The sequence below is a fragment of the Dioscorea cayenensis genome, unplaced genomic scaffold, assembly GCF_009730915.1.
Source record: "Dioscorea cayenensis subsp. rotundata cultivar TDr96_F1 unplaced genomic scaffold, TDr96_F1_v2_PseudoChromosome.rev07_lg8_w22 25.fasta BLBR01001396.1, whole genome shotgun sequence".
In the NCBI taxonomy this organism is placed as follows: Eukaryota; Viridiplantae; Streptophyta; class Magnoliopsida; order Dioscoreales; family Dioscoreaceae; genus Dioscorea; species Dioscorea cayenensis.
The window spans coordinates 206,612-275,824 of record NW_024087787.1 but is presented as its reverse complement, the minus strand read 5'-3'; the positions used below and the strand labels follow the sequence as shown (position 1 = coordinate 275,824).

General features: G+C 35.5%; 8 protein-coding genes across 10 annotated transcripts; 2 read left to right on the top strand and 6 right to left on the bottom strand.

The window, feature by feature from the left end:
- Positions 1-19,811: 19,811 nt before the first annotated feature.
- Positions 19,812-25,392, bottom strand: LOC120256323 (transcription initiation factor IIF subunit alpha). Its single transcript, XM_039264021.1, has 9 exons — positions 25,172-25,392; positions 24,611-24,748; positions 24,154-24,299; positions 23,492-23,859; positions 22,893-23,008; positions 21,974-22,102; positions 21,637-21,855; positions 20,418-20,624; positions 19,812-20,066 (listed from the first exon to the last, which is right to left on the bottom strand). Exons 1-9 carry the CDS (start codon positions 25,340-25,342, stop codon positions 19,977-19,979), a joined length of 1,584 nt encoding a protein of 527 aa, XP_039119955.1. The 5' UTR covers positions 25,343-25,392; the 3' UTR covers positions 19,812-19,976.
- Positions 25,393-27,123: 1,731 nt separating this feature from the next.
- Positions 27,124-33,792, bottom strand: LOC120256319. Of its 2 annotated transcripts, none has more exons than XR_005535274.1 (6): positions 33,323-33,792; positions 32,618-32,993; positions 30,496-31,973; positions 30,168-30,286; positions 28,506-28,657; positions 27,124-27,719 (listed from the first exon to the last, which is right to left on the bottom strand). XR_005535274.1 is itself a non-coding variant. In XM_039264017.1 (6 exons), the coding sequence occupies exons 1-6, from the start codon at positions 33,653-33,655 to the stop codon at positions 27,671-27,673; spliced, it is 2,502 nt and encodes an 833-aa protein (XP_039119951.1). In that variant the 5' UTR covers positions 33,656-33,792; the 3' UTR covers positions 27,124-27,670. The 2 variants fall into 2 exon arrangements, 1 of the variants encoding a protein (XP_039119951.1); XM_039264017.1 differs by having other exon boundaries at positions 30,173-30,286.
- A 788-nt stretch (positions 33,793-34,580) lies between these two features.
- On the bottom strand, positions 34,581-38,446 carry LOC120256322 (tRNase Z TRZ1). Its single transcript, XM_039264019.1, has 8 exons — positions 37,908-38,446; positions 36,901-37,063; positions 36,751-36,821; positions 36,081-36,176; positions 35,891-36,004; positions 35,315-35,383; positions 35,066-35,140; positions 34,581-34,990 (listed from the first exon to the last, which is right to left on the bottom strand). Exons 1-8 carry the CDS (start codon positions 38,319-38,321, stop codon positions 34,898-34,900), a joined length of 1,095 nt encoding a protein of 364 aa, XP_039119953.1. The 5' UTR covers positions 38,322-38,446; the 3' UTR covers positions 34,581-34,897.
- Positions 38,447-38,654: 208 nt separating this feature from the next.
- LOC120256321 (putative BPI/LBP family protein At1g04970) lies at positions 38,655-41,868 on the bottom strand. Its single transcript, XM_039264018.1, has 6 exons — positions 41,296-41,868; positions 40,293-40,432; positions 39,864-40,215; positions 39,539-39,787; positions 39,196-39,321; positions 38,655-39,055 (listed from the first exon to the last, which is right to left on the bottom strand). The coding sequence occupies exons 1-6, from the start codon at positions 41,701-41,703 to the stop codon at positions 38,864-38,866; spliced, it is 1,467 nt and encodes a 488-aa protein (XP_039119952.1). The 5' UTR covers positions 41,704-41,868; the 3' UTR covers positions 38,655-38,863.
- A 695-nt stretch (positions 41,869-42,563) lies between these two features.
- On the top strand, positions 42,564-46,900 carry LOC120256315. The gene is made up of 12 exons (XM_039264015.1): positions 42,564-42,718; positions 42,943-43,004; positions 43,451-43,522; positions 43,931-44,009; positions 44,120-44,190; positions 45,519-45,620; positions 45,705-45,794; positions 45,914-45,988; positions 46,074-46,106; positions 46,197-46,277; positions 46,367-46,432; positions 46,516-46,900. Exons 1-12 carry the CDS (start codon positions 42,664-42,666, stop codon positions 46,678-46,680), a joined length of 951 nt encoding a protein of 316 aa, XP_039119949.1. The 5' UTR covers positions 42,564-42,663; the 3' UTR covers positions 46,681-46,900.
- Positions 46,901-47,654: 754 nt separating this feature from the next.
- LOC120256334 (mannan endo-1,4-beta-mannosidase 6-like) lies at positions 47,655-51,868 on the top strand. Its single transcript, XM_039264033.1, has 5 exons — positions 47,655-48,382; positions 49,818-50,015; positions 50,596-50,718; positions 50,840-51,051; positions 51,133-51,868. The coding sequence occupies exons 1-5, from the start codon at positions 47,885-47,887 to the stop codon at positions 51,536-51,538; spliced, it is 1,437 nt and encodes a 478-aa protein (XP_039119967.1). The 5' UTR covers positions 47,655-47,884; the 3' UTR covers positions 51,539-51,868.
- A 1,280-nt stretch (positions 51,869-53,148) lies between these two features.
- Positions 53,149-57,436, bottom strand: LOC120256325 (serine/threonine-protein phosphatase PP-X isozyme 2). 2 transcript variants are annotated; one of them, XM_039264024.1, is made up of 9 exons: positions 57,259-57,368; positions 55,581-55,690; positions 55,272-55,424; positions 55,070-55,132; positions 54,910-54,995; positions 54,744-54,819; positions 54,385-54,653; positions 53,785-53,863; positions 53,149-53,708 (listed from the first exon to the last, which is right to left on the bottom strand). In XM_039264024.1, the coding sequence occupies exons 3-9, from the start codon at positions 55,389-55,391 to the stop codon at positions 53,658-53,660; spliced, it is 744 nt and encodes a 247-aa protein (XP_039119958.1). In that variant the 5' UTR covers positions 55,392-55,424; positions 55,581-55,690; positions 57,259-57,368; the 3' UTR covers positions 53,149-53,657. The 2 variants fall into 2 exon arrangements, with proteins under 2 accessions (XP_039119958.1, XP_039119957.1); XM_039264023.1 differs by lacking the exon at positions 55,581-55,690 and having other exon boundaries at positions 57,259-57,436.
- Positions 57,437-60,015: 2,579 nt separating this feature from the next.
- LOC120256324 (DNA topoisomerase 1 alpha-like) lies at positions 60,016-66,847 on the bottom strand. The gene is made up of 16 exons (XM_039264022.1): positions 66,645-66,847; positions 64,116-65,584; positions 63,732-63,926; positions 63,252-63,332; positions 62,990-63,049; positions 62,803-62,897; positions 62,523-62,679; positions 62,249-62,374; positions 61,919-61,999; positions 61,745-61,835; positions 61,508-61,662; positions 61,101-61,169; positions 60,928-61,017; positions 60,745-60,848; positions 60,495-60,663; positions 60,016-60,397 (listed from the first exon to the last, which is right to left on the bottom strand). The coding sequence occupies exons 2-16, from the start codon at positions 65,577-65,579 to the stop codon at positions 60,329-60,331; spliced, it is 3,006 nt and encodes a 1,001-aa protein (XP_039119956.1). The 5' UTR covers positions 65,580-65,584; positions 66,645-66,847; the 3' UTR covers positions 60,016-60,328.
- Positions 66,848-69,213: the final 2,366 nt, after the last annotated feature.

Genomic DNA, 69,213 nt, shown 5'->3' with positions numbered 1-69,213 from the left:
AAAATTGGACCCATCGCTAAGTGATATTCCTCTCAATAATAGTATTAACATATAAATAAAAGTCAAAATATCTTGAATTCCATCATAAAGAAAAACGTTAATATGATGATCAATGAGCATTGAAAACACTACCTTGATGGAGGAGCAAAGGTCGGGAAAGGATTTGCAATGCATGGAATGCTTCCTCTAATTTATCAAAACCAAACCCCAACAAAAACCTAAGAAAACAGCTCAATTAATTCTTTTGAAGTACCTTCTGTGGTTCACAAACTCAACATATCCATGAAGTAATAGATCATTAGTTTCTCACGGCTCAAAAAATTAAAAGGAATTTCAAAGTTACAAAATTGCAATTTGATAATGAATGATATCCTTTATCTGAAAAATAAATCTCTTCTACAAATTTCTCCCTAGTGATTCTCTCACATCATAAACTTTACATTCTTTAGTCACTTCTCCATGTTCCATGTATTTCCTAAACTTTCTACATTCAATAAATATAGAAAATATTTTCCATGCAACAGCTATGTTTTCCTTCAGAAATTTGAGGATCTAACACATTCTCACAAACATTGCAACTACTTTGATATTCCATATACCTCTTCTGTACTAACTGTTACACTTATATTCAATTAAAACAAAACTGGATACTTTAAACAAAAATAGATAGAATAAAAAAACACACACAAAGAAGGTAACCACACAAAACAATAATAAAAAAGAAATAAAAAAACAGTTGTTCAAGTTAAGGAAGTGGTGGCATCAAATGCAAAACAGACTTCCTTTTGGAGTATATCTTAATATTCTCATTAGATTTCCGCATTAACAAAGAGAAATCATCCAAAACGATCAAAGCCTTCAAGCATTGCAATGAAGAAATAGTTGCAAGGAGCGGAAATAATGCCTTAAGATAAAGCTCACAACTTACACAATCGAAGGTATTGCAGAAGGGTTCAGCGATTCCGATACCCTAAGAAAACAGCTCAATTAATTCTTCCCAAACAAAAACCCAATCAACCACCAAAACCTAAAACAAGAAAACACCCAAAAAAACTAAATCAACAACATGAAATACATAACCAAATAACATAAAAGGGGAAAACAATCACCCTTAGGAACTCGACCAGCTTCAATTGTGTGCAAGAGGCAAAAGAAGACAGGGAGAAATGAGAATGGCGGTGTGGATAGAGAGAAAGGAGAAGCATGGGGAGAGAGAGAGCAAAAGAAAAAGTTTTAATGTTTACATAAAACTTTACGGGCTTTTATTAATATAAATGCCGCTATATAAGTTTTATTTAAGCTGATAAATTTATCCCCATTCCCGCTAATTACATTCGCATAGTTTGTTTCAAACAACGCCGCCATATCAATAAATATACCGGTGTTTATTAATATAAACACCACGAAATTAGATATATATTTTGCACATGTTAATTTCTCCAAGCTCGTAAATTACTTTGTTGGCGTTATTTTAAATCAACGCCGCTAAATAAGCAAAATTGCCAACGCCTACTAATATGAATGCCGCTAATTAAAATAAAATTTTTGAACTTAGATTCCTCTTATTTCTTGAATTAATTTGGCGGTGTTTATTTTAATAAATGCCTAAATTTTATCGGCATTTTAAAAAATAAACACCGCTAATGTAAATCTTTTCCCAACCAAAAATTATTTAAAACCTGGAAAGAATTTGGCAATGTTTATGTCAAATAAATGCCGCAAAATGAAAAAATATTGGCGGGGTTTATTAAAAATGCCGCTAAATAAGCTCCGCAAATGCCTTACTTTGGTGTAGTGATTATTTCCCTCTAGGAAGAATGACCAAGTTGCATCAAGAGATTACAATATATGCACAATTGGACACTTAATCATTATTTGAGGTGTGGGAGAGGTTTAAGGATTTGTTGAAGAAATGTCCATATCATAATCTCCCAGAATGGATGGAAATTCAAATTTTTCCATCAGGGTCTTAATCAAAGTACCTGACTGCTCATTGATTCTGCGACAGGAGGATCGCTTGGCAATAAGACCCCGGAGATGGCCAAATAGTTAATTGAAGAAATAACCATGAACAATTATTAGTGGAATTCAAGAGGCAAATCAGTTGCCAAGCTCGCTAGGATGATTGAGGTCATTAAGGTTACAACATTAATTAGCAACCTAGGTGGAGGCATTGAGCAGGAAGATTGATAGTTTGTCTACTAAAAAATCAGTTACCAAGCCGGCTAAAATTGATTGAGGTCAGTGAGGTTACAACATTGATTAGCAGCCCAGGTGGAGGCATTGAGCAGGAAGATTGATAATTTGTCTACTCAAAAATCATCTACAGTCATGGTTTGTGATACTTGTGGGGGAGGACACGCTCCCTCTGATTATTCCATCGTAGGGGCGGCGCATGGACCTATAGAACAAGTAGATTTCATTGGTAGTATCCCCACATAGCAAGGGAATCCCTATAGTGGCACGTATAACCCTAATGGTAGAATCACCCCAATTTTCCTTGGGGAGGTCAAGGACAACAACAAAAATCTCCACCCGGGTTTCCTCCTCATCAACAGACTGATAAGAGTTCCATATTGAAGGAGGTGCTTACTTGGTTTATTCAAAGTACAGATATCAAGTTCCAACAGTTAGATAAAAAATTTCAGGGTATAGGGGCATCATTGAGAAACCAACAGGCTTCCCTTTAGAATTTGGAAAATCAAGTAGGACATATTGCCAAATTGTTGTCTGAGTGACCTCAAGGAAGTCTACCAAAGAACATTGAAGCTAACCCCTGTGTGCATCTCAAAGCAATCACTCTTTGGAGTGGTAAAGAGTTGGGGACGGATAGTGAGAAGGTGATGGAGAAATAAAAAGAGCATGAATTTGAATTCATTGAGAGTCCAACAAGGGAAAGTGCATTTGCTCCAAGTGTTGAGAAGAGAATGCCACCACCAGTGAAGGAGTACGCTCCCACCTTCCATATCCATAAAGGATGAAGAATGATCGTATGGACGAATAATTCAAGGCATTTCTGGGCTTGTTGAAGAAATTGCACATCAATGTACCATTTGTGGAAGCCTTGTCCTAAATTCCAAAGTACGCTAAACTTCTCAAGGATCTATTAACAAATTAGCGGAAACTTGAGGAGGCATCAACGGTGTTATTGAGCAAAAAGAGTTCAGCATTGCTTCAAAACCGGCTACTGAGGAAGCAAAAAGATCCAGGGAGTTTTATTATTCCTTGTAACATTTGTTATTTGGTTGATGAAGAAGCCCTAGTAGACTTAGGTTCTAGCATTAATGTAATGCCATACACCATGTTTAGGAAACTAGGACTATGTGACCTTAAACCACCTAGGATGACATTGCAAATGAGTAGACCGCTCCATTAGACATCCTAGAGGAATCATAGAAGACGTTTTGGTTAAGGTTGACAAGTTTATTTCCCCGGTAGATTTTGAAATTCTAGATGTAGACGAGGATATTGAAAGCCCCTCATACTTGGTAGGCCATTCCTAGCCACCTCCCAAGCCCTCATTGATGTTAGTAACGGTAAAATGACACTTAGGGTTGGGGATGAGGAACTGATTTTTGCTTTATCCTATGCAATGAAACATCCCTCTACCTTTAATGATATACGCTATTACATTGATGGAACTAACTCACTTGTGGATGAATGTACGTGCAGGAGACGTTGCATAAAGAGCCTTTCGAGGAGTCCTTGGATGGCCCTCACATTGAAGAGACCATCTCTTTGCTTACATTTACCATTACTGAGGAGAGCATGTGAAAGAAGCAATGGCGAGTGGTTACTTCCCCTAAGAAAGGCAAGAGAAAACCTTCGCCCAAGGAGGTAACCCCCAAGTCAGTCCACTACATTGGTAAGTTGTCTATTTTCTCCAACCTCGTACCTGGGCATTATTTCTGAGACATTGGTTCTGGTTATAAGGAGTGTTTTTACTTTGAACATCCATGACTTATGAGATTCAGGAACGTCATGCTTGTGACGTTAAACAAACGCTTCTTGGGAGACAACCCAAGCAAGTTTTCTGTATTTTGTTGAGATTGAGTCTTTGGTAGTAGTTGTTTAGTGTCGTTTGGGTTCGAAATAAACTACTTGGTTTGTTATGATTATCATATGTTGGTGTTTATATAAAAAATTAGCATGTCCAAATTCAAATCAAATCAAAATTTTAAAATCACATATAGCCAAATCATAATCGAATTAGGACAATATGTGGTTAAGATAAATAAATTTCATAATATTTGGATATTCAAGATCACCCAAGAGCACAGATCTTGATACAATCTCAAATATTCAAATTCCAAGATTAGCTAAGAGCACAGATCTGAAGGCAATCTAAAATATTTAAATTTCATGATTAGCCGAGAGCATATATTTTAAAGCGATCCAAAATATTCAAATCCCAAGATCCGCCAAGAGCACATATCTCGAGGCGATCTAAAATATATAAATCTCTAGATTAGCTAAGAGCACATATCTCGAGTCGATCTTGAAATAAGATCTGCCAAGAGCATATATCTCGAGGCGATCTAAAATACACAACTCTCTTGATTTGCCGAGAGCACAAATCTCGAGGCAATCTTAAAAATATTCAAATTCTAAGATCTGCTGAGAGCACATATCTAGAGATAATCTAAAATACTCAATTCTTAAGATCATCCGAGAGCACAGATCTTAAGACGATCTAAAATATTCAAATCCCAAGATTAGCCAAGAGCACATATTTAGAGGAGATCGAAAATATTCAAATCTCAGGAGCACATATCTCGAGATAATCTAAAATATTCAAATCTCAAGATTAGCTGAGAGTACATATCTCGGGGCGATCTAAAATATCCAAATCCCAAGATCAGCCGAGAGCACATATTTCGAGGCGATCTAAAATATCCAAATCCCAAGATCGGTTGAGAGCACATATTTCGAGGCGATCTAAATATTCAAATGCTAAGATTAGCCGAGAACACATATTTCGAGGAGATCTAAATATTCAAATCCCAAGATCAACCGAGAGCACATATCTCAAGGCGATATAAAATATTCAAATCTCAAGATCAGCCAAGAACACATATTTCGAGGTGATCCAAAATATTCAAATCTCAATATCAGCTGAGAACACTTATTTCGAGGTGATCTAAATATTTAAATCCTAAGATCAACCAAGTACACGTACTTCGAGGCGATCTAAAATATACAAATGTCACGATCACCTATGAATACAAATCACGAAACAAAAAATAATAATAATAATAATAAATAAAATTGGATAAGGATAATATAATATATATATATATATATATATATTAAAAAATAATAAAATAATATATATACAAAAAATAAAAATCAAATTAGATAAAGATAATATAAATAAAAATAATAATAAGATAAAATAAATAAATATATGTATATATATAATAAAAACAATCAAATCTGGTAATATATATAATATATATAATAAATAAATGAAATAAAAAATATAAAATATAAAATATATATAATATTAAAATAACAATAATAATAATAAAATTAAAAAGAGACGTGGGGCGTTAGGACGTGAGTGGCGTGGTCGCCCTACAATCAATACAACTACCCACAATCAACCCCACGTGAAAGTGACCAGTTAGTGAAGAAAAAAGCTTTAAAAGAAAGGTGGAACCCAAAGAAGAAAAGGGTTGCCGCCACTACTGTGGTTGTTTGCCGATGTTGCTGTAGTTTTCTTCCATTTCTCCATCGTGGTTGAGAAAATATTAAAACCTCTTTGGTTGTCATTGCTTGCTATCAAAATATATACATATATATATATATATATTGAAGCCACTACTGCTATCATTGATGCCATCGCTGCTGCCTGCTATCGTTGCTTGACGCTGTTAGTGCCGTTGCCGCTGCTGTCAATATCTCTGTTGTTTTGGTCATCACTACTATTGTCGCCAATGCCATGTGTACCAGCCTCAGTCCCCACGGTGTGGACAAGATGATATGCTCCCTCTTCGGAGATGTCATCATCACCAACGATGGTGTTATGATCCCCTCATCCATCTCCTTTCTCCAACCGGCTTCAAAGATGCTTACCGAGCTCTCCTACTCTAGAGCTCCACAAACCAGAGGGCATTACTGTGCCATAGCCGGCAGTGCCTTAGCCTGGATATATCGCTGGGTTGTACAAAGCATAAGATGTGATGTTAAGGTTCTTAAAGAAAGATGTGGCCGACCTCAACTTACGTGGACTCTGTAAAAAGAAATCAAAGAAAGAAATATCTAGAAGCAATCCCACACTCTGCAAGGCTGCAGATCTCTTCTATTTATATTGTGTTGGAGTATGAATAGTGTCACCCAACTAATTAACAGATCGTGCAAGTGGATAACTTCTCACGATCATAAATAATAGGACACACACATACACGTTTGCATGACTATTTCAACACTTCCTCTCAATCTAAACCTTTATAACTCAGGTTGAGATTGTGCCTAAAATTGACAAAACTCTGCACCGGAAGAGGTTTGGTGAAGATGTCAGCTGTTTGTTCTTGAGATTAAAATGAATCTAATGTTCAACAGCTTCTTGGCAACTCTTTCTCACACAAAATGGAAGTCAACTTCAATGTGTTTTGAACGAGCATGGAAGATTGGATTGGCAGAAAGATATGTTGCACCCAGGTTATCGCACCACAAAGACGGTGGTCTCATCTAAAACACCCCCAATTCCTTCAGAAGTGACTGAATCCAAATTATTTCTGCAGTTGCATTTGCCAAATCTTTATATTCAGACTCGGTGCTCGATCTTGAAACAGTATGTTGATTGCGTGAGCTCCATAAGATGAGATTGTTGCCAAGGTACACAGCAAACCCACTGGTCGATCTTCTGTCATAGGAATAACCAGCCCAATCTGAATCTGTGAAATCCAAATTTTTTTGTCATTGGAGGTTGACTTTCTGAAGTGGAGTTACATATCTTGAGTATGTTTCAAGTACCTTAGTACCCTTTTGATAGCCGACCAGTGAAGTGAAGTTGGAGTGTGCAAGAATTAGCATACCTTGTTTACTGAAAAAGCTATATCATGCCTTATTATTGTCAGATATTGAAGGGCTCCAACAATACTTCTATATTTGCTTCCTTTTTCTTCAATTAAAGCCACACCTTCAGTCTTTGATAGCCTTTCAGAGGATGCCAAAGGAGTGGAAATAGGCTTACAATTGGACATGTTAGCTCTACTCAATATATCACCAATGTACCTTTTCTGATTTAGTACTATACCATCTTTCTTCTGTATAACCTCAATTCCAAGGAAATAATGCAGCATTCCCAAATCCTTGAGTGCAAAGTCTTTGTGCAGTTGCTTGAGCAATTTCTCTACAGCTTGATTTGAGGAACTTGCAATGACAATATCATCAACATATATCAATACATAGATGGTGATTCCACACTGATTGTAAATGAACAATGAGGTTTCACCTTGAGATGGTGCAAACCCAAGTTCCTCAAGTCTTGTACTAAGTTTTGAAAACCATGCTCTAGGTGCCTGTTTCAAGCCATACAGAGATTTATCTAACTTGCACACAAACTAAGGATACCTAAGATTTCCATAGTCCAGTGGTTGCTTCATGAAAACAACTTCTTCTAAGTCTCCATGCAAAAAAGCATTTTAAATGTCAATCTGCCTTAGAGACCGCCCACAAGACACAACTAATGCGAGAATAAGTCTCATTGTGTGTAGGTTTAGCTACCGGCTAAAAGTGTCTGAATTATCTAGGCCATACCTCTATTTGAATCCCTTTGCAACCAACCTTGCCTTGTATCTATCAACACTGCCGTCAGCTTTGCGCTTCAATTTGAACAACCATTTGCAGTCAATAAGGTTTTGACTATGTTGTTGTGGCACAATATGCCATGTCTTGTTTTTCATAAGTGCTCCATATTCTGTGTCTATGGCTTGCTGCTAATGTGGATCTTGCATTGCTTCAATATGACTGGCTGGCTCAACCAAAGAGGCTATGAATACTTCTCTCCCTTTAGTTGAATATCTGATGGTTCCATCAGTATATTGCCAGGGCTTCTGAATATTGTCTTGTAGCCAAGTACACATACCAGGACATGCTGTCTACACAAGATCCTCAGTTGGTGGACTCAATGGACTGAAAAAGCCAGCATCTATATCTATAGGGTTAGTAACAGTAATGCTAGGCAAAGAAACACCAATATCATGCTTATCGTCACTCACAGAAGGTTGTGTTAAAGGAGGGACAGTAATATTCCAATGTAGGAGAACATCATTTTGACTGAAGGAGTGGGTATGAGAAACTTGATCATTAGCAAAAGGAAAGACATATTTATCAAAAACACCACCCCTAGATATGTAAACAAGAGCAGTTAATTTGTGTAACCATTTGTACCCTTTATGAGATGGATTATAACCAATAAAGACACACTTCTGGATCTAAATTGCAATTTGTAATCATTATAAGGCCGTAAATTTGGGCAGTAAGCATAGCCATAAGTTTTTAACAGTGAGTAATCGTGTTTGATCCCAAAGAGTTTTTCAATTGGTGTAGAATGCTGAATAACATGACTGGGTAGTCTATTTATCAGATAACAAGAAGAACTAAAGGCTTCAACCCAAAATTTTAGAGGTATAGATGCTTGGGCAAGTAGAGACAAACCAACCTCGACAATGTGTCGGTGTTTGCGCTCTGCGGACCCATTTTGTTGGTGAGAGTAGGGATAGGAGATTAGGTGTTTGATTCCATTTTTCTGAAAAAGTTTATGTAGAGTTTAATATTCTCCCACTCCATCAGACTGAATAGAGACAATTCTCTTATTCAGTAAACGTTCTATGTGCTGCTAAAATTGAGCAAATACAAGGGCCACATCTAATTTGAGCTTTATTGGATAAAACCAAACAAATTTACTAAAGCCATCAATAAAGCTAACATATTAATGAGATCCTCCTACATAAGTGTGCGTTGGGCCCCATACATCGGTGAAAATGAGATCTAAAGGAGAAGAGGAAACATTATTTGAAATAGGAAATGGAAGTTGATGACTTTTAGCCTCTTGACACCGCAACAGGAAGATCTAGAACACAATTGACACTTAACTCCTATCATAATTAATAATCAAGATACTTATAGTGCATACTCCCAAGTACTCCTTCTAAGTGTGCTTAACGTCATCTCCAATTGTATTATTTAATAGTGTTGTACAAGTAAACTAAAGAAATAGCATAAATGATTAGGCTATTGATTAAGTAAAAAGGAAGTAATAAGAGCCTCTCACCGTTCCTGGGGAAATATAACCCTCATGTTTATCCACGAGGTATCACTTAATGACCCATACATTTGTGGTATAACAGACCAATTATAGTATTAAGTGTATACTTGCATGCTCATATAATTGCATAATTTACACACCCATAACCCGTCCGTCATTGGACAAAAGCTTACTTTAAAAAAAGGCCAGGGTACCAATTCGGGTTACTCTCAATTTCAAGATGGCAGGTGTTGCCGGGGGGTGCACATAGTCATCTCAAATAGTACATATGCCGCAAAGGGCGTCGTTAAAATACCAGCTAACAGTTTCCCCAAAGCAAAGGAACTCATCACGCAGAGTTCGGTTCTTAGTGTTGTGACCAACTATAAGCAAGTATATTGCTAATTGTTCTTCTACAGATATGTGTCTGGTGTCTACAAGTAAATCTTTATCACGCATAATGGATGCAAGATGCATATAAGGCCCTACGTCCATCCTAAGGTAGTTGACGCAGTAGTCTCGACCACTCCTTAAAATATGTTCCATATGTTTGTTCCTAGTTAGGTCACGAAATATGGAGGGCTCCCTATGCCTTATATACCTAGTTAAATGAGTTTCCTCAAGTAAATAGGCACCAATGATGACAATTATTGTGAAGCTTGCTACCAAAGGCCTCGTATGATCATTTAGTGGCCAAGAATCCTTCTACATAATGGATGAGTAAGTTATGGTCTTGAATAAGCCTTTCGGGTAATTGAATTTATTGCAAGTAATATAATTATGTGTACAAATGGCTTTATATAGCATGACATATCATATCAGGTGGCATATATGAAAATCAAGATGAAAACAAAAAATAACATGATCTAAGATGCAAATTAGCGGATTTGTAAAAAGGAAACAAGGAAACACATAAATAAGTAATAAATAGCTGACAAAAAAGAAGGAGTATAAATAATTAAAAACAAAAGGTAACATGCAAATTAAGCAAATATTATCATAAAGAAAAAAACTGAAGAAAAACAAGGTAAAAAATATAACTAACTAAGTAAATGCAATTAAAATGATCAAAATAACACCACAGCACAAAACAAAATAACATAGATCTCAGGAAATAAACATGCATACCAAGGAAAGTTGAAAGAGAAAATAGGACATGGATGCATGGTAGAAATGACAAAATCCAATAGAATCATGCAAAAAAAGACATTCATAATAGTACTCATCATTTTTGTGATAACATCTTGGTAAAATTAAAGAAGAAAAAACCATCCCTTAAGTCACCACTCAAGGAAAAAGACACAGAATGCATGATAATATATATCAACTAGCATATATGATAAGTTTTTTTTTAAAAAAATGGCCAAATCAGCCGCTAGCATACATGAATGGAAATTTTAAGAAGTAAAGAAAATAGAAACAATTAAAAAATGGATTGGTTAAAAAAAAACAAAAGTTAAGAACACCAAAAGATTAATATGCAGTTCAAGTTAAAAAAAAATTCAAGAGAAAAAACTAGAAACAGGTTCAAAGAAAGTAATTTACAAATGAGGTACAATCAACAACAAAAATAAATATATGAATAACAACAAAACATGGAAAGAACAATTAAAATGAGGAAAACAACAACATAAGCTGAATAAGTATTCTAAATAAGCTAAATTCATGTTAACAAAGTGTTCAATATATATATAATTACGGACACATTCTAGACCATTAGGTAGGAAGGGATCCCTGTTCTCCATGTTTTGCTATAATGATGATGAAACCAGATGATTTCATAGAGAACATGCTAAGAGATAGATGTCTAGTTGTTCTTGATGTCAACAACAGCAATGAACTAGAATAGGAGATCTCAGTTATGCAGATTTACAACTCTATGGCTAATATTTAAACAAGGGCAAATTAACTGGATGAAGCTAATTTTGCAAAAGTATGCCTAGTTGTAGAAACAAATCTATACATTTGATTCCTACCTTATCTCTCTTACACATTATGGTTCTTACTTACTCTTGCATGGTAATACAATAAGAAGAAACAGGATAGGTCTAGAGAGTTTTACATTTAGTACTATTTTCCCATTACAATCTACCTAGTTTACCACACTAATTTTGGCAATAGATTGTTGCTTTGATTTGAAGATATGCAAGTTTATTTATCCCTCAATTATTAGGATAATGAATAAAGAATTTACTGTAATAAAACAAAGGATCATCTCCATTTTAGAAGCTTTGTACACCACAAACTAGAACCAATGCTAGTGCAATGACTTCTAGAAAAGAACTATGTAAGTCAAAGTTCTAAATTGGAACTGATATAGACACATGACATAACAAAACAAGAGAAATGCCATGACAAACATCACCAAAACATTGCTCCGAGCGAGTGAGTGAGAATACTATCTATTTGTTGCTAAGAACTATCCAAGACAGAAAAGAGCAAACCACAAGGTAATAAATAAATAAATAACAATTCAGATAATCCAAATGTCTGAACCACAAAATTCATGTAAATTTGGATGAGAAAAGATAAAACTAATTAGAGAACCTCAACACCAACCAACAATTCTAGAGATATAAAAGAAAACACAAGCTAAGAAAGAAAAAAAAATTAGCATTTAAAAAGATAAATACAAGATAACACAAATATAAGGAAAAACCTAGCACAAAAGGGTAAAAAATTCAAGAGAATTAGTTAGATAACAAATCAAATCACTAGCCAATTACCTAAAAGTTGATAGGACACAACAACTGATCTTATCAATTGCCCTGCAAGGAAAAAAGAATTAATTGATGAAAAAAACAAAACAAAACAAAACAAATAAAAGAAGGAAAATGTTAAATCCTTACTAATGAAGAGGGAAAAAATAATAGAAAACTTCAAACAAACCAAATCTTAAAAGCCCAACTTCGTTAAAAGGGACAAATCAGTTGATATGGAGATCCAAACTTGAAACCCATGGAAAAAAATTCCATAATCAAGATAAAATAGGTTATAAGATAGATCTACCTCAAAAAAAGAATGAAGAAAAAAACTTTACAAACAAACTAGATCTGGTGAAATTGATTTGATGATGCATGTTAGGGAAGGATATGTTGTTAGATTAGCAAATCAAAGTTGCTCTTATGGCAAGTGGGATAAATTTGGCATTCCTTGTCATCATGTATTGGCTACAATTGCATTTGATGAGGCAAGTCCATTTGATTATGTTTCAAAGTGGTTCAAAAAGGAAGCATACTTGAAGGCATATCAGTTCCATATCAATCCAGTCAAAGGAAGACTATTTTTGCTAAGAAGTGAAGAAGGTCCACTGCTTGTACTAACTGTGAAGAGGATGCTTGGCCAACCTCCCAAGAAAAGGGAAAAAAAACCATTGGGAGGCCAAAATAGAAGCCAAACAAAGCTTTCCAAGCAAGGATGAGTTATGAAGTGTACATTTTGCCATGCTCAAGGGAACAACAAGCTAAGGTGTTCGCAAAGAGATAAAATGGTAAGTTTCTTATTGTTAAGTGATAATTGTGATTATGTAAGTGTCAACTGATAACCCTTAAGTTGAGAGATCTCCGCCAAAAAATGCTGCTTGTTCAAGTAGGAATAAAAAGTTGAAACAAAAGTTATTGTTAGACAAGCACCTAGGAGAAATAAAGAGACTAATGCTGCACCAAAATGGGCAAAAGCCAAACCTCTTCTACTTATGGTTCAATGACCTTTTTCAAAGTAAGAAATAACTTATTACACGATTCAAATATGTTGAATGAAAAAATTTCTCTATTAATTATTAATGAAAATGGGTGAGTTATGTAAGTTACAATTACTAAATATGCTAATTATGGTGAATTATGTAAGAACTAAATTTTATAGTTCACATTGAATGATTAAATATGTTAACTATGTAATCTAGGGTGCCTGTGGTACATTTATTATTAGAAGAGAAGTGGCACACAATACTTCTTTCCTCACCATTAGTGGATTGCTTATAATGACTAGTCTCATTTTCTAACCAAAGTTAGCATTGCAGTGAACTTGCATAATTTTTTAGTAATATAAATTCTTGGTGGTTATGATGATCAAGATCGAGTTCAAGAAAAGGAACTATGCAAAAAAAAAGAAGAAAAATCACGACTGGGAAGCAATTTAGCAACATCTACAAAAATGGAATTTTCAGAATTTTTTACACAAGGGCATATTAGATGCTCTAACAGAAGCAAATCCTTCACCTTAAAGTAATAAAATAACTATTGCGGATGGTTCAAGTTCCTCTTTTTTTTGGGGTTTTTTAAATATCAGAAATGGTATTATTTCTGATTAGACACAAAGTTGTTTTTTTATGTGTTCATTTCATGTCACTTTGTTAGTAGGAAACTATTCATTTTGTTGAAAATGTCAAATTTCACATGATAAATGATCAGTGCATTTTATATAGATATTTTATATACTCTACTGTGTGTTTTACTTGTCTTTTTAGTATGTTTTTATGATAAACAGATACTACTTAAGGTATGTTTGCTAAATATTGCAAGTAATTGGGGTTCGAAACAAAATGAATGAAAAGAGACCAATTATGATGTAAAACATTGTTGAAATATAAGTTTCAAGACAAGTAGGGTCGGAAGCATGGTTGGAAGTAGGGTGTGCTGAACCCCTGTGCGTTTTACTGGATTTTACACAGAACTGAGAAGCACATTTTCGTTGTCCCTAGCATCATCATACTGAGGGAGCACAGTCAGTAAGCACGGGTGTTCTTACCCCCGTGCATTTTATTGGAAATCTCATCAGAATATTAGCATAGTGACTGTGCTTTGGAAGCATGGGAAGTAAGCACGGGTGTGCTTACTCCCGCGCGATTTACTGGTTTTGCATCAAAATCAGTTCCCAAAATCTAGAGCCAAGCATGGTCATTAGCACACCCATCAGCACGGGTATGCTTACATTGGGAAAGGGTTATTTAAGCCATAAAATTATATTTCGGGCCCAGGGGGAAGCTTCTTCTCTCTTTGTGGAAGTACAAGTTAGGGAACCCGTCGGCATTGTTCAGGGCTGGATCTGAAGTAGAGAAAAGAGTGGAAAAGGAGGATCATTGGTGACAGCCATTGTCAAGCCTTCTTCTACATGATTATGAAGCAGGAAGGGAGTTTAATGGACAAGTTCTATTTCTCTTATTGTTTTCCTATGATTGTTTGTAAGACTATGAGGGGCTAACCGCCTTTCGGTGCCCCGAATTGTGAACCTTGACTTCTAATGCTTTGATTTTAGTGATATTGATTCTTGAGTTTCCTTGTGGTCTCCCTTTTGTTCTTATTCCTTATCTTTCTATATGTTGATTGCCTTGATGCTTTTATGTTGCTAGCCTAATGAGGGACTTGTCGATAGCCATGTATACATTGGTTTTTCATTGTTATTTCCCCTGTTGGTTGCCATTGCATTTTAAGTTGCTATTTAACCTTATCTATAGGGAAATCTCTACTCGTCTAGCTAGGGCACACATTAGGGAAGGGGTTGAGTCCGATCCTAGCCTTGGGCAAGGATGTACGTTATCAAACCCTCCGTTGGTGTTCACCACAGTTTAAGAAGAAACTCTGAAACCATTGCCTAGTTATTGCATTTGTCAAAGGGATAAATCTGGGATAATGTCCTTTCCACTGCTATCTCTTCAACCCAAAACCCTATCTCTTCTTCCTTCTATATTCTTTTCTCATTTAGTAGATTAATTAATTCAAACCAATATTTAAGTCGGCTAGATATTAGGAAATTAACAAGTATCGAGAGCTATACCAGTCCCTATGAATTCAACTACCGGATCATATTGAGTACCCTTTACTACTTGTACGACCCATGCACTTGCAGATACGCAAGGGCCATATCAATCAACAAAGTTGAAAGTTTTGTAATTGTCAAATTTCAAAAGCTTCAAGTGCATATCAATTACTATTTAATTGTGTTTAATGCAAATTTCTATTAAATGGAATGTAATAATATGTTGTTTTGTTTCAAATTTTCCTTGTTAATTTTGTTCAAGACAACTTTTATCATGTTTATTACTCATATACAAAGAGCAAAAAATATGGGTGTATGGTGCTACTTTTATTGAACATTCCTTGTAGAATATCAAAATAAGGCATAATTAAGGGCAAACATTCCATTAACATATGGACATCAAAAACATGTAAATATTCTTCTACAAGCGCACCAAATTTTCCAAACCACGAAAAAAGTGTGGCTAAATTTTCATTAACTCAATCATCAAAACAATAAAACATGTTGAAGTGCTTGAAGATTGTTGAACAAATCCACAGAAGTTTCACAGTTGAAAGCTGATAGGGATGCAAGTGTACGTGTCAATCATGTAATTAAGTGCAAAAAAAGCTGAATGTCTCCATAGGGAATATTGAGAAAACTAGTACTAACCCTAGTTCTGAAAATTAGCCTAAATGAAAATAGTGATGTGTGTGAGCAAAGGAAATAGAGAACAGAAGTAGTAAATATGAAAATAAGGAGGACAAGTCAGGAGAAGAAACAATGTCCATACATAGCATCCCTCTAGGGTTTTGTTAAGTGCAGGACAAAGGTTGTCTAAGCATGTAATCCTATTTAAACCAAGAGATTTCCTAAATCATATTAAACCCCTCTTTCAAGGGTGAGAAGTAACTGAATGGTACATTACTGATGCAGTCACCACACAATCGCATTAACACTGGATGAAATCTCGATATGGGTTAACAAGAATTTCTTAAATAAGTAATCCCTCTTTTAAAGAGATTACCCCTAATTCGAATACATAATAGATATGTGATTTCTCCTAAAATCTATTCCACATGATTGCAAAGAGCACGGAAATACTCATTAACTCATTCGGGAGGATTGAGAGAGAAGAATTCTCCAAAGTACCCTATTGCTATGCTTACTCACAATCCCCTCTAATTGGGATATGTCTATGCTAGGTGGGTATTTCTACTCGTCACAAAGCACATTAAGTATGAAAACTAGGGCTTTCACCACGATAGCAATCAAGCATTACAAACTCGCTATTAGATTCAAATGTAAAGGATTTCAATTAGGAAAACAAGTAAATCACAAAATTCCACAACTAATGTTAAAAGATAAAAACCTAGAGTTCAACTATGCCCAAACATCTAAGAAATTAGTCCTCCATTAATAGAGGGAAAGCATCCAGATTACAAGACAAGAAGAGAATAATCATAAATATAGAAACCCCCTTCTTAATCGTGTTGGAAGTAGATCACGGAAAACTATAAGTAACCTTTTGCGAACACCGCCAAGGTGAGCTTGATGGCTATGATCTTCCTCTTCTTGATGATGGATCCAAATCTTCTCCAAAAGTCACCTCTAAAGCATTGGAGGTCAGTCTCTTTTCTTCCCTAGCTTCGCCTTCAAGAAAAGAATCAAAGATTGCCTTAAAAATCCTCATCAACTCTATTTATACTTGACCGCTTAAGGGCTGCTTATGGACGTAAGGATGTGGTTGTATGGAGCTGGAGATAATGGGTCACCAGTCTTACGGGAGCATTTACGGTTGTAAGTCCCAACCGTAAGCTTCACTGTGCTGCCTTTGCGACCGTCCTTACAAGCGTGAACTCTGCTCATAAAATTCTCTAGATAGTCTTTACAGGCGTAAGTCCTACCCATAAGGTCTTCTGGTTTGTCTCTGGACTCCTTCTTGCAGGCATAAGCATGCCTGCAAAGTTCTTTGGAAAAGGCTTACGCCCATAAATTAGGTCGTAAGCTACCTATAAACCATCTTGTTTGCCTTGTCCTTATTCAATTGATGCCGAGAGAGTTCTATCTTCTTCATTTAGGTTTTGGAATGCTTCTTTTGGTTATCTCTCGTCTTTAAGTGCTGCCTGAAGCCTAAGAATGCAAAACACACTATGTTTAATGTCGAATTTCAAAATATATACCTAATACATGCCTAATGAGTGTACAAAATGAGATAAAATAATAGAATATTGTACACTCATCAAAAGCGAAAGTAGAAGAAGTTTGAAGTTGGCGGGAAGCATCAGAGTTGTGTCACAGTTTGACTAAAATCAAACCAACAAGTATTTATATTAGTGTAAGTTGTGAGTCAAGTAATTGGCTACTTAATCTCCAATTACTTTATGCCATGTAATTGATATGTAGTGGATTCATGTCATCCTATTAGACTTCGTTTGAGAGCTTGTGTTGGTATTGGCTGTGAGAACAATGTAATAATTGAGTAGTGCTTGATTGGTCCAGAATGAAGTGTGTGAGAGTCTATATTATTCGCAAGAGAGGAATGACTCTGATGAATGAATGATCTCGTAGTTTCGAAGCTTCATGGAATTTTTGATCCTTTAATCTGGTCTTGATATTTCAACAAAGCATTCTTATACAAATTTTCCAAATTTCCTGAAACATGTCCAAATTCATTCCAAATTTAGGCAAGTAGGTCTTCTTCCTTTTCTTTCATATGTAAACTTCAAGAATATAGTAGACCCCACAGGTCTAGAAGTTGTGAGTGAAGGCCTTTGCTGAAGATGTTGCTCTTATTGCAATTTGGAACTCAAGAGAAGGCCAAAGAGGAGGACGAGCTATGGTGGATGGAAATTTCAGTAGCTGTTACGTCAAGGGAGAACAGTGGCACTTGTGGATCTCTGAGTGGTAGCAAGGAAACAATGCTTCATATGGAAAAGGAGGAGGTTGATCAAGTAAGACGGGATTTGGTTTTAGATCTAAATGTAACAAAGGTAATTGGATCACCAACCACTTCACCTGGGCCACCTCTACTTGCTCTATTAAGGCTTATGAACACTTTTATTTTTAACGGTTTAACCGTTCATTTTTCAAACGAAACAAATCTAACTGAATGGGAAAATTCCTGTCCAATTTAATAATTTATTATAATTTTTTAAATAATATTTTAATAAAAAATTCCCACGTCAGCCAAAGATAACCACCATTACTAAGGTGGACTTGATGGATATTTTTAGATTTTTGCAAGGGAACATGTGTATAAACCTGTCAATATATATTGAAGGTATCTAATCAGTACTACCGTATAACAGTGAACAAAATTAACTAACAATCTACATACAAATTTTATCTCTTATGGTGTTACAAGCAAAGCTATGAAAATATTATAAAGCACTCATTAATTTGTCCTTCCGAATATATTTTTGTTATGAGTAGTTGCTTTTTACATTTTAAATATCTACTCATCTAACAAATTAAAAGATCCGTATGTAATTGTGTATTTTCTTCTAAATTTTATTTGAAGAACCAATAAAGTTTTAACTTTTTTTTATTAAAGAGGCGGCACCGCCCGGCCACCGGCCGAGGTCCGGGTGGCTCACGGGCAGCCACCCGGACGTGCCATGGCCGTGCGCGCCATGTCCCGGGCGATGGGGCGCGCCGCGCGCCCGCCCCACGCCCATGTGACCGAAAGGGACACCGCCACCACGCCGCGGACGGTGGGGAACCGTTGGGGCCCGCCCTTGTGCAAGGGCGGGTTAGTATGGAACCACCTCGCCGTGGTCAGCGGGGACCGGAGCACAACACGCACGGCCCGACGATTCGGGTGGCCGGTGGCCGGGCGGCGCCGCCACGAGCGGCAGGACGCTGCCGACCCACGGCCGAGGTCCGGGTGGCTCACGGGCGACCCGATCGAGCGTGCCATGGCTGCAGGCGCGCCATGTCCCCAGCGATGGGGCGAGCCGCGCGCCCACCCTACGGCCATGTTACCCAAACATATCCCCACCCTCTACTATACCTGCAAAACATCCCGCCCAAGTTTATCTTTTAAGGTTTATTTTTAAAATCCAAGAGTAAAGATACTAAACTAAAGAAAAAGTAGTTGAAATTTACCTCTAACAGATTCGAACGAGAATGAAATCGTAATAAATAAATAGATAAATAAAATAAAAATAAAGATTTGGGTTTTCATCATTTTGGATAAAAAAGAAAAGCAATCTTGGAATAATTTTAGTGTGTTTTGTTGAACCAATATGGGAATAACACATCAACGAAATACATATGTCCCCCTCTTCTCTCCTCTCTCCCTAAGAGTTGTTTTTTATGTAAAATTACGATTAATTACAAGAGTTCCAAAAACAAATCCTAAATTCCATTTATTTAAAATTATAACAAATAAGTCTAAGTTTCTCATATAATTCTAAAGTCATAACAAATAGTGTCTCATAGAATTTAATTGCTTCTATTCTCCTCTATTAACAGCTACATAAACATACATATCTAGTGAAATTTGAGAATTTGCAAGAAGCCCTCGAGGCTATCTTGTGCTAATAACTGAGTTTATTCCTTTTGTTTATCATATTCTTTTTCAGTATCCATGTGCAATCAAAATGTTTAACCTAAACACAACTGAAGAAGCACACCTGTAAATTCAATTACAACTTTTTCATTCAAATTCAACCATTTGAGATAAACGTCGCTGCACATTTCCTTGTTTTTCCATAACACTTTGTCCATGGAGTCAATAATAAAATCACAAGCATTCAGGGGCCGAAACGGATACTGAAAATTCAGTAGTTACAGACGAATAATTATAAGACATTGTCCATAACCACAACCAAAGCTGAGATTATCATATAGAATAGATGAAGTCTGATAAGCAAAGTACAAAAGTTTCAATTCATGAAAAAAAAAAAGCACAAAAATTATACAAGTGCAGGTGAAAAAGCTTGTCAAGATTATATATTCAATGTCTCAACACAAACATCTTGTTTTATTTCTCCCTCAACACAACATAGCTGTGACCATTTGTCTTCTGTATTTTCGAAATTCTGCGCAGAATTTCTGCAAATGCTGATTTATCCTGTGAAAAAGAGAAGAATATAAGATGTTAAAACGTGATATATCTATCATGTACATATTGTTGTTTCAGTAATGCTACATTTAAGAAGTAGAAAATAAATCTGATAATCTTCTGCTCCTGAAAAATTGGCAAACACATTTATCACCTCATAACAGTGGAGACTAACCACATCAAATAATCATATATATGACCAGTAATCAAAATTCATAAGCACAATAACTTAAGCTAAGTGACTAAGTGATTGATAAAAGTGATCATGGAAAGCAAAATAACTTTTATCTACAAGAGAAGGGCATATTTATATGAATGTTGGTGAGGTCTAAAATTCAAATTGATTTTCAGTTAAACCACCTCTTGAGATTTTAGCCTCGCCTTAAACTTAGCAACCAAGTCTTGTGTGGTTACTGGAGCCATTGCCAGAAGGACGCTCCTTATTTCCTCCTCTGTTACTGGAGCAGTTGATGGGGCTGGTGCTGCACCAGTTCTTGAAGACAAAGCAGAACCTTTGGTTGTACCACTAGTCTTAGTTGGAGTCTCTTCAGACGTAGGTCTTGTTTCCTGAGCCAAGTATATCAATGCATGAAAGAAAATAGATAAGAGGATGTCTACATTCACTTTTCTTTAACCAAAAAAAAAAAAAACACGTATGTCTTATGGAAGTGTTTATTTTTTATTTTTTTTTTAAACAAGTGCTTCTACAAGAGTTAAGTGTCATATGAGTAAGTCAAAGCTTGTGGCCTACTTATGTGTGCTTCAGTGTATGTATGTCAAAGTGATTCTAAACCATAAAGCTACCATTAACACATGTAAAAGCACAATCAAATTTTCTTTGTACATTAACGTAATATAAACCTAATATAAGCTAATACACAAGCAATATATCAAAGGCACACAATTCGATCATATAGCCAACCCAGCTGTCCATAATTCTCACATTCCAACATCAGCCAGGGAATAACTGGTTTGGCCTCCTTGCCAAGGTTTAAAGTAATTCTCATCAACCGCACAAGAAAAGAACCTGGGTGAGCAATCAATGGCCACTGATGGCTACAAGGATAGTTGAAACTCAAGTATCTAGAGTACTCCCTAAGACCAATAGATTTCAGAAACAAGTTAGCACTCTCTTTGCCTGCCTTGTTTCCTTCATTCAACCAAACTAGATGTTTCATTTGATCAAGGTGGAAGACTTTGGCAACACTCATCTCACCCAGCTCTCAAATGTCTATTAAAAACATACTGTGGTTATGCTGCCACATTTTCTATTGTTGCTGTTGCTAAGAACCACCAAATATGGCTACGCTGTGGACGAGAACAGTGATAGTGGTGGTGGACAGCATGGTTGGATTCCAGGGATTGTGTTATTTGTAGGATGCAAAATAACTCCAACTATGTTTATGTACAGGGAAAAGGTGTAATAGTTGGTTGTCCAAGGTAATTTTGGTAAAAAAAAATTTAGTCAGAATTATTTTTTTAACCCTGAAAGTCCTTTTTTCAGAAGCACCAATTTGTTAAATTCTGAAAAAAGTACTAGAAAATTGCGTCTAGATTTTCTTTTTTTCGAAAGTCGTACATTTTCTGTCTTCATCTTCTTGGAAGGTGCTCCATTTGAAGATTTGGCATCATCACTTCCAGGCTTTCTTTTCGTCTTTGCAGACTTTGATGAAGGAGGTGTGCTTTTGGTAGATCCATTAGGTGCTGATTTTGATGGACTGTTATCAGCAGGCTCATCTTTAGGCCCATCCTTCAGTTTAGGAGCAAGTACAGGTGATGAGCCAGTCTCATCATTACCCTGTACGAGTTGATGAACGAAGTATCAGTATATGCAGTCAAAATGTTAGGTCATAACAAAAGGATATGCCACACCAAATAAGGTAACTGTGCTACAATTCAGAAGTTTATGCACTTACATCGCCATCATCGTCATCATCATCGCCATCTGGTTCATTTAGCCCATTCGCTTTTCCAAGCAGTTTCTTCAGTTCCTTTCCAGACTTGCTCAGTCCCCCTTCCTCTTCCTCAGCCTCATCTTCATCATCCTGAAAGCAGGAAAAATACCTCCATCATAACTCTTTGTAAAGGTTAGAGCAAAATTTGTGGTTATCATAAGCTCCAAAGAGAGCCCCCAGTGTTATTTGAAGATATTTAGACATGCTATAACTTAGAAAAGTATCCCATTATAACTCTTGATTGCTGTTTGTTTTCATACAATCAACTCACAATATCATTCTTTACATCATAGCTTATCCACCCAAAAACTGCTTGCCAGACTTCTATGCAACAAGCAATTGGAGTATTTTTGAAGTCAAATAGACAATTTGAGAAATTCCCAAAGCTACACAAGCAATGAAACCCTCCTGTTTAATAAATTTCTTTCAAGCTTGAAAATCGTGAAGAACTTGATGACAAGAAATAAAATACAAATCATGATGGTAAAAAGCAACTCCCCCCAAAAAAACCCCAATCAAAACAATGAACTATGTCAACATAGAATTAATATAAATGTTAAGAAATTATCAAATATATATATCTTAATAGTTAAGATCAAAGTTTTAAAGAGCTTAGGAATTCAAATTTATACAAAAGCCCTTCTTAAATTATTTTACTAATTTTACATCAAAGTAGATGATGGAAGAGGCATGGAAGCAGGTATACATGCAACTGCAATGTTATTTTCAGGTCAAATAGACAACTAGAAGTATTAATAGAGGGACATATGCCCACAAAAAATAAAAAAAAATAAAAAATATGATCAGAAATTAAGTCAGTTACCAAAGGAAAGGCATGAATCAAAGAAACATGGATATTGGAATTTCCTATTTAAAATACCTGTTTGATTTCAGGAGGCGCAGGAATCTCAGGAGCCAAATCTTCTCGCTCCTCTGGATTGTTGCCCACAGCTTCATCATCATCAGTGAAAATCTCTTCATGTTCCCAGTCATCACCTACCAAAAACAAATACAAAAAGAACCTCAGTCAGATGCTAGAGATAGACACTGATCAACAACACTAAAGAAATGACAAATCACACTTGCTGGCCCTAAGACATGTTTAATACTAGCATCCAGCCTGAGACTTGCAATGAGCCTTTTAGACTAAGACTTAAAAAGCTTAATACCCGCACCTTGACCGCAATTTACTGCATATGCTGCTTCAACTATCAGGAAAAATAAACAAAAAACAGGGTAATGGCCAGACTAAAATTTCAACATAAATCAGAGTCTCACACAATCCCATGTCATGACCTTACTAACAATACAGCTAGCTTTGGTGACCATGGAAATGACATGAATCACAAATATGAATAATTTAAATATAAGCTTTTTCTTTTACTAAATAGAAAGAAATAGATAAAAATAAAAGAAAGTAGCATTGTATAAATGATCAACAGTCAAACATGATGAACACTGATACTAACAAGAGCCAACCTTTTTCAGGATCATCATCATCAAGATCAAGATCACCTCCTTTTGCATTATCTTCATCATCATCTATATCCTTTTTGTTAAGCCCAAGCCTATTTTTCCTTGCCTCTTCTTGCTCCTCATCTTCCTCACCCTTATCAGAATGGTTTCCATCGTCATTACTTTTTACTTTCTTAGGACGACCACCATCTGACCCACCACTAGCCATGAGCTCAGCTTTTCTTGCTTCACCAAAAGCAGCAGCACCATTAGTCGCTGTTTTCATCATCCACCTTTCATATCCAGTTGCATTGTGCTTCCTTTTGCTCATCTTCTCCTCAGCCTCTTCAAGTGTCAATTGCTTATATTGTGCAATTTTATTGAAGTTATACCTGAAAAGATAACAGAACAGTTACATAGCCGCAGTCCTCATGATAATGATATGAACTCAATCAAGCAATTAAAATTTATAATTCTTAAATTCAGCTTGGGGCTATAAAGAAAAACATTAAGTATGATCCACATCATCATTATCTTGAACTCAAAAAGAATTAACTAGAGCAATGGTTCTATTACCATAATCATTTTGACCAAAGCAAGTAACTATAAAAAAATGGTAAGGGAACAATTAAAAAGGGGCAACTAAAGCAAAGATTCAATTTGAAGCCCAGATAAATTCCACATACCAGGAACCAGCAGGCAAAGCTGTAAACTCCTTCCCATGTAACATTAGAAGGTAATATGTCGCAGACTGTGCACCCTCTAGCTGTCCTTGAAACTGATGCTGACCAGTCTCATCCTCCAAAATCCAAGGTTTATTCTTGTACTTCTCCTATGTCATGTCAGATGACCTTGTAAGTTTTCGACAAACAGAGGAAATAAAAAAATAAAATAAAATAAGAGTGCAGATAGCCTTCAGCCATCAAAAATAGCAAGCATATAAAGCATCCTAGGATTGGATTCTTACAACTCACTCAAAAGAATTTGAATCCCAGAATGTATTAATTGTAGAGTGATTATTGCATCAATTTACAATAATTTCCGAACCAAATCAATTGACTACTCAAGTTCTATATCTTCCCATATTCAATGGCATGCATAGACAAGTTATACATTAAAAAAATGGCAATAAGCAGCCTTTACCCGCCCTTGCGGCGTATCCCTGTGAAGCGACCACTTATTCTCAGCACTCTTCTTCTTTGAGAACGGCGGCAATCCAGTAACAAATCTTCCAATATAAAATGCTTTGTCTGTATTGACACTCGATCGGACATTGTACTCCTGCAATACCACATAACAAAGAAAGCAAAATTCACGCAATTAATTAAACACCTAGCCAATCTTTCTACCTAAACTCATTCCAATGGTAATAAAGAAAGATGAAAAAAAAAGCATAGGAACAAAAGAAATCAATTTATTTAAGTAAGAAACCACACCTCCGATCTCAAGAACAAAAGAACTATTGAAACTCCAAGTCCCAATTCGGATTAAACAACAAACCCTAAAACCAAGTGCAAGGATACAAAATCGAATCAAGAGTCAATGCACTAAAATTCCAATTCCCAACTCCACCATCACAACATCCATCAAAACCCACAAACCCTAACATCAAGGAATCAAGAAATGGAGAGACCAAACGCGCGGGCACCAAATCAAGCTCAGGGAACACCGAATCAAATCGAAAAATGATCTGTAAACCCTTACCCGGATCAATTTGGTGACTGGGGTGCCACAGAGGTGACAGCGAACGCGATTCTGCGCCATAGACTTGCCGCAGGGGAGGCAGAGCGTGGTGTGCTTGCAAGTGCTACCATAGAGTTCCGACGACGATCCACAGCCCTCGCACGCCGGCTTCAACACGAGATCGAACGACATCTCCCTCTCGTTCTCTCTGGTCCCCTTCGCTCTCTCTCGTCCTCTCTTGTGGTCTTTGTATGATAGGGAGTGCTCACGAAGAACTTGGATGATATGAGCCGTTGATCTCAGAAATGAGATGATGAACGGTTAGGATTTGATCAAGGACATCAATGTATTGATGTTAATCTTAAAGAGAGGATGGATGGTCCTGATTTAATATCTAAAGAAAAACCTTTTTTTTACAATTATATTTCGTCTCTTGTTCCTAAAAATTTAAAAAAAAACTCCAAAAATTCCACAAAAAAAAAATATATATGAAAATGACTAGATAAGTATAAAATTGTACGAATGAAAATTTTTTTAAATTTTTATCAAGTATTAATAAGAAAACTTAAATTCAAAAAAAAAAATTATATAAGAAATTAAAGTAGGAAAAAAAAATTAAAGGTATTGTTATTTATTTGAAAAGTCTAACAAAGACATGCTTATCTGATAATTTAAAAAAAAAATTCTAACGTCGAAATTTAAAATTTTTAAAAGAACGAGCCTTAAAGCTTTTAGCATTAAGCCATTAAGATTATATTAAAATTAATATAGTACTAGCTAAATGCAGAAGCTAGACTGTAAGACCAATGAAAAAATGGACAATTTCAATATTACAATTGTTTTTAAAAGTTTATGTTTACTTATTATTTTATAATTTTTTTGAAATTGTTTTTTTTTTGGGTTAATTTTGGAGTTTAATAAACATAAAAACCACCGGCTGTGAACAGTGCATTATTCCATGGGCTTATTAAAAAATTCTTTCCTTTTTACTTTGAGATGTTGAACTGTGGGAATAAAAACTTTCCAAATTAAAATATTTGTTTTATCAAAACATAGAACTTGCAAAAGAATTATTCACTAAGACGTTAATGTATAGCCAACAGAAATTAACCAAAAGAAGAAAAAAAAAAAAAGGAATATTTTACCTGTTATTAAAAATAGAATACAGTTTGCAACATGCGGTTATATATATTCAAGAAGTACACAAAGATCGAGAATTCATCAAATAGCCTGTCGGTCCTCACCCAACCACAGAATTTGAGCAACAAACTCATACACACAATCAATCAAATCTACATGGTATAATACCCTAATTGGTTCTTCTACTTTTCTCTTTCTTCTTTTTTGGTCCCTCTACTCAGAAATGCTCCCGACTAGTCCCTCTATTTTTGAAAATGTGCCCACTTAATTAAAAATGCTCCCAACCAGTCCCTCTACTTTTAGAAATGTGTTCACTTAGTCCCTTTAAGTGGGCACATTTTTAAAAGTAGAAGGACTGGTTGGGAGCATTTTTAACTAAGTTGGCACATTTTCAAAAGTAGAGGGATTAGTCGGGATCATTTCTGAGTAGAGAGACCAAAAGGGAAGAGAGAGACAAGTACATGGACTATTTTGGTGATTATACCAATCTACATTCACAATACAGGATCTGTTAACACCACCACCACTGCATCTAACGAGACTCGAATTTGTAACCCCTTAAATGATCAATACCACTGGACTAGGAGTCATTTGGTAAAAATAGTATATAAATACTTTGACTCAACACAACATACATCAAAGATTCAAAAATATCACTTCGAACAAACATCATGCAAGTATGTTAAAACTTTTATTGCGGCGGTGACTAGCAAAAGCAGCTGCTCATACCAATATATATACATAGATAATAAATAAAATCTGACAGAACAACAATTCAAACAAGCATAATTTCCTAATACATTCAATTCCGAATCAAATTGGAGAAGCAGAAATAATGGATTAATATGAGAAGAAGAAGTTTGTAGGAAAAATGGATGCACTTTCTAAAAGTGTCAGCTTATAAAGAACAATAGAAGAAAATACAGGAACAACTCTGAAAGATGTTGCATCCATCAACTTTACACTCAGTGAAATGTTATCAAATGATCCTAGAAAAACTTGAAACTATAAGAAAGGGAATAAACTTGAAAAGATGTATGCTTAGTGTACAACAATGTTGAAGAAAATAATCTTGTTTGCTTCTCATAATAAGTCATGGATTTCAAGCCCCGAGATTCCCGTTTGAAATTGATAAAGCCAAGAATGAACCAAGTGAATTGATTAACTTTCTCATCCGAAGAATAAGCATGCAAAACTTCACCAAAGCAGGATCAAACACATGGACAAAGATGGCGATATGAGATGACTCTTTTCATTTGAGTGAAATTATACCAAGGACAGCATATATGTGAAGCACATGTTATTTTGATAGGCATCATGAAAAGAATAGCCAGCTGCAAATGTGAAGGCAGGCTGCCGAATTTTTATAGTGAATGAGGATTAACTGTCGTGGGAATAAAACATGCCTTTTGATTCATCGTATGTCCATCTGTAAACAAGTTCAGAAAGAAAATAAGGAGGTTGTCGAATAGGTGAACGGAGTAATTATAATAAGAGCAAAGACACTTGACAAAAATTTAAAAATTTGTTGGCCGGTTAGTGAGAATTGTCACTAGATTGTGAACACCAACAAAAGAACTATCACTAAACAATTGTACTTCTAATTTTGTTTGGTTTTCTGTTGGAGAAAATTTATATTCTGATCTCTTAATTAGTGTGCATGGATATTCTGCAATATAATTCTCCAACAAAATTGATATAAATTGTCAAAAGATCAAAATTTGGAGGTGGCAAATATAACAGATACTGCTCCCCAGGATATTAATATAAATTAATATGATCCAATTCCCCAAGATCAACATCTACTCCAGATGAGTTCTCACACTGCCCCTAATCTTGCTATACATGTCCCTCAATGCCCTCAGTTTGTAAATCAAATTCATATTTTAAATAGAACAGCTAGTATTCCCGCTACCGCCAATTGCTAGCTCTTGACTTAAGATTTTTAAGACAATGGAATGTCAAAAAAAAAAAAATTCCCAGGTACTTGCAGGATTTATCAAAGAATTTAAAATTGAAAAGAATAGCAAATTGATGGGTGATTAGCTAAATTACTCAGTATTTGCACAAAAGCAAGGTCAAATCATCAGTGGTGAACATTACCTATAACACAGATATGACACAATAAGAAGTAACTGAAAAAATTTAAGGCACGATAATTTGTAATTGTAAAATATTCTAAGTCAGTGACAAGCATTAAGAGAAGGGCATGTACTTGCAGAAGAAAATGGGATGTGAAGAATTATCTGTAGCTTGCAAATTGCTGCTATTGCTGCATTCTTCTTTAAACTTGTGCAAAGGTAGAACCTCACAAGTACCAAGAATCTCCTGGACCATTATGGTGTTTTCCTTATTTGAAGCATAGACCTACAACCAGGATACAAGGAAAAGGATAGAAACAAATCATTATTGGAGGAAAAGTTTCCACTTGAGGTGGGATAGATGGTATGTGAGTAATAAATAATATGAAGAGAGAAATATTGAATTTAAAAGAATTAAAATCGAAGCTAGAATAGAGCCAATTTGAGAAATTTATTAATATCAGGGAAATATTATCATGCATTTTTTCCCTAAAAAAATAGTGAAACTTGGAAAAAAAAAAAAGAAAAATTGCACACTAAGGCATAGGGTTACATAATGTGTGAAAACCATCTTCCCCATAATTTAAAATTGGCTACATGGTTAACTCTTTTAAACATGGTTTAACATTCAAATCCTTCATCGGACCATGAAGTGTCATATGCTTTATTAGGCCTATCGGCCTTTTGGGAAATAGGTTATTTTTAAATGTTGAGGCAACCATAATAGCATCATGTCCAGGGTTCCTACCCAAGCATCAAGACACACCCATTGACATCTCATAAGAGGCATCATTCTGGCACCCAAACAAACATAGAAGATACTGATTTTATACTCAACTCTTATTTTATATTTATAGAGGTATCCTGATGCTGCGAGACATAGTTTAACATAACATTAATGTTCATTTTTAAGAAAAAGTCAATAATAGAAACAATTAAACCTTAACTAGATTAACAGCATGAAACAAATGATCTTTCCTATTAAGAGGTTACAGTTGAACATAGTTTTCTGATCAATATGTGGTCGAAAATCATATGGAAGTAATTAGTGGCATTTCCAAAAAAATCTTCAAAACTGATACAAATGAAAATCGTTTTTAGCGCTATAAATGAGTTAAGCTTGATCTGGTTAACCTAGCTTCAGCTGAAGCTCATTTAAAATTGAATAGATTTATTTTTTAAAATTCAAATCCAAGTAGATTTAGTTTGAAATTAAAACTTCATCAATAACTGATTTTTTAAAAGATAAAAATAAAAAATTATATAATTTTTTTATATAATCACACACAATCTTATAACTTATAATAGGAAGAAAGAGATCTTTCTTGATCAATCCCCTTATAAATATATAAAAAAAATCATAATATATTTATATATTTCAAGCTGTCGAGCTAAGCTTGATCAATTAAATTGAGCTGGGTTGAGCTCGGCTTGAAGTTAATTTTGAGCTTGAAAATCAAGCTCAAGCTTTATTTGAAAGCTGGAAATTTTGAGCCGAATTCGCGCTTTCACCGTAACAAGCTCGCGCTACTCACAAACAACTTAATCAATTGACAGCACGAATCGCCATGACTAAAACATAATAGTTATCTATGATATCTCAGTCAGAGAAATAATAGCTGTCTAAGACATCCCCCAAATGTGAGAACCACATTTTGTGAATCATATGATTCATGTTGTACAGGGCCTCAGCCGTATGATCGGATAACCCAAAAAGGCATCTTAAATGTACAAAGACTATTTTGAAAACAAATATAACATGTTATAATTGTGAATGTAATGAAGTCTGCTCAGACCTTACCTCACGGTCTACGGGGATTGATGGACAACCGACAGCCTCTGGAATGTCTGCTGGGAAATAGTATGGAATGACAATGGCCAATTTCAATCCAGCTTTATTGTCTTCCCACAAATTCTATACCAAAATGAAAAACAAGTAATCAAGCAAAGAAATTTCAAGTGAAGCAAGATTATAAAACCCAATTTACCTAAAAACACAACAGAACCTGATGCACATATAAAGTACTTGACTGCTTTCCATACTCTAAGGATAATGGTTTTTAAATTTCAATAATTGCAAAAGTACGACGTCTTTGGTAGAATTTAAACAATGCAAAGGCTTGCCTGAATCTTTGAAGGATAAGCTTTTTGACTGTTGGAAGAAACCATGACATGATCTTGGAGCTTGTGAACTGCGCCTTTGATAAGGCAAGCCTGATAGTAATTTTTCTCTTCAGCAACTTCAAGAATATCGCCAACCCAATCCATTATGGAAGGACCTGATACAGGTGTGACACAGACTCCAATCACATCACCATTGCTCAATGCTCCACTTGGAGTCTCCTTATTAGCATCTACCTCGTCTTTACTCTTTTCAGAATCTGCATTAACTATCGATAATTCACTTGACTTAGATGGCTTCTCCGATTCGTCTATGTTTGCTTTGCTGGATTCATGTAGAAGATCTACAGATCCTTCAAAATTGATTGGCGCATCTAATTTATTATCAACTTGTGAATCACACACTGCAAGAGATTGGCTAGCAATGCCATTTGAGTTAGATGCGCACTTAATATCATCAGGTTCGATGATCTCATCGTGTGGGTTTGAAGAATCTTCACCCTTCATCGGCAACATAGATTCAGAATTTGGTTTCTGCGTTTTGCTTGGAGATGACGAGGTAGTCTCAATGTTCTCATCAGGACATGTGCTATCTGGGCCCAGATTAACACATCCCTTTCCAGCAACTTCTTTTGAATGATCACTGGTTGCCCCAATGCACATCTCATCTTCCATCTTTGTTCTGATGGTAAAACCCATATCTTGCATCTCTTTTGTTTCATCCGTCTTCAAATTTGGGACAGCATCACCAACATTACCACCCGTTGTTGAAGCATGAACAAGAAAACTAGAATTTCCATTGGGGATTTGATGGTTTGTTTTTGAGTCTGGGGTTTCAGGCTTTGTTTCTGTAGAAGCCTGAGTGCCACTTATGCTGGATGGATCCTTTGATACAGCAGGAGCAGGGCTTCTCGTAACTCGGCCATATTTAGGTGGCAATGGCTTCCCGTTGCTTGATATCAAGCATTTTGGGCAGTGCCACTCAAGCTTGGACATGCCTTTGTTACCATAGGACTGAAGGCATTTCAAGTGGGTTCCTTTCTCACAAGAATCACAGACAAGCAGACTTTCTACATCAGAAATTGCAACCTTGCATATCTGACAAGACAGACCCTTATTTACATATTCAGTTGATGGAGGTGTCCAGTTAGAATGCTCAGATGTCTTATTCTGCAGCGTCCTTTGGACAATTTGAGCAATATCATTATGGCTGGGGAACCCAGAAGGAGGATGCACATAAGTTAAACCAGAATGGTGTCCCATGAAAAGGTTTCCTGGTGTAGCTTGCACTGTAGAACCTTTGAAATCCTGATCTGCAATAACAGGAACAGAAGTCTGGATGCCATTAACTTCATGAACAGCTTCCTGTTTTACTGTACTAGCATCCTGGAACTTATTTGTCTGCCCAAATCTCAGTGCAGGATTGGGCGCTGAATGAGCTGATAAGGTTGATGATTTCTCTGGCAGGCAATCAGTGGTAGCTACACAGGAAGATTTATGTCAGTTAAGACTTCAAGTATCAATAGGTGATCTATACACAAGAGAATGACTCTAATACAAGTATATAGACCAACCCAAATTTTAGCTGACAAATGGCTTAAATTGCTTTAAATTCAAAAGACATTAATTAAAAACAACAAAGCACATAAACAGTTTATGCAAACAAGCAAGAAGGGTCATCCTTGAGTATTTTAACTAATTTAAAGAACAAGAGTGCATGATCATCATGACACACAGAAAGCATCCACATAAGGAAAGATAAAATTCAACTTTAAAACTTCCTTAGTCTACGCTATGGTTACAGTGGAAGTAATTGCTAGTATTTCCTATAAATTAAACCTGCTGAAAAACAATAATCTTATAAAATATATATATTTTTTAAAAATAATTAAATATGTATATATAAACAAACTAGCACAAGAACTCAGAATGCAGATAACAAGGGCTAACAGCGACAGGCAATTGAGGCTAACATACAAACTATTTCTGAGATTCAAAATAAACCAAACAGTTTCTATTTAGCAGACATCAAGTTCATCGAATGCCCCATTGAATAATAACGAAACAAATTAGGCTCACAATTGTCATGGAATATTTATAAAATATAAGGATTAAAAAATTGCACCTCGAACACGAGTTAAATATGGTGAGCCATTAGATCGAGGACCCAATCTAAAGTGTGTTACTTCTGCATGAGATGTTGTGGCAAAAGGAGTTGAACTAGTTGCCAACTTTGCAGAAGTAATAACAGGATGCGTTGCAGACATTTGCAGTAGCTTTGATGATGAGCTTGCAGAACCTACTGTTGGAACAGCCACCATGGGTGAAGCAGTCTGAACACCTCCAGCATGATATGGCAAGGGGCTTGGTTTATCTGGTAAAAACCTAGGAGCTCCATGAAATAGAGAATTATTGCCATCAGAGCTAGCATGAAAGCTTATTGGCTGAAATTGAGTTGCGTTGGCTGACGAATGTGACACCACTTCCTTAGATTCCTCCATCTGAACAAAGATTACCATAAAGTAATCAATATTCATGAAAAAATGGATCTTTTTACCGATAATGATAGTGATGAATAGTACAAAAGCTAACAAAGAACTTTATCGTTGAGTCTATAAATACCCAAAAAGTTCTGAAAATGAAAAAGATCATACAATTCTAGAAAAAAAAAATTCACAAATCCCATGAAATTTCACAACTTTTCAAGGAATTAAAACCATAAACATCCCGCAAATCGCATCAATAAACATAATTTAACAGCGTCTAAACAACAACAAACCATTCAACGCAAATCAGGAGACACAAAGGAGGAGAAAAACAAAGACGAGACCTTTCTCTTAGTAAGCAAAAGCTTCTCAGCAACAGACATCTTGGGTGGCCGAAATCCCAACAAAGGATCCCTCGAGCGATTAAGCCCAAGATCCTCAACCAAAACCCTAACCGCCTCTCTGGAGAACAAATCCCGGGGCCGGGCATCCTCGCAAGCCTTAACAAGCTTCTCCCGGGCCTCAGCGATTAGGGACTTCTCCACAGAGGTGGGGGGAGCACCAGCGCGCATGTCAGCCATGGCGGAGAGCACCATGACGATCTCAGCTACCTTCTTGAGGTCATGGTCGTCGGCGGGAGGCCTCGGGCGCTTCTTGGGAGAGGGTTGGGCGGCCATGAGGGGGTTTGAAAAAGGGCGGGAGTTATAGATATATATAGTTTGGCGGGGGATTTAACGAGAAGAGAAGTGGTGTGTGTGTGCGTGCGCGAAGGTGGGAGAGTTTAGGGCGAAGAGGAATCGAAGAGATAATAAGAATTGGGGGCGAGGAATTTGGGACTTTTTTTCAATTTGGGGCTTTTATTTTGCCTTTATGCCCCTTGAATTTGTTGTAATTGTGAAAGAGTGAATTTTTGTATGTGTGTGTATGTATGGGATTGGTATTTTGGGATTTGATAGGGGTTAATGTGAGATTATGACGGTTTTTTTTTTAAATGTGGGTAAGAGTTTCATTAGTTTAACTAAAGGTTGGATTAATTTGAAACTAATTAATTTGAGCTTTTGTTTTAAGTTATTTTTTTTATTTTACTAAAATAACAAACGTTATATACCTCAAGAGTTAATAATTAATATTAAATCAAATGTTAAATTTCAAAAACAATTAACCACACAAACCCAAATTTTATATCTAATCTTCACTTTAAATTGAGTATTCGTAGCTTTTGGAAAATCAAAAACCTAAAATTTTTCCTTTTTATTAAATTTTAAATTGAATGAAACTAGAATTAGGTGGAAAACAACTTAATTTAATATTATCATTATTACCAAGCAAATTCTCTTCCTGTTTTTACAATTTTAAGAATTTTGAAACGATATTATATATATATATATATATAATAGAAGCTCTAACTAAATTTTATCTTATTAATACTATATTTAATATAAACAAAAATTTAGATGAAATAAAAAAATTTTAAAATTATTTTTTAAAACACTTTTAGTCCGACAACTCAGAACAGTGACTTTTAACATTAAAAACCAGCAGTCCAGTTCTGAATCAGGAAATAAATTTATTACATATACAAACCTTTCATGCAATGAAATATACAAAATATCAACAAAATTCATCTTTGATTTTAAGTTATGTTTGTGTAAATTCTAAACATAACTGTAAGATTATCGACAAAAATTTCGAGATAAACCAGCTAAGTACATGAATCAAGGAATTTTCACACATTTATAATGCTTCATATGAGACCTTGGATGATGAACATACACATAAGTAACCACTCACCTAGGTCTTGCTCCCTGACTTGACACCGATGTTTGTGATAGCTCTTATAACCAGAAATCGGTTTACAATCGATGATTTCTTCATTGTTGTGTTTTATCATAATTGATATAACATAACTATTCATAGAATCACTGAGGGTAGGCTGATCTAAAGCCTTCAGTAAGGGCGACAATCTTTGGTGACAGTTTTGGCTGCAACTTTGCTATCGCTTGGCGGATATCCTGCAAACAAAAGAGTTCGATGTTTCAATTAATGGATTAAAGAGTGATTAATGGATTCTCTCATTGACTGCTAACCTCAATCTTGTAGCGGGATGAGAAGTGGGTTAGTAGAATAGCCTTGTTCCGAAACCATTGTGCGTTAGCTATAATCTACAGTACAATGTATATTTTTTTAGAAATAATAGTTACTAATAAAAATAGGAGACAATTTAAGTCCCTAATGGAAGAGCCTGTATTGATTAAGCTCATGATTGTGGAAGTATCCACACAACTGCATGATCATGTGAACAGCAGGGAACAGAAGGAACATATATAACTTGTTACCTCTGATAAGTGCATGTGACCATGTTGCCTTGCGTGTTCGACATCGTTCTCTTCATCAAGAAAAGTTGCCTGTTCATAGTCAATATCCATGGAAATTAAAATCTATGTTAGCATAATAATGGCAGTGGCAGAAAGCATACTTCATGGATTGACAGTCACCAATGTGATAAATTTCTAAACCTTTTATCAAGTAAAGGGATTTGAACTGAAATGCGATTAGGCTTGACATTGCTTTACCAAATTATCCATATTAGAAATTTTGTTTTGGATTATTTCCAAGTCTTCACAAACAAGCCTTATGAAGTAGGAGAAAGTCTAATGTTAAACATTATTATCATAATACAAGCTTTCATGCTTTTCAAGGAAAGTGAGACCAGAATGATAGTTTGTGGTGAGACTAAACAATGATAGAGCACTCATAATAATGAGATGAATGAATAGATTTTTTCCCCTTCCTGTTGGATGGAAGCTTCTAATTACACACGTTGCATCAGTTCGCATTTGAAAAATGAAATAGCAAAAAACATACAGGCACTGCTAGTTTGCTTCAACAGAATAACAGAAAGAGAAGGATACCTCTGTAATAAGAACTTTCGCTCTCAAAGCATCGGCATTTCGTGGCTCAAGTATGAAATCAGAAGTTGTATCTCCTGTGAAGGCAACCTCTGGAGACAATATGGTGTCGGTAATCTAACAATAAGGCATTCCATTAAGTTTTTCTTTAATTGAACAAAATAAAATCAAGTAGATCAGATAGAAGCACAACCTGAATACCGGAAACCTTCAAATTTTTTAGTTGAGGGCCCTTCAAATGTGCATACTGCTTTTTGAGTTTGTTCCTCATGGAGTAAATGACATATCCCTGAATCAAGTAGAACTTATACAACATCTGTAGTTCTAAATAGAGATGGCAACGAGATTCTAAATTACTAGGTGGCACATAACAAAAAGATTTATACAATTTCTTCCTATGGTAAATCTATATTTCAAGTTTGAACTTGGTCAAGACCACAGTACCTACACATTGTTTTGATGAAATTTGGTAGCAAAAATGACCACAGAACTTCATGTGAATACAGATCCTTGAGTTATTGAAGCATCAAAATCAAAGAAATCTGCATGGACACATTTTTTTTGTTACTCCGTAAATCTTTTGATTCATTATCAACTGAAGGGTTACTATTGAATTAGTCGTGGTTTGGTGGGTAAAGTTGAAGAGGTTTTTGGCTTGCACAGTGACTGGTCTTCCGCCTTTCTCCTCTCTTATAGATTGACCATTGGAGATTTAAGGATCCTATTAGGACCTTCTTAACTTTTTCTTAATTAATGCCTTTTGTTATTTTTAATATTTTATCTAAGTCAGTTACCTTCAAAACAAGACAAGCATATCAAACCATTAAAAATGCACAGCCTGTATGTCAGCTAAAATTACATACCTGGCTAGGTATAACATGGTGCGTCTTAAATGGCCTGACAACAAGGTTATTACGTATTTCGTAAGTGTCTCCTGAGATTGCATTCACAAATGCAATCAATTAAGAAAGGAATGAGAAAATTGAAAGAGGTATAAAAATAAATAAACATACCTATATCAAGAGCAACTATTTCAAGGTTGAGTTCTGTCTGACTCATGGACCGGTGAATATCAAATAATTTTTCCACATCTTCTTTGATGCATGATGGCAAGAAAATTGTAGGAGGTTTTAAGCTGTAAAGACCACGAGTTGCCACATACATTGGAAGCCCCCCCTGCAACAATCGGCACATGTTTTTTACAGTCAAAGACCACACTTGGAGATTAAGACCAAGGGTGAACATACTGTGCCCTCATTGTAAATTCAATAATCATGCATAAGATGAGTAAATATACAATACCAAGTTTACCAACAGCATAGCATTTAAAAAGAAGAAAAGGGGAAGCATATTTGACTTCATAGACCTCTCAACCCTTCAAAATATCTCACCATAATGAACACACAAACACACACACGCCACCTCAATATCCTGCAAAGCTTTGCATGACTGATTTCAATATAAATGCATGTCCCATGACATGATTCCAGCACCATATTAAGCTCCCAAGGCAATACTCCAACCATCTTAGCTTTTGTGAAAAAAGAAAATATCCAAAACCGTTTCCAATAATTTTTGTTCAGGAATGAAATGTATTAGTTCATGATCTAGAAGAAAAAGTCTTAACAAAATTCAAAGGTATAGTGTTTATTCATATCAAAGACATACCCAACATTTTATCTTCTTTGGCGTCTTCAATTTTCAAAATTGACAATTTCTAGGTCCACTTCCATTGTTACCACAAAATTGCACTACTACACAGATGATCATTGTATGATGTTCTCATGTTCCTGATCTGAGTCATACCTAAATCCAACTTACGTTCAAAACATCTCCATTGTAATGAAACCATCCCAATAAAATTTCCTAAGAATTGTTTTAGAATTGAAAACATTTCGTTTTCAATGACATTATCACTCAATTTCCCCTTCCACAAGAATTTGATAATCTATGAACGCTAAATCACACTAAAAATTCCACTTTTTATAAGAATTCTAAGAAGAAGAAGAAGAGGACTTACAATGTGATCAAGATGCGCGTGAGTAATGAAAAGGAAATCTTGGTGAACAGCGCGGGCTGGGCACCTCCCGATATCGAACGCGACATTGAGACTCGGCACGATAACGCACGTCTCATGCCCACCAATCGAGATCCCTTCAATGCCATACCCCTCAACCTCAACCCCCTTGCGCTGCACCTCCGCTCTTGCCCGCCGATACTCCTCTTCCGCAGCCAGCGCCCGCTCCACAACCGACACATAACCCGCCCTTCTCCTCTCCCCAGCTGCCGCCATCTTCACCATTCTCACTCGCTCCACAGCCGCCCTCAATGGAGGTAGATACGGGGCTCTGAAAGGCGGTTCTCCGGGGAGAAGAAGAGGAAAACGGGAAGCTGGAGAGGAGAGATTGCCAAGAGAAATCCTCATACTGGGCATTTGGGATGGATTACGGCATTTGGAATGGAGAATTTCTAGGGTTAGGGTTGCAGATTTTAGGGTTTTGGGCTTTTGAGAGGTTTGAGATGAGGGAGGGAAGCGAAGGGAAGGAGATAATCTCGGTACAATGCCCCGCGAAATGGTTTAAGAACTCAAACGGATTCGGGTTAACGGGTCTGAAAACTCCACCCGGTAAGGAGAGTGATGCTTTGCACATACGCCCCTACAAAACTACATATTTTTTTCCCATGAAATTATGCATTCTTTAAATAATTTTTTGTTATGTTTAAAATCATTAAAGATGAAAATTCATGAAAAATGGTAGAAAAATAGTTAAGATCAAAAGAGAATTATTCTTGCATTCCATGAATCAATGTCAATGTGTACAATTTTACATAAAAAAAAACAAAAAAAAACAAACAAACACTTGGCAGTTCCCTAATTTACACATCAATGCTTGCATGCATAATGAACTTCACTGCATTGCTTCAGCACTTCTGCACAATGCGTTGTGGTTTTCTGTATTTCTGCGTGTTCGATAATTAGAAACTGGGAAACATGAGCTTACTGGAATTGGACACTACATCTGAACATATGATGATTTTCGAGGTTGAAGTAACTATAACAGCATTTTCAAGTGTGAGATTGTGAATTATTGGTAGAGGAAATCCTTTTCTGAGATGCAGATTCACGTACGGCATGAATACAGTGTCCAGGAAGATGCGCATCACCCCCTGCACCGACAAACAAATGAAATATATGGAATATACTGAGTACTTTCATGGTTAACATGTATCAAAAGCAACTGAGAATGAATTTCTGCAGATGCAAACAAGTAGGCAAATCTGCAAAAAAAAATGTGTTCAAATTATACCTGAATTAGAGACATATGAAAGTTACCAACTGTACTCCACTTCAGTTTTAAGGTGAAGTCATCCAACTGTGCACTGCCAGCTAAGTTATTTCCTGAAATCTCAGGAACCCCGGTCGCCGAAATATCCTGTAGAAGAACCGTTTCGGATTTAACATCATTGTAGAAGGATTTGATCATTGGAAACTATGATGAAAAGCTTGAAGCCTGATCTCTGAGAAAAAGTGAACTCTTTACAGAGCACCAAGCTTCACATCGAGCCAAATTCAATTTTACATTTTTAATGAAAAACTGAAAATGCATAGAAGCATCACTGGAAAATTTTACCGTTCATTAATAAGCTTACCACTGATATGCATGCAACAGGAACCGCAACTCCAAAATCAAGGACATTTACAATCATGTCAGAGCGGATGGTGACACCAATGTTCTTCGTCGTAACTTTTATAACTGGAGGAGAGCTTAATGTAAGATTGAGTTCCATGTCATCGTTTGGGTACTGCTTGTATAACTTGGGAATCAAATACTTCCAGCTTGCAGTATTTAGAAGAGACTGATCAGGCACCTTGTCCACCAGCCAATGCATCAATCCAGCCTGAAGAAAACAAATTTTGGGTACTGAAATCAACAACCTCAAAGGGTTGTCAAATGAAGAGGTATGTCAATATTACCTTGAAATATGCTTTGGATCCAGAATTAAATACATCTTCATCCAATGAAAACTCGAGCATTTTCAGTTTGCCATCACAAAAATCTGAAAGCTGGGTGTCCCTGTTTAAGTATCTAACAACGGCGCCATCATATGATGGGATGAATAAGCCGTTGATATCTACTTCAACAGAAGAATTTCTGAAGAGAGGACCATTGACAACAGTGACATTTAAAGAAGCAACTTTATCCACATTGATTTTCTTCGGAAGAGTTTGCAACAATGAGTCTAACTTCACGATGCCTTCAGTGATCTTTTTAGTGATGGCAGTTTCTACAATGGATCTAATTTGGCCCTCAAATGCATTTACGAAACTAGAGAATAGAAGACGGTTTGGTCATCAATGCCCATGATTACAAATCAAACATTGCAAGGAACAACATAAGCATACCCTTGATAAAACCAAGAAGCTCCTCCATCTAAAGTGATCGTTATATCCTCCATATAACAGCCACATTGTACAAGGTTTAGCTTCAGAGTTCCATTTTGGTTCTGGATATTCACAGTGAGCCCAACTTCCATTCCTTTAACCTTATGCAAAAGTACTAGTCATCAATTTCGTTTTGTTAAAATCCAGATAAAAAATGAACATATGGTCTTACAAGAAAAGAAAATCAAGGGAAACGAGCCTATCGAGAGGACTCAAATAGAAAACAAAGAAAAACATGATAAAAGAATGGAATTCAACAAGTAGATGTCAGATACATGAGGAAAATTTGAGGCAGTTTTCCCAGAAACAAGAATTGAAGCTTAATCAAAGGAAAAACAAACATCACCAGGAGCAGCAGAATGTTTTAATATTGAATTTTTCTACAATTATGAACCGGCATTCCGTCAATGAATAGAAAAATAAGCCATGAACTAAGCAATATTGCAATGTGTTACATACTATGATCAGGTATATCCTTCTAACCACTTTAGATGATTATCTACCCTCTTGAAAGCCACAATCAATTGGATTTAATACCAAAATAAAGTCTGAAAAATATAGCCATGAAATTAGAGCAAAATCAACATAAACCTGCTTTTCACACCACCAGCTGCCTTTAGAGTTTAGAGAGGACAAAAAATAAAGCAATAACAAGTACAGGTGCTTGATATCTAGTGAGCCAAGTAGAAGATGTGATTCTACCAAATCATTGAGTCTGTTGCCTTTTTTTTAAAAAAAAAAAATTACTCTAACTTTTAGCAATCACAGTTTGATTGTTCATAATTAAGTTCAATGTCCTGCTAACTTCATATCAATTAGCCACAATTCAAGAACTTCAAGTGGGAGTATCAAACCTTAGTCTTCCAATGGCCATTCAATAACACAATTTTCATACAAGTGCATAAACAAGAAGGAAAGCATGATTGCGTGGCATATCACGCAAAAGAGAAACAGATCAAAGTACCTTAACAGAAGCAGTCCCTTTATCTGAAATTGGGATAGGAATTAGCCAAGTATTGTATGAATACTCCCAATTCATGCTCAAATCCACAGTGGCCCCTGAAGCTGCGATCGCAATGCCCGATTCACCAGGCTGAATTGTCGAACAAGGTACATCAATACTATAAACTGTAATGTTCGTCAGTGAAGCCGAAACACTGCCTATCAAAGGAATCTTCTTGGACTGATGAATGTCAGGGAGGGTGAGGGCAGTGAGGGTCTGAATTGCATTCTCAATGAGCAAGTCTTTGGCAAAAATTAAACCTTTTTCAGATATAACAACAGAAATGTATCCAGTTTCAGATGATTGAAGCTGAGAAAAGGCAGAGCTGGTGAAAATTGATAGGACGAGGAGGATAAGGATAGGTCCCATTCTTTTAAAGCAAAGTAAAACCAGTTTTTGTGGTGAATTCAAGATAAAAGAGGCTGATTTTCGAGAGAAAAAAAAATTAGATCGCTTGAAGATTAGGAGAGGATTGAATTATAGACAAGCCAAGACCTAGAAATTAATGGAGATCGAGTTTTGGGATGAAATCAAGATTAAGACAACTTTGCACCAAAAAATGGATTTTTACAGCATATCAAATGCAATAAAATCAAATTCTTGAAATGAAGCTGGATTTTCATAACCAAACAGACGGCATTTGATAAAACTAAGAATCCAACAGCAAAATTAAAAAAAAAAAATCCAATTTAGGGATTCAGGATTGGGAATTCAGACAAGAAAGGCATCAGGAGATGGAATTCAACATAAAAACCATGCTATTGCTGGAATGAGAACCAGAAGACAAAATGGAAGAACTTCTTTGGATGGATGGGCAAAGGCTTCGCTTTGAGACGATAAAAGAGAAAAGATCGTGATATCGAAATCGAATTTGGAGGTATTCTAGGGTTTCTGCTCATTGAAATAATGATTCAGAGAAGACATTCATGAATATAACTTATTAATATATATATATATATATATATAATTTATTTTTATAAATGATTATGAGCATAAAAGTGAAAAATATAAAAATAAATTTAAATATTAAAACTACCGCATAGGGATAATTTTTTATGTATATTTTTAAAAATATATAAAATTATATTATGATGATATATGTATAATTTCGGATTTTTTTAGGGGTTTATCAGTCTAACAAATAAATATAAAAATCTCAAATTGTGAGGGACTGAAAGGTAATTAAATATTGTTTAGGTGGTGAGATGTAAAACTCTTGAGATTATGGTCTTTGTTCGATGCTCGGTCCAGCAAAGCATCGTAAAGGTGCCTCCTTTACGCCTCTCTCTGAGTCTCTTGGCCTCTTGGCAATCCAATCCCTTGAGGGAAATGGCGATGCAAACTGGGATCTCGTCATCCAAAGTTCTCATCCTCGTTGGTGCAGGTGTTTGTCTTTGTCTGATTGCTTCTTGAATCATTATTTGTGTTTTCATTTTGTGATTTTTGCTGTAGATCTTTGGCTACATGTGTGAGTATTGATTGCTCGGAGAATTGTTCTCCTAATTCATGTTTGATGGATGATTTTGGAATTTGTATGGATAAGAATTGTGCAAAGAGCTTGTCTGATTTCTGTTTATGTCTTTCTTACATTGTTTGTTTGGTTGTTAGGATTGACTAGCTCCATTATCTTGCGAAATGGTCGGTTGTCTGAGGTGTTATCAGAGATACAGGTGATTGCCCATTCATTTTTGAACACTTATTTTGCTTAATGGAATGCTAAATTTGTCGGATATGTACTCACTCCGTTCTTAAATTCAAGCGATTTTGAGAAAAAAAAAAAAAAAAAATTATTTCAATATGGTTGCTATCAAGGTAATATTTATTTATTTTTATTTCAATTTTATCCTTTTTCAAATTTCTTAGTTATATAAATGGAAAGAGTCATATTCATAGTCCTAATAAAAAGGTATGGTTCTAAGAATGGGGTGGTTTCATTATTTGATTTATTTTTATTCTAAGTTTTAAAAATTTTAATGTTATTTTTAACTCTTGTGCAAGATTCTTAAATGACTTGTATTTCAAAATGGTGGGAGTATATGCTTTTCATTTTATTGATGTTGTTTGATTGCAAAGATATTAAAATTTATGAGTTCTGTGCTTTTATTTGCTTTTCCAGGATTTGATTAAGGGTATAAATGAAGTTGAAATCTCACCAGGCCGCTATGATGCAACTGTTCTGGCAGCTCAGGTATGTTACCTTGATTGAAGGGTATATTCTCCTTGAGAGGGTTTTTACCTGTTGCCGGTGGTTTTATGATCGGTTATCACTTTCAATTTAGTTTTTTTTTTCTCTATTGAGGATAATGGTGAGAGTAGTCAATAAGTTTCCCGTTTTGCTGCGAAGCATTTTCATGTTTCCTATGCTTATAAACTTTATATTAGAAGAATTGATTATATAACTTTGTTTGTGTCTGAAAAAAAAAAAAGGCAATTGCTTTAGATGTTCTCTTTATAATGTGGAATATTGATTTAGCATGATTTCCTTGTAACGCTGTGCAAAATAAGTATGTTTACCTTCATTTAGAAATACAATACATTCTTGGGGGCAGTGATGATATTCCTGTCTAAATTCAATTATGTTTGTGATAATTTGCAGATCCGACAATTAGCTCAGGAAGTGAGGGATTTGACATTGTCCAGACCAGTGACCATTCTCAATGGTGAATCTAGTTCTGGTGTGCGCTTAACTGCTCCAAAAACCTTTCTGGTCAATTTTTATACTTTAATATACGGTATAGAGAATTTGATTTTGAAAGGGCTTATAGAAAATCTGTGCTTGGTATAGGGGGTTTATCATCTTACATAATGCCAGCAGCAGCAGTTGGAGCAATGGGATATTGCTATATGTGGTGGAAGGCAAGTTTTTGAATCTGAACAAACTAAAGTTAATAGTGAAGGATGGAGTTTGTGTTGCTGATGCTCTAACATATTGTTTTACTTGGACCTGTTACCTTTAGTTTAGAGAGCTTCATTACTAGTTCAATAGAGCTGCTCTCTCTCTCTCTCTCTCTCTCTCTCTCTCTCTCTCTCTCTCTGTAACTGCTTATATTCTTTGATTACATCCCCTTTTCTTTTCTTGGTGTTTTTTTGTTGCTTTTTCCTTATTCTTTATTAGTACATTGATAAATCAAAGCCTCAATAAAACTTGAAGACAAAACAAGTTACTACCATAAATATAGTCAGTCCATACTGTTAGTGCGATAAGTCTTGCAGAATGCAAGATAATTTTATTCATTGCGTAACTGCATGGGATATTGTATTTTTTAGATGACAATTACTCTTGCATGTGGTACCTGTAAAATTTTTGGAAAAAGTATGGGTAGAACATGAGGGGAAGAAATCATGATCACATATAGATGTGAGGGAAAAGAAATAGAGACATGTGTACCCCATTGGCTCAACCGAATTACTGAATGAAAGAAAAGGGAGTCAAGTTTTTACCACATCACTATTAGATGATATTTTAATAAGAAATTTCTTTGTCTGCTTTGTAGCATAAAATTTGGATCACAAATTTTATTTTTCAGTGGGAAAATAGTTTGGAATGTGAGAGGTTGATTTGAGGTTCCCATTGTTGGCTGATGAACGACATTTAGGGATTGGAAGCGCTTGAAAAAACCTAGAAACTACATTGTATTCGGACTTCCTTGTATACTTTTAAACATTTTCACATTTACATCGATTAAAGTCTGAATCTACATTTGAGGAGCTTAATCGTGCGCTTAGTTTGTTTATATTGATGTCTGTAAGCAATGTGGGAAATGTGCCCCTAGTCCTACTTGATTAATGAGACCTACAAATTTGTTTGTATAAAAAATGGCAGCACTTGCGTCAAATCCTTTAATTTGTTTTATCTTGAACTTGATACATGCCACTCATCGAACTCGATACCTGTCACCCATCATTCTTGCATTTCCTTGCAAATTTTAAAGATCATTGACTGTATCTTACTATTAAAATATTTCTGACCATTGTTTTCCTTCATGCTGTTGTTCCTGTTTTCTTTTTCCATAGTTCATCATTAATTTCTTTACGCATCTGTGCCAAACTTCATTCTGTGGAAATAACTTTTAATTTTCTGTGTGTTTGTGCATGCTCATGTGCGAGGCTCACAGACACGGTATCTCTTATTTTTTTAACATTTCTTGAATGGTTTTTTGGTGTTCCATATTTAACTTTTGCAGGGATGGTCTTTCTCGGATGTTATGTTTGTCACCAAACGCAATATGGCCAATGCTGTTTCCAATGTGTCAAAGCAACTAGAGCAAGTATCTGCTGCTTTAGCTGTATGTTCAAACTCCCATTGCTTGATATATCTAGATTCATTATTTCCATTCCACAAACAATCATTTTTATATTTCTTTACATAGTCAACAAAAAGACATCTAAGCCACCGGCTTGAAAAGTTAGACTGGAAACTAGATGAGCAGAAGGAGACATCAAAACTTATCATGAATGAGGTTCGTATTTACACAAGATGCTTCCAATTCTGAGTATTACTTTGTTTTTCAGTATATTATATTTTCAACCATCGTTGGTTTCATTGGATTTGGCAACCATTGTTTTCTAAACTGTGCAGGTGGATGGAGTGAAAACTGATCTATCACAAATTGGATTTGATATTGAATCAATTCAAAAGATGGTGTTAGGACTGGTTAGTTTCAAATAATTGTTGTTCATTCCAATTTTGTAATATATTATGGGACTTAATCTGATAAAGCATATTTTTCACTGCACAGGAAGGAAAAATCGGAGTCCTTGAACACAAACAGGTTTAAATGAATATATATATATATATATATATATATAAATTTTGATGTATATGACCTTGATGACCAGGTTTCATTTTTGTATGTATGTAGGATATGACAAATGCAGGTGTATGGTATTTGTGTCAAGTTGCCGGAAGCATCAAAGACGGTCTTACTGCTAATTTCTTTCAGGTTCAAAGTTCATTATATTTTTTCTATGAAACTCTCTTATGATTTGCTTGCTCAATTTACAATGAAAAACCTACAATTGATTATGGCAGGAGGCTGAGGCAAAGCTTCCACCTGCTCAATCATCTCTGACTTTCTCCGAAGACAAATCCCCGATGGTAATTTTTGACTTTCTAGTTCTAGAGTAATTTCATTAATTTGTTCTTATTTTGTGTATTAAAATCCTGTATTTACCTCTTAGGGTCTTCAATGCTTAACGGAATCGCTCAAACCTTCTGATGCCGATGACTCGAAGCCAAACATATCATTGCAAAATGAAAATAATGAAAAACCTGTGAAAAGCACAGCACTACACCGGTTCTATCCCGGTGCCATTAATCTCAGAAAAGACGGCTTTGTTATATGATTCAGCAGACTAATAGCTACCATTCTGTTGTTGATCATGCATTTGTTTTGCTCATTAATATACAAAGTTCACAGTAAGATTGTTCAACTGACAATACAACATTAAACGATACAATATCCTTTGAAACAAGCGAAAATTCGCTCATTTTGGTGACTAAGAGTTTGTTGTGTAGTTGTTGTAAAATTGTGATATATCAATGTGTATCATATTTGTTGGATTACATTGTTTTGTATTTATGACATTGCATTGTTTTCAATCGGAATAAATGACAGCATTTTATTTTCTTGTCTGATTTAAAGACATAAGATATGACAGCTATAAATAGGGTTATTTTGCTGTCATGCAGTTAGAAAATGGGTAACCAGCATAAAATAACAGTATTTAATTATTTAGAAATTATTTTTTAAAAGTAAAATTAAATTAATAAAATCTACAGAAAAATCTTTAAAAATAAAAAAAAAGGGTTTTTTTTAGTTCGTTTTGAAGATACATGGTTTCTCTATTAAAAAAAAAATGTTCTTAACGCTTGGCTGGTGCAAAATCTTGAATTTATTTAAACATCTGCCCAAATGTGATTTTTTGTGTTTTTTAGGATTATTTATTATTATTATTTTTAATGAAATTATTGATTTTTAAAGAAATTGTCTTTTTTTATATAATTTCCTAAACAATTTTTTTTTTAAATTCATCTTTTTAGACAATTACTACAAATTGTTTCTTTTTAGTCTATCTAATACTTTTAAATAAGTCATGTCAGTTCCCATAAACTATAAATTCTAATTCTAAAAAAGATTAACATAACTCACTTAAAAGGAATAGAATGATTAAAAAAATTATAATTCGAAATAAAGAATAGGTTTGAAAAAAATAGATGAATTACTTTGACAATTATAACTTTCTTTTTCTCTAAAAAAAAAAACCACTTATTCTAAAAACTAATTTTTTTTTAATTTTCTAAATTATCTAAATTCCACGCAAAACCAATCATTTCCCACCACGTGTCCATCATGGATTCGCCCTCTCTCGGGAGACACGTTTCAAACACTATCACATGACTCTCACGTGCCCAATCACTCCCTCAAACGTGCCCAAATTCCAACAATCTCCTTCAATCCAGAAGCAGCTGCAGGCGTGAAAATCCCTACAGTCACCTGAAAAACTCACTTGAACACTCTCACCCAAACACAAAGAACGATAGAAACCAATGCCACGTCACAAGGTCCCACTCCAGCACCTCAAACTCCGGTCCGATTATAAAAAACATCAAAGCTTTCAACTCGCCGAAGAGGAGAAGCCAGAGAACCGAGAAAACTCACCGGCGATGAGGTTGCGAAAGCTCTACGCGCTCATCGGCGGCCTTCTTCTCATTGCCGTCGTCTACCTGAACTTGGTTCCCGGATCCGGATCTGGATCGGGATCCGCATTCGAGATCCGGATTCCGATCCCTTGGCTGCAGCCGAAGATGGGGTTTGTGACTCGGAACTTGACTCGGTTCGTTGACTCGGAGACGGGCTTGCCGGTGTACGTCAATGGGTGGAACTCGTACTGGTTGATGAGCTCTGGGTCTAAGGTTAGGGTTTCGGAGATGCTGCGGAGAGGGAGGGAGATGGGAATGGGGGTTTGCCGCACTTGGGCGTTCAGTGATGGCGGCGCCAATGCTCTCCAGCTCTCCCCTGGTCGCTTGGATGAACGCGTCTTTGAGGTTGGTGTTCTCTCTCTCTCTCTCTCTCTCTCTCTCTCTCTCTCTCTCTGTGGATTTAATGACGGAATGTTGCAATGTGGGGGATGAGGGGATCCGAGGCGTGGTTTATGCTTTTGAATTCGTACTTAATTGGAGGAGTTGTTGTGTTGTTCGTGGAAAAGGTGGGGTTTTTGATGATTTTTATTTGAGGAAGTTTCGTTTTGTGATGTGTGCATTGGAAAGGTGAGATTTTTGGTGGATTTTGGAGATTTGTTTATTTTTTAGAGGAGCATTTTAAAAAATTTCGCTTGTACTTTGAGGTTCGTGCTTAGCAGGAGGTATGGCATGGTTGTTCATTATAAAAATGATATTTTTGGCGTTGTTTGTTTTTAGTGGTTCCATTGTTTTGGAGCTGCATTTTAAAATTTTTTGGTTTGTCTTTAGGATTTAATGATGGAATGTTGTAATGTGGAGATAAGGGGATCCGTGGCGTGGTTGTGCTTTTGAATTCGTACTTAATTGGAGGAGTTGTGTTGTTCATGGGAAAGGTTGAGTTTTTGATGATTTTTATTTGAGGAAGTTTCGTTTTGTGATATGAGGACGAGTGTGCATTGAAAAGGTGAGATTTTTGGTGGATTTTGAAGATTTGTTTATTTTTTTTAGGGAAGCATTTTGAAAAAGTTTCGCTTGTACTTTAAGGTTCGTGCTTAGCAGGAGGTATGGAATGGTTGTTCATTATAAAAATGATATTTTTGGTGTGGTTTGTTTTTAGTTGTTCCATTGTTTTGGAGCGGCATTTTAAAATTTTATGGTTTGTCTTTAGTTCACATTTTGATATGATCTTTTGTGTGTGTGTGTTTTTTTTTTTCTTTTTGAACAAAAGTTTGGATATGGATATTGTTTTTGGTGGATAAATGTGACAAATCAGTCTTGAAAACTGCTCTGATGGCACTGCAAGTGGAGAATACAAATGGAGTAATATCTTTTGTTGAGATTCGAGGAGTGCAGAATAAAATATTGAACGCAATGCAGCGTTAGAGAGTTCTGCCTGCATGGAAAAAAAAAAAAAATTGTTTTTTAAGGGCTGCTAGAGGACTTTTTAATGTTCTGCGGAGTTCTGTACTTGAACTCAGTTTCTTTTTTTACTACCATCTCATAGTATTAAGTTTAATGGCCTACAAATTGAAAATGTTATCAGCATTGTCACACGGTGGTCGTGAAAGAAAGGTTTGCGGTAACAGATTGATTGATTACAAAGTGTTTCTGAGTTTGTGTTGTGATTTACTGAATTAGAAAGAGTGATAATTGGATGAACTATTGTAATAGGTATCAAGTGTTTGGCATCTGGACATGATATTATGCATTTTAATTTTAAGTTTTGATATCATTCTCTCAATTCTGCACACAGAGAAGTTGTTGAAGAGAAATTTAACACTTGACATGTTTTTCTTTCTAGGCATTGGATTATGTGATATATGAAGCGAGGAGGAATCATATACGGTTGATTCTCTGTCTTGTAAATAACCTTGATGCATTTGGTGGGAAAGCTCAGTATTTACAATGGGCAAAGGATGCCGGGGAAAATGTTTCTTCATCTGCTGATTCTTTTTTCTCACACCCTACTATAAAGGGCTACTATAAAGACTATGTAAAGGTACCCTTTTCAACCTGCAAGATTTGATTGTTGATTGGTTGCATTATAATACGATCTGCATTTACTTTGAATTGTAGATCAACTTAGAGCTCAGTATTCAGTATGGTTTCAATTAGAAAAGCAAAAACTAGTACCTTTTGTGCTAAAGAATTTGTGAGCGAAATTTCTCTTCATGATCGGAGAAGAAGGCTATTAAAATGTTGTGCATGACTTACCAAATTATCTGGTAAAAGGTTCCTAATCAATGAGCTTGTTGTCTAAGATTCATATGGATCGTATTTTGTTACCAAGCAATTCATATTATAAGTTTCATCGTGAAATAGTAGTAAATAACTATTCATATGATTTATATAAGAATTTGTGGGAACTCAACATCATGTAGTCATGCTTGTCATTGATATATGTTCATTCAAAGCACTCTGTTTCAGTTAGTGATCATCTATTTTCAATTTAAATTTGGGAGAACTCTTGGACCAACATCAAGATTCTGAGTTTCTTTTTTTCTGGAGGGAATTCATACTTTTGAGTACCAGTGAACTTTTTTCTTACTGTATTTTGTTCTGTCTTGAAAATATTGCAGACCATTGTAACAAGAAAGAATACATATAGTGGAGTCACATATTCTGATGAACCTGCCATTTTTGCTTGGGAGCTCATGAATGAACCTCGATGCATATCAAATTCATCTGGTCCTCTTCTGCAGGTGAACAAAACCCTTTTTTTATTTTTGCCTAAACTGAGCTGGTTATTATTTGGCTTATGTTTGCACAGCTTGTTTCAGCCAAGAAATGACCATAATTTCTTAACCTTGCTATTTTGCTTAGGCTTGGATTACTGAGATGGCTTCTTACATAAAAAGTCTGGATTCAAATCATCTTGTCACTGTTGGTATAGAGGGATTTTATGGGCATCCAAGAACGGGAAGATTGGGAGTAAATCCAGGCCAATGGGCAGCTTCACTTGGTTCGGATTTTATACAAAATTCAGCAATTGAACAAATAGATTTTGCCTCGGTACATGCATATCCGGACAGCTGGTTAGTGAACTCATTGTGATGAATTGAGTTCATTCTGATTCTTAAAGAAGAGATTATGATTTTCTTCTATTTATCATGTAGGATTCCACATGCAAGCCTCAAGGAGAAGGTCAAGTATCTTGCAAGATGGGTGGATTCTCATGTGAATGATAGTCAAAATGTATTGAAAAAACCAGTTCTTTTTACAGAGGTTGGATCCCATTTACGCATAAAGGAAAATGGATCATATGACCGGGATATTTTACTAAAGACAGTATATGATAAAATTTATGAATCTGCGGAACTTGGGCAAGCTGGGGCAGGAGCTTTGATTTGGCAATTAATTATCGAAGGAATGGGAGATTATGAAGATGAGTTCTCATTTACAGCAAAGGAGCATCCATCCACCTATAAATTGATAATGCAGCAATCTTGCAGGTTGAGGAACTTGTTCAGAAAAACCGACATTCATAGCATGAAAAGCTCAAACTGCTCAGAAATTATATGATGAGGATTAGCAGATATTGTTTGATGGCCAATCAAATGTTTTTTGTTACCGAGATTGTTATATACCAACAATGACTGAGGCATGTGTATTGTTTGGAGGTTAAAAAGTACAGCAAAATGTCAATTGAATGGTATCTAGAAATTCCAACATGTGATAAGAGATTAGAGATTGTGTAGAAGATTAGTTCTTTCAATTTGTATACAGAAAGTTGTTGTGAATGATGAAACTTTGTATTATTGATTGTGTAGTGATTAGTTGTTGATCATCAACCAAATGATGATGCAATTATGTAATAAAGACCACGAGTTAAAATAAATAATTTTTGGATTCGCTTTCTGCTTCTTAGATTGTATGCTTTAGTTTTAACATGCAACTTCAGTTATGACAAAACCCCGAGAGTTCACTGTATTTGTAACTTGAAGTGTGATCTTAAATACCATATAGATTAAATTAGCTTATGTATACCAATGAAGATGATACATATATGGCTCAATAAAAAATCATATTTGCATGAAGGAGAAAGGAATTTCTTGCTTCTTAGATTGCGTGCTTTGTATTGTTGATTGCCCATGGGCGGTCCGTGCTATTCTATAATTACTAAAATTCTAGCCTGCCCAAGCCCGGCTCAGCCTAATAATACGGGCTTTAACATTTGTCAGAATCCTTGGTATTTGATGGCCTTTAATCAAATCCTTGGTATTTGATGACCTTTAATCAAAGCCTGTCCAAATAAATTTAATTATAATATTAATCTGTAAACATAACTAAATATTATTTTATAAAACACAATAAAATTAAAATATCAAATACATAAGTATATTCAAAACTAATTAATAAATAATTAATGACAATTCAAACAATTATATATATATATATATAAAGGTATATACAAAATTAATTAATAAATATATTTTATAATTTGGGTCGGGTTTGACTAAGCTGGGCTTGGGGTTTTACAATAAAACCAAATCCGACCTTTTTTAAAATGGGTTCTTTTTTTGTCTGACCGTGTTTCATATATTTGTCTAAGCCTTTTCATTTTTCAGGTGGACCTTCAGGTTTGAGTGAGTAACCAGACCCTTGGATAGGTTTAGTTGCGCCTGTGTGAATTTATTTATTCATTAAAAATCACTCTATTTTGCTGACTTTTATGCAAGATAAAGGAGGTAGATAATTGTAAAACTTTTTTTTAAAATTTTATTAGTTGACTTGTTTTTGGATGACTACGACAAGCATAAACAGCCAACGCCGTGTGTACAAGAGACAGAAAATTTACCTATATGCATTGGCTGACACAAGTGTGTACAAGAGACAAACATTTACCTATATGCATTGACTGACACAAGAATTGAACTACAAACCCACACTCATAATCAGAAATTTTTGGCACCATTACGTCTAATTTTGATGCTTTTGCTCATAATATTGGTGCTTTTTGTGTGTGCCTGCGTGCCTTTCATAAATGCATAACTCGAACATATAAATGCTTCAATTAAATACCATGAAATAACTCGCATTTAAATACCCCCATTAATTACTACTACTTCACAATCATAAATTGTTTACTAGAAAGACAAAAATCACAAACTCTTGACTCATGCTTGATAAGCTGAAACGCTTGGAAGTAACTCATTGAGAATACATCATTTGTAAAAGCAGAAAACTCAGTTCAGAGACAAGTTTACATTTCTCCAGGAAAAGAAGCCAAATTTAAGTCTGTGAAATTGAAAACATGAACATTCATCTCAATATCTCATTATAGGATTTCTGAGAGCTTTTTCTTTTTCTGTTTCTGAAAAAAAAAATGAACATGCCATAGCCAACATTGATATGTTCATGGTAAATCTAATGCAGGATCCTGCTCCAGATATCTGCATCCTCACAATAGTGTGCAATTACCGATAGGAATATGTTGTGCCTGTGGTATGAGTAACCAACTGAACAGACATCGACAAAGCCCATAAACCATCTACTCATTCTAGAATACAATCCTACAAGCACTCTTTGGCTTGCCTAAACCATACTCTGGGGCGGCGGTGAAGAAACATGGTTGTCAAAAGCTTCAGCAGAAGAAAATTTGCAAGATTATTTGCCAGGTGAATGCTTCGACTGCTTAGTTCTAGAGGAAGTAATCTGGAGCTGGTCTTTTGGAAGGAACCCCTCTTGACTCCTGCATCATAATTCATCACTCAGAACAGATTATAAATGTTAAAATTTGGAAAAGACAGTCAGTGGAAGTGACAAACATGTGGTGCAGCCTCAAATACACGGAACTTCTGGTTAAGATTCTCATCCAACTCAAGGATTGCAGCGATATTACCACATCTGAAAATTTTCATAGAAGGTACAACAATGATAACCATTCTTCACTCGGTAAGCTCATAATAAAAGTTTCATTCAATGAAGAAAATTAAACATGTTCTGGAAGTAAAATTTACATAAGCAATATTAAACTTCACTTTGAAATGGGCACTGGTATCATCCTCATTTTTGGTTGCTATGGAAGAAAGATATTGTAGTTTAGTTCAATCGCTAATTCATCCATGAGGATTCATCCACAACAAGGACTGAAATTTCAGCATAGGATGATAAGAAAGAGTTTGGGCAGTGAGTTCATCAGATCTAATCATCTAAATATGTGCTGCCTGCACAGTGAGACAGCATGGTTCGCGAGAATTGCAATTCCTGCCTCATCACAATCTAATAGCTAGCTATTTCCAGAAAACAATTTAATGGCTAACAGCACCACTGCTTCAACCATTTAGGTTCTTTGATGAGAGGGTAAAAGGATGCTCACTGTTCTTACACACAAGATAAAAACTGTAAGTTTAACAGCCAATAAGTACCTGTAACAGTAATTTGGAGCAGACCACACTGTAACAATCTGGTTATTGAACATCCACTTGTATCCTTCCATAACAAGCTGATGTGCACGGCATATGTAATCTATGTTATTGGTGTGGTTAAAGGTGGTGACCACCTCCCCACCAAAAAGAAACCCTGCCCCACGAGGACTTAAACCCCATCCATCGACAACTTCCTCAGGATCTGACCATAGAAGGTCACACATGGCGCCATCATGAGGTACTTCCTGCTTTCGGTCTATCGTTCTGATCTGTTGAGCAGTCAATGCACACATTTTATTATACTATACAGACAGGAATAAGCTTGGACAAAAGCATTGATCAGCATCGATAAAGCTCACCTGATCTAATGTTGTTATGGCAGGTGATAGCCCTCCATGGACACTAAAAACTTTGTTTTCAATCAGTGCAGACAAACTGTAGAAAGCCATTAATAAAGCATATAAATGATTGAGATACTTGGACAAGGGTACACCTCAAGGAAAATAGAGGGAATGAATCTTATACCTTAGATAATCAAATATATCAGTGCAGTATCTCCAAACATTCACAGAACCATATTTACGAAGGCATTCATCATAGAACCCATACACCTGGCAAACAGAATCCGTGTCATGGACAAAAGATAAGCTACAGACTTGGGAAAAAAAACTTTCGTATTTTGAACCTGAGTAATCTGCCTGCTCTCATGGTTTCCTCGTATAAGGGTTATTCGATCCGGGTACCTCACCTGCAATGTAACAAATGAAGGAAGGCGTCTCTAGTTGAAACAGATGCAAAAAGAAAGTAGACCAACAAAGTGGATTTTTTCAGAAACTCGCATACCCAATAAGCTAGAATAATATCTACAATGTGCAAATAAGTATTACCTTCAGTGCCAATAAAAGCAGAAAAGTTTCAACAGAATAAAATCCACGGTCAACAAAATCTCCAAGAAACAAGTAATTTGTCTGTGGACAATCACCTCCAACTTTGAATAATTCTTTCATGTCATAAAACTGTCCATGAATGTCACCACATATCTGAAGGAAAAAATGTAGAGAGCATTGAGAAAATTATAGCTAAGTATTCAGAATTTTAAAACTGTCTGCAACAATACAACCATGTTTTCTCATGGAACTGAATTACATGATGTTTTTTCCCAACACTCATTAAAAAAAGGATAAAAAAACACGAACCCAAAATTATGCTCACTAACAAACTAGTCAAGTCAGTTCGGGAAACTCCAGTGGCGTTTGCTTCCAGCAATTCCAACTACCCTGTGTTTAGTCTTGGCCTCGTCTATTCACTACACCATGTCAACATTGTTATTCTTTAACTAAAGCATGATGTCTATTATATCCTCTAGCATCACAGTGGTTTTCAATGGTAAAAAAATAAAAATAAAAAATAAAAAGAAAAAAAAATTACTAAGACTGAATATTTAGGCATAACTAACACTAAGAAATGCGCATGAATTAGGATATGATTCAGCATTCTTAACTGAAAATGATGCATGAATGAAATTGCCCAAAAAAAAAACAAATGAAGCATAGTAGCAAGTTGTTCTCTTTGAACGATATCCATAAGTCCATAGGCTCAAACAGAATGATGGAAATAAGACTGATTTGATCCTACTAGCATGTAAGAGAAGATGCTCTTGAAGTTTCACATCAAGAAAGCAATGGTAAATGATTCTTGTATCTTCCTGTTATCAACTACCAAAACAGCAATCCCACAAATTACTACAAGTAAACTTGTACAGAAAACAAAACTGGAAACAAGCACTATAATATCACGACAAATAGTTTTCTCATCATAACAAGTAACAATTAGCAGCAATGTTTCAGTTTAAGATACCAGTCATTTTCAAACCACAGGTTGCCCTTGACTTGACTATGTGCTATATTAAGGTATGAATTGCCCAAATGAGATTTCTCAAAGTATTATGGTGCGCACAATCCAACAGGGTTACAAATAGTCAGACCACATGTCACTCCCACCTCAAAACTCAAATCCCTTTCTCTGATACCATTTCTAATAAATGAAATATAGCAAAACCATGACGAGACACACAGAGCATCTATAATGCTCACAGGAGACAAACCAAGCCACCTTGTGACACAATCCATTCTCAAACAGTATCCTGAATAGGCCAAGAGCTGAGACCTTATTCAGGTGAAACGTTGACTAATCTAGATACTGGATATACCTCAGAACACACAACTCTATCTCATTCATCACCAGACAACAAGATTCATAATACGCCCAAAAGTGCCACATTTTTCAATGAAATGCCAACTAAAATCAATAAGGAACACAAATTGCTTTTTGCAGATAAAACTTACATTTCACTCTCAAACAAGGTCCACAATTACTCCAAAGCTGAGTCTTTTTTTACAAACATGAAGTTTTAACAAAAATCCAACACGTTTGCAAATGGAAACTAAGTTGTATCTCATCCATTGCCAAATAAGGTTGGCAAAAACCCCAAATTTGATATTTTTGTCAGCGGAAACATAAACTAAAATCCAACAGGATTGCATATAGCTTGCCCTAAAACCATTTTCCATCTCATCCCATTCCAAACCAGGTAGACAATACCCCAAAAGCTCAAACACTTTCAATCAAAATCCCCAACTAAAATCAAACAGAATAGTCAGTAAAAGCATTAAATCATCCAAAAATCCCTAGTTTGGCAGAAAATCACACCAATAAAGCAGCAAAAAACAAACTTTCCAAAAAAAAAACCCAACACACAGAGAGGACTGGCATCATTAAAAGAGCTCGGAATCAGAGATACAAACAAAAATAGAGAGAGAAAGAGAGACATGGAGCAAGGAACAATGAAAGAATGAAAAAGGAGAAATGCAATACGGTGACAGGGGCATCGACACGCTGAACGTTGCTCTCCTCGACGAGGATCTCCATGGCCTTGAGGCATAGAGCCTTGACCTCCGATTCCTTGAGCGGCTCGCATCTCTTCAGCTGCTCTATCTGCCGGTCGAGCTCCGACATCGCTCTGCTTCTCTCTCTCTCTCTCTCTCTCTCTCTCTATCTCTCTAAACTCACTCTATATAAATAAATTTATTCACTTTACTGGGTTTTCCTACAAATTATTTAGTTCTCACTCTATATAAATAAATTTACTCAATTTTCTGGGTTTTCCTGCAATTTATTTGGTTCTTGCGTTTTCTTGCAAACATACCCTTTCAAACTAATGAATTTGCATATAACACTGGGATTTTTTTTATAACCCCCTGTTTATAGTTTATTTTAAAAAAAAAGTTTATTTTGGTCCCCGAGGTCATACTTGAGTCTGAGACTAACATTTATTTTATTACTACTTTCGGTTCGTGGGTAATTTTTTTGGTGGGGTACCTTATTATGCCCGTGTTTCATTTTGAACACTTTTTTTCAATTTGTATCAAAATGAGTACTTTAATTTAATTTGCTTTCACAGGGAGGGCACTGGAGCTATTCTGGTGATTAAATGCTGACGTGTCCATCGGAGATCTGACGTGGAATACTAATTTCCACTTGACTTGCACAAGTGGAAAGGCCACGTGGACAACTTATTCACACCACCAAAAGAAGGCCACGTGGGACGAGCCCCTCTTCTTCTTCTTCTTTTTTTCTTCTTCGCTTCTCCCACCAGATGTTGGCGGTCCATTTTAGGCTAGCGAAGTTGCTCGCGTGAGCAAAAGAGCTGCTAGACTTGTGAGTCATGGAGGTCAGCTTTATTCTACTAGACATGGCGGTGTCGACGGAGTTTCTACAGGAGAAATGACATATATAGATGTTGAGCTCGGTATTGACACCACCACCAAAGCTGGAGCTGGATTTTTTTTGCCTTTCTTGTCATCTGGCTTCTTATCAGACACTCTGAAGATGTCTTTTTAGCATTTTGAAGAGGAAGGAGAGGACGCGGAGGAGCTGGGTATGGAAAGGATGGAGGGGCGTAATCAGAGGGTGGTGGTAGTGGTGGGGGATGGGAGGAAAGAATGTGAAGAGGAAGAAGAACACCGTCGGAGAAGAGCTCATCCGTGGTGAGAAGGTTGGGTTCCGACATAGAAGGGTTATTTACCATCTATAACTCAAACTCACAAGAGGAACAATACTCCTTGCTTTTCCTCCATGTGTTTTGCCTTTCTTCTTCTAAACTACAGTCCATCAACAAGATGATGATGAAAATCAATGAAGATGAGAAGATGAAGACGTGTGTGTGTGTGTGTGTGTGTGTGTGAAATAATGGAGAAGATGAAGAGGAATTAATGAAGGGTTGGAAGGATGAAATATATGGAAAATGAGGGAGTGGTTGAGAACTTGAGAATATGGCAAGTTTAGAAGAAAGAGAGACACATATGCCTCCGTAACTTGGTTTCTGAGGGGTAATTGTGTTTTTGAGAACTTTGGTTGGAGTCATGGTTATGGCAAACAAGTCTTGGTGGTGGAGAAAGGATATCTCGCTTTCTCGGGGAAGAAGAAGAAGAAGAAGAAGAAGAAGAAGAAGAAGAAGGGAACTACGCTCTTTCTGCGAATGTAAAAAGAAGGAGAAGAAGTAGAAGGGGAGAAGAAGGGGTTGGTGTCCACGTGGCATTCTTTTGATGACGTGGATAAGTTGTCCACGTAGCCTTTCCACGTGGGCAAGTCAAGTGGAAATTAGGATTCCACGTCATATATCCGGTGGACACGTCAGCATTTAATCACCGGAATTGCCCCAGTGCACTCCCTGTGAAAGCAAATTAAAATAAAATACTCATTTTGATACGAATTGAAAAAAGGTGCTCAAAATGAAGCATGAGCATAATAAGGTACCCCACCAAAAAAATTACCCTTCGGTTCGTTTTATTTATCTTATTTTAGAAGTTTTTTTTAATAGTCTTTATTATTTAATGTTTTTTAAATTTATCTTTATATTTAGTGTATCATTACAATTTCTAATAAATTATATGCAACTTCATATTTTTTTAAAATAAAAAATATATTTTAGAAAATTAATACAATTTTTTTATAAAATTTTAATTGCCAACTAACTTCAATTGATTATCTTAATCTATATAATTAAATAAAATAGACAAGTAAAAAGAACATGAGGGGTATTATGATTCATAATCTTTACTTTTTATTTATTTTTATCTTTGGAAGTCACTTCTTTGTCATATGTTAATCTTACAATAAGTAAACATTTCATAAATAAATTAACTTAAATAAAAATAATACTTATTTTGCAACTTTGATGTTAAAAATTATTTTTAAAAATTATATTTACAATAGAAAATCTCCAACATTCACATTGTTATAAAAACTGAGTTGTGATTTTTTTTAAAAAAAATATAAAAGCCTTTTAATTTTTTAAAATCACAAAAACCACCTTTCATTTTCACGGATGTTCCCAAATAAAACCCCACAAAACCCTAAATTTTACAAGGGCACCTTATCCAACACTTTACCTCTCAAATTTAACAGAATTTATTCCTGGTTTTAATACAAACAACCTAAATATTCATGAATTTACATGAAACACCCTGAAAAGCAAATAATTTCATAAAATTTTTGTTAAACTAACCATTGCCCAGTGAATTGACAGACATTCAGATATAACACAAATTTGTTCAAGCTTTTGAGCACTGATGACCAAAATTTAGCATGAACCCTAATTCAGAGCAATTTGGTTACAATAAGCTTCTACAGCTACAATGACAAGATTAGGTAAGGATCACAATTCAAGCAGAAACAATCTCTCATAAAAATTAGATTTCTCATGACGAATTCGAACAAATGAGTACACAATAAACATGAATCACAGGCTTCTGTCCGCCGATAATATCAAGAGGGCATGAATTCCAGAAATTTCCTCATCATCGTTTAAGAATAAATCCGAGAGAGGCAGCAAGCTTCCTTGCTTAAGAAATTCGGCTGTGTGTTTTTCTTTTCTGTCAAAAGATCAGAACCTGAAGCCGGGTTCGACATCCATTGCCCACGCAAACTTTGCAAGAAGAGACTTGTTGAATATCTGAAAGAAGAATGATTTTTATCGGATCAGATTTCATGTTTAATGTTGAACAAAAAATGGTTTCTGAAGATGATTCGGGATTGGCGGATTAAAACACCTTTTCGATCGGAACTTCGTGACGCTTGCACCAGGCAACTGATATCCGAGGATCAAGGTAGTTGATCTTGGATGTTCCCAGTGCTACTGTTTTCAAATCCTCTTTGATCTTTTTATCTAATTCCATTTTCTCGATTTTTGCATCAATCTGAGCAAGCTTCTTCGCTAATCTGAGTCCAGAAGAAGCAAACTTTTTGTCAGTTAAAGTACAAACGGTCGAAAGAGTGTTTATATATATATATATATCTTACACTTCCGGGCCCAAGTTCTTTTTTTGTTTCCCATCTGCACCCTTCAATGGAGGTTTCCCTTTCTTTGCCCGGCTCAAATCCACATCCAACTCATCCCGCTGAGACTGTCCACACAGTAACAATGGATTGATGCCACAAGTTATACTAACACTAACAGGATCGGTGAGCAAAATTAGGTAGTACCTTCAGATCCTCAATCTTGTCATTTAATTTTGACATTTGAGCATCATGGGACTTGGAAACACTCCGCTGGTGATTGCATATAATAGCAACCTGTAGTGCAGAAAATCTTTCAATTCACAAATTTCCATTCCCGCAACAAACAACTGTAAGTAATACTAAGTGACCGTAGTTACTTCTTTATTTGCGTGCTGATAAACAGCAATCTTTTCTGGAACAGTGCCATCCTTCGTTTCTCTGTTCAACTGAGAGAAACAATAATTGCTTAGATAGATAAAGAACATTCAGGTTGCTTGCATCTCTAGGAATGAATATTTGCGAGTAATTCATCCATCAGATCAGGAAATTTGACCACAAAGCCTAGAATTACATGAAAACTTAAGTTTTCTAATGAAATTTCAGTGCGTGGATTCCTTATTAGCATGGCTTTTTATGATTAAAGGCGTAAAAGGAAGAAAACGGCTAAATAATTAATGGCTCTTTGTGCTAAAGAAAAACAATCTTAGGTATAGAATACAAACCAGGCTTATATAAAGTCAATTTTAATGAAATTAATTTTTTTAAAACAAAGACACTAACTTACCATGTCATCCAAGGTAATTGATGCATTATATGTACGAAAAACTTTGGCAGTCAGACCAGGCATGAGTTCCTTGAGATGTGCATTAAGCTTACTTGTATCCAGCAAGTCAAAAAGATCATCTCCATCTCCTTTTTTCTCTCCGTTGCTTTTTTTGGCTGATAATTACTTAAAAACATTAAAAGTGCCTGCTCTGAACCAAGAATTGATGGAAAGAAACTTTACTGGTTATCCACATACCAGTTTGAAAATCTCCAATGGCCTTATAGACAGGCAACTCAACTTCCACTGTATTGAAATACCTAATGGAATCTTTACCCAGGAAGTCAAACTGTTTGAAATGAAAATTAACAACATTATATTCTTCCCTATGAAGGAATAAAGAAGATGGAAAATAGGAAAAGTATATCCTGCCTGTAATTTATTTGGGGGGACCAACGTAACATTCTCAACCTTTAAAGTGCAGCAACCAACAGTATCTGCCTCATCATCATCCTACAAATATGATCCATCAAAAAAAGTAAATGAGAATTATGTTATAAGATGCATAAACTACACATCTAAAAGGTGGAGTCTATCAAAATATTCTTTTGACAAAGATATTAGATATATACAGACAACAGCCTGCAAGGGAAAAGTATGAGTGAGATAAAATGAATGACAATGACAAAAGCTACAACCAATGAATAAAAGGAAAACACCAAGATAAAAGCTTTCAAAATAGATCAAACCATGCAAGCTTACCTTCTCATTGCCTGCCCTCAGTGCAAGCTTATCAATAAGATAGGTAGCAACGGAAATTTGCCGCTTTGTAGGGTCTTTACTAGTAAAATCTTTTGTATAGTTCACTCGAATGTTCTTAATGTAATCCTGCACAAGGAAATGCAGGTTTAGCTCATGCTTGCTGGAGATTTCTATGCATGATAGAAATTTGAAATGCAAATTGAAAATTTGTTATCATCTATGATCCTATTTACAAAGAGCAACAAATAAGCAGTATTTCTTGGTAACCAGGCACCTTAAGTTTTCTTGCTTTCTCATACTTCTCTTTGTCGCTTTGTCCTTTCAATGAGCTACTTGCTGCCAAAAAGACATATTTGAACTCCTTTGGATTGATTGGATCATTCCAAAAAGCCAGCCATGTAACAGTATTATCATGCTTCACTTCTTTCCACCTGCATAGATTTTGAAGCATGTTCATGACTTAGAATGCTAACCATATCTGGCCAACAAAACCATTATAGCCTTTATGGTATACATCTTAATCAGTAATCACAATGCTCTCAGATGAACATTACCTTTCACCAGGTATTGGGCATTCTGGAACTGGAGCCCCTTTTCCAATGTTAATAGTGATATCTCTTGGCCGAATTCGTCTTTTCAACTTTCCCATCTGAAATTGCGCAAGTCCATTGACTTTAGATCAAACAGTGAAAAGAAAAACAAGATGCACAATTTAGATCCACAGTTATGCTAGAAAAGAACCTTGGGATGTTCTCCTCGTCCACGAAATAACCCTGGTGGCTCAACCCTAAAATTACCAACCTGAAATGTGGATAACGCACAAATTCCGTCTCACAAACAGAAAAATAAATGCAAAGAAAATATACAAGCACATTAGTCAAGATATGCACCAACCACAAAGATGCATCAACAACACAACTTTTGACAAGCATATTACACAGCAAGAAATCATGAAGAACAAAAGCTGGATTAGTATCAAAGTCAGAAGAAAATAACCACTAACCTTCTCTTTCACACCATCGACGATAGCCCACATGTACTTCTCCTCTTGCTTCATTTTCTCCTCTTTCAAATCTTTTTTCTCCTACACAAGGAATGAATTCAGTCACATGCTTCAAAATGATTGTCCCAAGAAATTCAACTTTTAAATGAGAAACACTAAATTGTATAATTCAACTGTAAAGTATTCTAAACTGAAATATTATGACATTTATAGTAAGAAGTAACAGAAATTAATAATAGGTTCATAAATCACAAGCAAATTTGCCACAGGATTAACTAAATTTTAAGTCCTGAAATTGATACAAGAGTAAATAACCTGCATTGGAAAAATTAATCAATAGTTATGGAATGGTGCATATATAGCAATATATGCTGCAGCAAATTACAATCATTTTACAATTATATAACCGCTAGCTAACATAGATCAATTATCAAAAAATAACTTTGGACAGAACCTATTAGTGTAATCACAGTTGCCTACCTGTGAAGTCATTTGCTTTTTCTTCTCCTTCTCCCTGAGATGCCACTCATAAATTGGAGTAAAATCACAGAGCTCATACTTCTTAATAACATGATTCCGACCTAGTATTGGTCTCCAATCATTCATGAAGTTTTCAATAAATTTTGGCTTGGTTGCATAATCAGTGTCCTTCATCACTGCAAACATTGTTGCAACCTGCAATCAAAAGTTCCGTAAGAAAGGAAAAGAAACAAAAGAAAGAAACATAATCAATAATACACCCATCTATACAAGATTTGGATCATTGGGGCCAAGAAATTTTAAGTATCCCAACAAGGAAGCAATCACCGTATCTGTCAAGGAATAGTAAACACTACAAAGATAAATTAGGACCTCGGAGCCTACCTCTTCTTGTTCAGGAGTTAAATCAACAGTTTTCCCATTGTAAAGCATTTTAATTCCATGAGGCTTGTATGGAGGAGGAAAAATAACACCATTATGTTCCAGGGTCGTCCATTTCTGTCCTCCACCAGATCCAGGTGGCACCTTTAAAGATTTTGAATATTTAGAATCCTTAATTGCTTGTTTTGACTTGCCATCTTTCTTAAATGATGAAGACTTCACTTTGTTTATCTCTTTTTTGACAGACTGCTTGATATCTGAAGAAACTTGTTTTTTTGTTCTTTGTGAAATGGTCATGTCATCATCATCATCTGCAACCTCACGCTTAGATTTGATTGAATTGGGAGTCCCTGAGAGTTTAGCTTTCTTAGTTGAAGCATCTGAAGTAGCATCGCCATCACCAAGAGGCCGCTTGTTTACAACTTTGGGCTTTGATTCACTTGCTGAGTCTTTCTTGTTTGATCCATTCTGCTTAAGACTAGATTTTGATGGTTTTTCCTCATATGAGTCGGACAACTTCTGGGTAGAAGCACAGCCACTGGATTGTGACTTGAACTTTGAAGACAAAGGTTTTTCATCTTCAGACTCATATGGATCCATCTTGATATTTGATTTCAACTTCTCTGATGATGATAAACTTGGCATGGAGGAGTTGAGACCCTTTGTTGCACGCAAAGGTTCATCACCAGAATCGGACAACTTCTTGGAAGATGTACCTGCAACAGGCTTTAGTTGAGCCTTTGAAACCAACAGTTTTTCATGTTCCAAATCCCAAGATTCTTTCTTTGGTTGAGACCTGGAAATTGATGCCTCCGCAGCTTTCTGTGGTTTTGGTTGAGGCGAGTCAAGTGGTCTCTTGGCCTGCGTGGAACTGCAGACACTGCTTTTCTGCGCTGTCCCAGAAGATGAAAACTTTAACCTAAGTGGCACATAATCATCTGAATCATCAGAGCTTTGTGGTTCATCATGAGATTTATCCAGGGTTGGTTCTTTTGCATCTTTGGTTTCAAGTTTAATTTTTGATGATTCTTCAATCCCCTTTTGAATGGGCAACTGATTGGCTTTCCGATGTACCATAGAAGACCTTAATGACTTATCATCGTGAAAACCTTCACCAACTGACCTGTTTGGTTGTGACTTTTCAATATCATTACCTGCCAATTTTTTATCTGACTGACGAGATGTTGAAGCCAGAGAACTGGATTTCATTGCAACTGATTTTTCAAGTGATGACTTACCGACTTTATTCACCTTATTGTTTTGTGAACTTGAGGTCTCGCTATTATGAGTACCATGATCAGATTTAGGCCTTCCAGGTGATCCATCAGGTGTTTGAGTTAATGACTTTTTTATATCTGAGGCCATCTGCCTTTGCCTGGAAGCACTACTCCGCCTAAAAACAATTGGTTCATCATCATCTTCACCGTCATCAAAAGGAACTTGCTTGATGCAATCATGGATGGCCATTGTTCCTAATTTAGATAATATCAACATGTTTATTAGAGAATGAGAGGAAAGTTGAAAATTTTGGCCATAAAGACACTCAACACGGATATACTTGGTCACTCAGATGCAATTTTTTTTTAAAAAAAAATTTATGAATATCCCATTACAAGGCTATAGTTCAATAATGAAATTGCACAAGTGGCATGTGTTTTTCATAGCACATCTTCTGTAATCTGAATCTGAAGCAAGCAGGACAATATCAAAATTAACAAGTAAATACTTGAAAGAATGCACTTGATTATGCAAAACAATGGCAATAGCATATCAAACAGATCATCTAGTTGTTTGCTCTATAAAAATATTGAAATACTGTTATAAAGATATGCATATGTCTAGAACAGATAAAATAGGACCATCAATGAACACTTTGAAAATAAAATTAAAAAAAAATGCAGTATGTTGGTTCCTATTTCTTGCGTAACCACAATACCCTGACAAGTCCGTCATTAATAAATCAAACAAGCAAAAATAGGATGAAATAATATACAGTAGTATCAAAAATAGAAGGTGAAAGAAAATAGTTAAATATAAATTCCTCAAGCGAAGGTCACCAAAAGTGAAAAACCAATATAGTGCAATCTACTAAATTGAAAGAACAGACTCATGTATGCTTCTAAACATCAGCCAAGTATTGCACCTAAAATTCAAGAAAAGATCTAATTCACAAACATAACAGAAAGTTCTGATCCAAGCCTTATAAGCAATCTCACTAAACAATTCAGAAACTGCAGCAAATAGCCATTGTTTTAAACAAAAAGATGGAAAATTGAACATCAACAACCGAATATTACTACATTCCTTCATTTCAAAGCTCCAGCACAAGATCAATGAAACCAACAGGCAATTACAAGAAAGCAAATAACAAATGCACATACGATAGTCAAACAGTAACCATATAAATCATCAACTGAACTCCAAACCATTCATCAAATATGGAAACCAATAATCAGCATCTAATTGAACAGGAATCCATCAAATACGGCACAGAAACAAAGGGCATCCGATCTTCAGGCAAAAAAAGTTTACCTTCTTTCTAGCTCGTCAAGGAGCCGTCTTTCCAGATTGGATTGGAAAGGGGAGAGAGATGGAGGGATTGGAAGTCGGTAAAGCTAAGATCTGGAGCTTCGGATTGAAGAATCGGGATAATTTTGGTGCCCAATTTAGGGTTTTTCCTAGTTTTGGGCGAGGGTTCTCTTTTCCCCCTTCGGCTCTTCACCCAACCTTGGGCTTCTATTTTGATGGCGTGCATTTTGCAGAAACCCCCTCAAACTGTACCAAAATTACCAAACAATTACATTTCGTTGTTTTTGTATAGTTTTCAGAAACACCATCAAAGTTAACAAAATTAGAAACATTGCTTCATGAAATGCATATCACTGTCTTTGTACACGTGCTATGTACGTGTCAACACAAAGGTGGGACTGTATTCAAGGATAGGCAACCAATTTTTTTCCCTTTGAGGATAAATATTTGATGAAGAATTTTTTTTTGTTTTTTATTCATTAATTCAAGTTTTTTTCTTTTTTTTTTAAAAAAAAAAATTTACAACTAACTTTTGGGGGTTGGTTAATGTTTGAGAGACTGATTTTGTCACTAGTGGGAATATACAATGACTTTGTAAGTCAACATTAAATAAACGTAGCTTAAAAGATAAAAGAGGTATATTGAATAGTTAAATTTGTAACCAAAATTTTCAGTGAAGTTGTTATTTGATAAAACAATTTAGTCATTTTAAAAAGTGGGTGAAATAAAGAAAAGAAATGCAAGCCAGTGGAATGAGAGATGCATTCAAAGTGGCTTCCTTTTGGGAATATAAAGTTTATCTTCATATATATTAGAAGTTGAATATTTATATCCTGTCATCTCTTCACGCTAAATCATCCTTTTAACCATTTCTATATCTCATTTGCTAAGCATGCGTGTTAGTTTGAGAGGAAGGTAGTATATTTCTAAATAGTTACATGTATCTAGATGCAGGCAAGACGAAAGTGCATTTTCACTCTTTAACTTATATATATATATATATATATATATATATATATATAATTGACGGTTCACATGTGAGGAGATACACATCACTTGGAATTGATTGTTTAACTCATGCACACTCACTCAATCAATACGGAAATTGAATTGTAAACACATTACCACACCTGGGGATCAGTTTTGGCACCAATGTCTTTCGTGCATTTTGAATTTTAAATAATAAAACTTTTTATAAAACACTTTTTGTAATGATGCCAGTACTATAACTAGATCAAAGACTCCTTAGTCTTTAAATTACATTTATATAGCCACTTCAGTATCTACATGTACTATTGATTCTAGAATATTAAAAAATAACATAAAAATAAATTTTAAAAAAAATTATGATATGTATTTAAATTTTTATTGTTTTAATAAATATATATTTATCCATAGTTGGATTAATCGATTGACAATTTAAACATATAATTTCATGTTCCATAGTTTTTAATAAAATAAAAATATTCTGATTAGTCATTTCAAATTACAGCAAGGAATACATAGCAATATTTGAATTTGTGCTACAAAACTATATTTAAAATCTGAAGTGAAAATGGACGCATAGAGAGAGAACTAAAATGATGTGAGAACATAGAGATGAGATATGTAGTGACGAAGTACAGTATCATAATACCATGATAGTTTAAACTGAAGCCATGTATCTTCTTTGGTTCCGGAGCTGGAGTAGTGCCTTATTTTTTACTTTTCATATAACTATAAAATTATAAATAATTTAAAATTAAACCCTGCCTAAAACAATAAATCACATAAAAATAAATACATACATATATAGTTATATATGTGTACAACGGTGAATAATATCAAAATGAGGGATTTGTTTGGTTTTAAAACCAGGTAAGTTGAATATGTTTAAACTCGCCTTCACAATAAAATTGGTATAAAAGAAATCAAACATATTATTTCATACTCCATGGTCAAGAATCAACTATAAATAAATATCTTTTATTACAAAATATTTTTTATATAAAGTGGATAAATTATTATGGGTCAGGGACCCCGCAATGGTGTAACCCCGCACGACTAGACTGGTGGCATACCTTCCTGGCAGCCTAGTCAAAGGAGTACGCACACATAGGCACGCGATTAATCTCTCACATATACCACGTGCCACATATATGTCCTTATCTAAGTGGCAGTGTGGAGTTAATTTCTTAAATCATACTCCAAAAATTTGACTTTGGATCTCCTCCTTTATACTAGGGACCCTTATCGCTCAATCTGGAGGTCTTTGGTGATATTCTTAATTAAAATATACACTCGTAGTTTTATATTTTGTAATATATATATATTATATAGGCTATTGTGGTTTTTTTAATATTGTAAATTTTTTTTTATCAAAATACACATGTTTTGGATTATTTACCTAAATGCGCATTTTAGGGAGGGAAACACGAAAACTTCTCCCATTTTCAACTTTTTTATTTTTTTTAAATATAAAAAGCAGGAGAAGCTCACTTTTTTCTATTTTTTTAATTAAAAAAATACGAAAACCGGAGAACTCTCCCGTTTTTTATTTATTTTTTATTTTTTTAATAAAAAAATTAGAAAA

What these genes read in the sequence shown, in the direction of transcription:
- LOC120256323 (XM_039264021.1), bottom strand. Translation starts at nt 25,342, where the DNA reads ATGTCGTTCGATCTCGTGTTGAAGCCGGCGTGCGAGGGCTGTGGATCG. An exon ending in GCTTTGCCTGCTGGTTCCTG is followed by an intron (nt 23,860 to 24,153) that starts GTATGTGGAATT and finishes TTATCTTTTCAG; the next exon opens with GTATAACTTCAATAAAATTG. An exon ending in CGCCTCCTGAAATCAAACAG is followed by an intron (nt 22,103 to 22,892) that starts GTATTTTAAATA and finishes TCCTGCTTTCAG; the next exon opens with GATGATGAAGATGAGGCTGA.
- LOC120256319 (XM_039264017.1), bottom strand. Translation starts at nt 33,655, where the DNA reads ATGGCCGCCCAACCCTCTCCCAAGAAGCGCCCGAGGCCTCCCGCCGAC. An exon ending in CTTATCCTTCAAAGATTCAG is followed by an intron (nt 30,287 to 30,495) that starts GCAAGCCTTTGC and finishes ATTTTGGTATAG; the next exon opens with AATTTGTGGGAAGACAATAA. An exon ending in CATCCCATTTTCTTCTGCAA is followed by an intron (nt 27,720 to 28,505) that starts GTACATGCCCTT and finishes ACTTGTTTACAG; the next exon opens with ATGGACATACGATGAATCAA.
- LOC120256322 (XM_039264019.1), bottom strand. Translation starts at nt 38,321, where the DNA reads ATGCCCAGTATGAGGATTTCTCTTGGCAATCTCTCCTCTCCAGCTTCC. An exon ending in ACGCGCATCTTGATCACATT is followed by an intron (nt 37,064 to 37,907) that starts GTAAGTCCTCTT and finishes CGATTGTTGCAG; the next exon opens with GGGGGGCTTCCAATGTATGT. An exon ending in ACCATGTTATACCTAGCCAG is followed by an intron (nt 36,177 to 36,750) that starts GTATGTAATTTT and finishes TACTTGATTCAG; the next exon opens with GGATATGTCATTTACTCCAT.
- LOC120256321 (XM_039264018.1), bottom strand. Translation starts at nt 41,703, where the DNA reads ATGGGACCTATCCTTATCCTCCTCGTCCTATCAATTTTCACCAGCTCT. An exon ending in AAGGGACTGCTTCTGTTAAG is followed by an intron (nt 40,433 to 41,295) that starts GTACTTTGATCT and finishes CTTTTGCATAAG; the next exon opens with GTTAAAGGAATGGAAGTTGG. An exon ending in TTCATATGTCTCTAATTCAG is followed by an intron (nt 39,056 to 39,195) that starts GTATAATTTGAA and finishes TTGTCGGTGCAG; the next exon opens with GGGGTGATGCGCATCTTCCT.
- LOC120256315 (XM_039264015.1), top strand. Translation starts at nt 42,664, where the DNA reads ATGGCGATGCAAACTGGGATCTCGTCATCCAAAGTTCTCATCCTCGTT. An exon ending in CAACTGTTCTGGCAGCTCAG is followed by an intron (nt 43,523 to 43,930) that starts GTATGTTACCTT and finishes GATAATTTGCAG; the next exon opens with ATCCGACAATTAGCTCAGGA. An exon ending in AAGTATCTGCTGCTTTAGCT is followed by an intron (nt 45,621 to 45,704) that starts GTATGTTCAAAC and finishes TTCTTTACATAG; the next exon opens with TCAACAAAAAGACATCTAAG.
- LOC120256334 (XM_039264033.1), top strand. Translation starts at nt 47,885, where the DNA reads ATGCCACGTCACAAGGTCCCACTCCAGCACCTCAAACTCCGGTCCGAT. An exon ending in TGGATGAACGCGTCTTTGAG is followed by an intron (nt 48,383 to 49,817) that starts GTTGGTGTTCTC and finishes TTTTCTTTCTAG; the next exon opens with GCATTGGATTATGTGATATA. An exon ending in CATCTGGTCCTCTTCTGCAG is followed by an intron (nt 50,719 to 50,839) that starts GTGAACAAAACC and finishes TATTTTGCTTAG; the next exon opens with GCTTGGATTACTGAGATGGC.
- LOC120256325 (XM_039264023.1), bottom strand. Translation starts at nt 57,399, where the DNA reads ATGTCGGAGCTCGACCGGCAGATAGAGCAGCTGAAGAGATGCGAGCCG. An exon ending in TGCTTTTATTGGCACTGAAG is followed by an intron (nt 55,133 to 55,271) that starts GTAATACTTATT and finishes GTTACATTGCAG; the next exon opens with GTGAGGTACCCGGATCGAAT. An exon ending in GATATATTTGATTATCTAAG is followed by an intron (nt 54,820 to 54,909) that starts GTATAAGATTCA and finishes GGCTTTCTACAG; the next exon opens with TTTGTCTGCACTGATTGAAA.
- LOC120256324 (XM_039264022.1), bottom strand. Translation starts at nt 65,579, where the DNA reads ATGGCCATCCATGATTGCATCAAGCAAGTTCCTTTTGATGACGGTGAA. An exon ending in CATTGGAGATTTTCAAACTG is followed by an intron (nt 61,663 to 61,744) that starts GTATGTGGATAA and finishes AGTAATTATCAG; the next exon opens with CCAAAAAAAGCAACGGAGAG. An exon ending in ACGAAGTTCCGATCGAAAAG is followed by an intron (nt 60,398 to 60,494) that starts GTGTTTTAATCC and finishes TTCTTCTTTCAG; the next exon opens with ATATTCAACAAGTCTCTTCT.